Genomic DNA, 72,089 nt, shown 5'->3' with positions numbered 1-72,089 from the left:
TAGACAAAGCATGAAAACAGCCTATCAGCCTCCTTGAAGATGGTTAACTCTAAGAATAATTTTTTTCTTCAGCTCTGTTATAATGAGGTTCATTTTCAGAATTTACATATTCATAAAGTAGCCGAGCCTTCAGGATTTTGACTGCGGGCACTGGCGTCCTCTCATTTGAATGAAGGCATACACAAAATTGAAAAAAGAGTAAAGACATCATGTCAATCACCTCTAGCCAATGTCTTCCAAGTGCCATTCTCCCCATTTTTGTTTGTTTGTCTGTTTGTTGTATGTTTCAATTTAAGTATACCATGTAAAATTTCAACTACAGCACTATGCATGCCAGAGTTTAATGTTTGAAGGTGTGATTGATTTAATTCTACACAAAGCTACAGGAACCTATCTGTGATAGTTACATCCCTCAAACTTGTTCATTGTGTATATTTCAATGACAACATCAGAAAGGATCAGCAAGATGCCAAGATGCAATCAGTAGGAAATTCTGTGCATATTACATTTATTTTCTTATTTTATTTTCCTTAAATAATAAAAATCAAATACTGACAGGGTATCCAAATATATAAACTTTGTATTATTTGCCATTAACTACTGCATTGTAATCCCTACTGTGAGTGGCACTGTGCTAATCTATGGCACCAATCGTAGGAGAAAAAATGATTTATTTTGTTGTTGTTTTTTTTAGTTAATCATCTCACACTTTAACATGACATATGATGTCATTAATATAAGGGGTTTCTGCAAATAATGCATGTTGGAAGGCTCACCAAATCAAAATGGCTTTCAATATTTCCCTAGAGAAAAAAGCTGAAAGTTAATCTTCTCTCTTTCCTCTGCTTTTGGTTTTAACACAGCTCATCTTCAACACAATCATCTGTGGTTGAATAAATATACTTTAAAAAGCATAATTGGCTATTGTGGTTTATATGGTCAGTATTACTGTTTTAATGAACAATTTATAATTATGCCTATGTTCAATAGTTTCCTGAAAAGACTACTGATAACAATGTCACCATCATTCTCAATTCCCCAATGCTCCTATTCAATGTAAGTTCACAAATATAAGATTTGCAATGTTTTAGAAACTTACAATCAAATTATGATCTTTTGTGTTAGGTTTCTTTCATTGTTGCAACACATTATGATAAATGACTTGCTTAAAACAACAGATATTTATTTTCTTACAGTTGTGATGTCAGAAGTTTGTACTGAGTCTTAATGGACTAAAATTAAGGTGCTGGCAGGATGTGCTTCTTTTCTGGAGGCTCCAGAGGAGAATCCTTCTATTTCTTTGCTCTTTCCAGCTTCTAGCCTAGAGGCTGGCCATGTTCCTTGCCTTGTAAACTTTCTTCTTCAAAGTCTGAAGTAGCCAGTTCAGTCTTTTTCATGAATCCATCTTCTTCTTGTTCTCACTCTTTCCCCTCCATTTTCCCTATTTAAGGACCTCTGTGATTGCATTGTGTTTCCACATGGATAATTCTGAATAAGCCCTTTAAGTTAAAGTCAGGTTGCGGAGCTACTTTAATTCTACTTGCAACCTTAATTTCCCCTTTGCTGTGTAACATTACATATTCATAAATTTTAAAAGTTAGAACATGGATATCTTTAGTGGGTGAGATAGAGTTATTGTGCCCATTGCATCTGCAAACAGACATCATAAGCATGAGCTGTGACTTGCCTAAAAATGCAAATTATCGCACCCTACTCAAGTCCTACTTATTCAGAAACTTATAGGGTATGGTCCAGTGTTCTATTTTACTAAGATCTCCAAGTCATTTTTGTCAGAGTAACATTTGGGAAATGGTGGTTTAGGGGACATGCACCAATGAGACATGACATTCTTTGTCCCACAAGAATTAACATCCTAAATTTAAAAATATTTAAACATATTACCTTTTGTATTTTAGAGGTTTTTCAAGCTCTCCCTCCCTTGCTTTTGCATTACTAATAGAGTCTACTACCAAATATATGAAAAATTATGTTGCTACAGCCCTTTCTCTGTCCACCTTTCATTACATGGTTTGCAAATATTTCATTTCTTCCCTTGCACTCTTCTAAATCATTTCAGTTACATCTCCGGTGCTATTATTACTCTCAAACTGGGTTATACCATGTTAGTGCTTCCAGAAAATAAACAGCATCAGGAATGTCTAATCTAGAGTCTGGATATTACTATCACCTCTCTGGATATTGGTTATGTCATTTCAATTTCTACTCCCAGAGACCGGTAGTGAATTTTTATGAATTGTACCTAGGCATGTCAACTTTTTTTTCCTGACAGAAATATCCAAGAAGCCAGATGAAACCATAATTCAAATTCTGTAAACCTTTGTTTTTAAAAATCTGTTATAAACATTCAACTATTTATTATATAAACAATGAAGTATAAGCATACATCAAAGATTACAGTTTAAATAAATCTAAGAAATGAAATTGCCTTTCTTCTTTGCCATCTTATCTCACATTATTGTATATTTACTATTTAATTAATTCCATGGTAGGTAGCATTATTTTCTTTGTCATTCAAATAGGAGCATTGATTTGAAACCTTTCATAAAATAAATCATTGTGTAACATTAGGCAACAAGTTCAGGGGTCTGCAGGGATCTGGCTGGCAGGGGCCAGCCAATGTTCATATGAAGTCATGTCTGTTTTTAAATTGTTTACTAAACGTAGGACCAAGTAAGGTATCACACTGCTGTACTTGATGACTGAAAGGGAGATCCCACAGCTTCCATAAAGGCCCAGAGCATCATATGTGACTTAACATTCTGAGTGCAGGGGTGTCCTCCACAACTCCTGCTCACTGGGTCCCTGCTGACATTATGAGACAAACACATTTATCACTCAACCTACCCACTATGTTATTTCTTCAAGAACTTTGGGATCCAAATAATACGTAATAAAAACATTAATAACATTATTGATAATACTCTGTATCTCTATGTGCTTTAATGACAGTCAATCTACTGTAGTTGTGACACTAACACACGAGATTCACTCGAACAAACACCACTTGTTTATTTCCTTTTTAATATTTTATTGACTTGTTTTTAGAGAGAAGGCAAGGGAGGGAGATAGAGAAGGAGGGAACCATCAATGTGTGGTTGTCTCTCATGCACCCCAACTGGGGACCTGGGCTGCAACCCCGTCATGTGTCCTGACTGAGAATCCAACTGGTGACCCTTTGGTTCACAGGTCAGCATTCAATCCACTGAACCATACCAGCCAGGGCTAGCTGTTTATTTCTGATAATTGTGTATCTTCTCTTTTCTAATAGATTCTTTCTTTGAAGAGGAGACTTGTTGCTTAAGTTTACCCTGCTGAAATAATGTCCATCATCATCATATGTGAAAGAGCAATATATTTTCTATAGGTAAATTTTGTGATTCCATATTTTACATACCTGGAAAGCAGACCATTAAGTTAAATATATGTCCTATTTTTTCCTATGTCAGATCTACCGTAATGCTAATGGCTAGACATTTCAAGAGAAAATTCCAAGTGATACGTTTTGACACTAGATTTTGGGAAAACAGAATAATGTCTGTCAGGTTCCATGTCTTACCTCCAGAATACAGCACAGTTGCTGGCACATATTTGATCTTCCATAAACATTTGTAACTGAATGGCTTTAATTATTCTCCCATCAGCGTATCATTTGGCACGACCCCTCAGGGCACTGCCACTGTCATACAGAGGGATGAGGAGCAGCAGGATATGGCTAGGGAAAGTAGCCAAATCCAAAAATCTGTTAGGGTAAAAGCGTTCTGGCAGGTTTCATTGGTGGGCATACAAGAAATTAATTATATAGAACCAGATATGTCTAAAAGTATCAGGTGGGAAATGTTGAACCAGGAAAGCAAAAAATCAGTTTAGAAAAGTCAGGGAAGGTCAAACAACTACCAATCTATCTCTCTCCCCTCTGTTTTAGTCTCTCTATGCATTTATTTTGAGCAAAAATCACTGACAGTATTTAGACTAAGGAAAAATAATCATCAGAAAAATGCAAAGTAGGGAGATCACTTCCCAAAGTATACATTTGGATCTGTAAAGTTACACATTTGGATCTATTTTTAAGGTAGCAGAAAAGAGCCATATAAAAGACTATTTCTATCAATATCACTTTAGTTACAGAAGTGATGCCAACTGCTCAATATACTGAGATTTTTAAGTGAGATTTGTGAGTTTTTTTGTATGGGTTCTCATAACGATAAAAGTAAACAGTAGTAACAATAGCATTGACAACATTCTTTTACTGAAAAACAATTCATTTTCTAGAGTTTTCTATATTGATACAGTCAACGCCATACAAGTCAAATTCATTTCAGTAAAAAGCATTTCTATTAGGCATTAAAAAGTACAACCCGTGTTAGTAAGCTTCCTGATAGTCTAGTTAAATTCAAGAACACATAGTAGAAACATATTAAAACAACAGTTTCAAGACAATGGCAATCAGACAATGGAGGACAGGGATCTCTAAAAATTAAAATAAAATAAAACAAAAAGTCTTACAATTGACCCAGCCTATTACCTTGTGAGTACTTCCAGATCATGAAGCTGGGAGAATTCGGTTGGAGCCCCACCAATTGCCTAAGTGCCAAATGTAAAAGAGAGAACAAGGAGACAAGGGTACTTGAGTTTGCAAGTTTGCATGCCAGAGAAGAGAGAAATGCACAGAGAAATTAAAAGATCTATATCTAGTTTCTGTTTAGTATGTGTGAGTGTATAGATAAATGCACATATGCCAGGAATCAACTTTGGTCAGGGGAAAGAAATATCCGTAATAATAATTAAAGAAGATTTAGAAAACCTCATGATGACAAAGTACTCAGAATAATGAGTATTCTGACTGGTTAGACATAAATAATTAGCCATAGACAACAACATATTTTGTTCCCACCTTACAAACATTAAAATCAAGTCTCAAAAGAATCAGTTTCAAGACACTTAACTACACTGTAGAACAAAGATCAATAGAACTTAGAGAACGAAAACATTTTGCAAGTAACAAGGTGAAAAATGCCATGTAACCAAAACTTACGAGAAATAAAAAAACAGCAAGAAAATAAAACCTATATAAGAAAAAATATATAGAAAGAAAAAGATCAAGACTAAAATAGATGTTAATATGGTTATAATCTTATTCTATATGCCCAAAGGAAAACAAAAGATTGACTATGTTAAATACAGAAGTAAAAGATATAATACAAACCAACTTGCTAGAATTGAAAACAATAATTGATAGAAATAGAAAATTAGTCACTGCAGAAGACACCATGCATTGTCATGAAGACAAAGCAAGAGAAATGGATTTAAAATTAATCACAGAATACAAAATGGAAAATAATGAACAGAGAATCATTCATCAGTGGAATATTTTCAAATGACCTAATATACAAGCATAATTGAAGTCCCAAAAGGGGAATGTAGAGGGGGAAATAAAAAGAATGCTTGAAGAAATAGCGGCAAAAAGCTGTATAAATTTTATTGAATGTATAAACTCTCAGATCCAAGATTTTCAAAGATCCTCAAGCACAACAAACATAAAGGAACCAAGGAACATAGCTGAGCACCACACAAATCTCTGAACCACCAACCTCTGGATTTATTTATTTTTTTGTTAAGAAACCCAAGTAAGCTTCATTAGTCAACTATTCCCACTCACAATGTGGTTTTTTTTCAGCTCATTATTCTCTTTGACAAAATGTTTATATAGTTTATTTTTCTTAATCTAGCTTGAGAGATTTTTCAATTGTTATTGCCTACTGTTTTATATTATGCTTCAAGATCATAGCTTTATAGCCAGGAAGCTGTATCTTTCCTTTTTATTTGTAGTTGCCAGTTTCAGCTAGACTATTTGGTTGCTTTATATGTATTTGATTCATCTTATCAATCATCTTAAATTTCCTTGACCTCATTTATTCTTACTTTTTTTCCCCATTAGATACCATATTCATTTTAGGTTTACCTGCTACTTCTAAAATGTAAGGGCTGGGATTTGGCTTCTCAGTGGATGTGAAGGGAAAAATGATATGCTCTAAAATTCTAGGAGCATCAACTCCCTGGTGAATAATCATCAGCCAATGGAGACAAGAGACAGAAGGGAACTTTAAATAATGTCTTCTAAATCCTGCTTTCCAAGGGGAAAGTACAAGGCTTATTTCTTTACTCCTGTCTAAAAGTGTTCTGCTGGGACACTTGAGCTTTGCCTCAGGCCAAACAGTGTAGTTCACAGTTTATTTTACAGTTTTTATTTTGTATATGTGTTTCTCCTCCTCTGAGGGCTGGTACAATGCATTATTTTGAGCTGGGAACTTACACAGGTGTGTTGAGTTTGTAAAAAGTCATCAGCTACTCATCAGTTATATACTAATGTATACTTATGTATACTTATCTGTCAGCAAAACCTCTGGAAACATAGCCTATATGTCCATGATATGCTTATAATGAAAGTTTGTCAAAATGAACATCAAAAGGGCTACTTGATAGTATCTGAAAATGTCAATGTTTCTTTTCAAGAATCTATGCAAATCTTGCTACTCTCCATATTAGTGGCTAGGATACCACTAATAGTCTTCATTAAAAGGTTAACACATTTTCACATGTTTCTCTCTGTCAACCCAGTTAAAGGGATAGTACAGCAAAGCTTGAAACTACTGTCAATTTATCTTCATCATTGTCAGTAAGAAGGTTATTTTGAAACACAGTGCTTCAAAATGTTTGGGTAGTTATTTGTTTTTTTTTTCTATTTTGAAACAAATCATTGTGAAAAAAATCCAAATAGGTTTGTCTGTTTTTCATCTAAACCATGCTCATGGATTGGAAGAATTAACATCATCAAAATTTCCCCATACTACCCAAAGCAATTTATAGATTCAACACAATCCTTATTAAAATACCGATGACATATTTCACAGATATAGAACAAACATTTCAAAAATTTATATGGAGCCATAAAGAAACCAGAATGGCTAGAGCAATGTTGAGAAAGAACAAAGTAGTGGGGATCACAATACCTGGTATTAAACTATGTCACCAGGCCACAGTAATCAAAAGAGTCTGATACTGGCATAAGAACAGAAACATAAATCAATGGAACAGAATAGAGAGTCCAGAAATAAACCCACATTTCTATGGTCAATTAATATTAAACAAAGGGGGCAACAGTTAAAATGGAGTAAAAATAGACTCTTCAACAAATGCTGTTGGGAGATCTGGACAGCTACATGCAAAAAATGAAACTTGACCACCAACTTATGCCATACACAAAAATAAACTCAAGGTAGATAAAATATTTAAACATGCATTGCGAGACAATGAAAGTCCTAGTGGAGAACATAGGCAGGGAAATCTAAGATATTTCAAATAGTAATATTTTCACAGATATGTCTGCTAAAGCAAAGGACATAAAGAATAAATAAACAGGACTACATCAAAATGAAAAGCTTCTGCACAGCTAAAGAAAACATCAGCAAAATGAAAAGGGTACCAACCAGATGGGAAAATATATTTGCAAATGATACCTTGGACAAGGGTTTGATCTCCAAAATATATGAAGAACTCACATGACTCCACTCCAGGAAGACAATCCAATTAAGAAATGGACAAAGGACCTGAACATACACTTGTCCAAGGAGGACATTCATAGGGCCCAGAGACATATGGAAGGATGCTCAGCATCACTAGCCATCAGAAAGATGCAAATTAAAACCACAAAGAGATGCCACCTCACACCAGTGAGAATGACCATCATAAACAAATCAACAAACAAATGTTAGTGAGGTTGTAGAGAAAAGGAAACCCTAGTGCACTGTTGGTGGGAATGAAGACTAGTGCAGCCACTATGGAAAATAGTATGGAATTTCCTCAGAAAATAAAAAGTAGAACTGCCTTTTTATCTGGCAATTCCACTGCTGGGATTATACCCTAAGAATCCTGAAACACCAATTTGAAAGAACCTACACACCACAATGTTCATAGCAGCACAATTTACAACAGCCAAATGCTGGAAGCAGCCTAAGTGCCCATCAGTAAATGAGCGGATAAAAACAACAACAACAACAACAACAACAACAATGGTACATTTACACAATGGAATACTATGCAGCAGAAAGAAAGAAGGAGCTCCTACCCTTCATGACAGCATGGATGGAACTGGAGAGCATTATGCAGAGTGGAGTAAGCCAGGTGGTAAAAGGCAAATACCACATGATCTCACCTATATGTGTAATCTAATCAACAAAACAAGCAAGCAAACAAAATATAACCAGAGACATTGAAATAAAGAAAATATGTGATAGCAGCCAGAGGGGAGGGGAGAGAGGGATAATGGGAGAAAATAGGGGAAGGGTCATCAAGGATCATGTATAAAAAGATACATGGACAAAGCCAAAGGGGGTAGGATAGAGGGTGGGAATCCAGGGCGGGAATCTGGAGGAGGGATTTGTGGGGAGGAAATGGAGACAACTATACTTGAATAATAAATAAATAAATAAATAAATAAATAAATAAATAAATTTATCAATGGTCAATATTTTGTCACATGTTCTCTATCATCTGTCTATCTCTATATAGAAAAATATTACTATTATTATCATTAACATTATTATCCTACTTGTAAATATTTCCATGAATTTAGTGTAAGTTCTCTCCCAGATCCGAAACCCTTACTTACAAAAGCACAGTAAATTAAAAATAATCTAATATTACCTAGATACATTTTATTTTTAATTTGATTTTCTAATTTACAATGCTATTTTCTAATTTGCAATCCATATTTAAAATTTGTTATTTATCTTAAAATTATTCTTTAAAGAATTTTCTCCCCAAGTAGTGTACAGTCTAGCACTACACTTTGCATTTGTTTGCTAGGTTTACTTGCTTTTCTTTAAACTGGAAAAGTTCTTAAGCCTTTCTTTCTCTTTCGTGAACCAGGCATTTCTGAAGAGCACAGATCAATTTGGAGGAATGTCAACCAATTTCAGATTATCTGATTATTTTCTCATAACTGTATGTAGATTTTACATTTTTTTTGAAGAATACTGTGTTCATCCTTCTCGGCATGTATATTTATTTTTTAGTGTAAGAGTAGTAACAAAAGCTCCTTCTCTCTTTTGGTGGTTTAAGTTACTTGGACACTATTACATTCTGTATCACAAGATCACTTTGTAAAAAAAAAATCTACTTAAGAGTGTTATTTATGTATTAAAGTTAGAAAATGTTTTTTTTCTTTATTAAAGCTGTTCTGTCCCATATTCAATTATCTGTGCAGCCTACCAAAATTCCAGTCTCTATATTTGGTGTCACAATGAAAAAGAACTGACATTTTTTGGTAATCAATATTTTCATTTGAATGCAATTGTTTTTCTCAGCTCCATTGGATTTTATTAACAAAATCATCAGTTTTATGCCACCCAAACCTCCTCACTATCTGCATGCTAGTAATTTCCTTAAAGTGCTATATTTTAATTCAATTATTCTTTTGTTTCTTTCATTTTATAGTAATTACTTCTTAATTTAAAATCTTAACCAACACAAAGGTAATCGTTTGTGTTTAATCAGCCATTTAGAACTCAAAGTCACATGTATATAGTTTTTTCAGTTTCCTAATCATTTTCAGGTATATGCAACTATCTATGCATTTACCAGAATTCAGAGAATTTAAATTAATATAGTTTTTAATAAAATGTTATAGCATAGACATTGTTGCAAAAGTGGATAGCAATAAGGGAAATTACTATTTTCAATATAATTAGTTAAAAACAATAACAGTCTTTACATTGTTTACATATTTAAAAAGTATGAGGCCAATAATGGTATTGTATGACTGTATATTTTTTTAATTTTGTTTGACCCCATTATGATGATGATGATGATGATGATGATATTTAGATCTTAGAAATAATGTAACATATTTAGTAATGTTACATAATAAAGTCATTTAGAGGGTGGGCAACAGCAAGAGGGTGAGCTTAGGTTCCGCTGGCCACTGAGGAGCTGCCGCCCTCACAGGGTCCATGTGAGGGCTGCACAGAGTGCCCTCCAGCGCCAGGATCCAAAGGTGCCTCCTGGACTCCAACCAGTTTCCCTCGATCTGCAGGCACCGTTTCTGGCATGGAGAGCTGGACTGAGGATTGTGGCTTCTCCTGCCTTCCTGACAGCATGTCCTGCAACTTGCCCTTGACCCTGATACCAATAGACAATGAGGAAGCTGAGAAGTCTCCTCCATTGGCCAAGATGGCTTAGGGGGATGTTCTTACACTGAACCTGTTGAAACCTAGAAAGATTAATGGGCAGGGCTTGAGAGTGCCAAAAGCTATCAAGATAATTAGATGGGAGGTGGGAAGAAGTACTTTCTACCCTTCTTATAATTACCAGGGACTTGAGCAGGAAGGCAGGACTGGTCTTTGAGACAAGGTCCACTATTCTTTCAGGTCCTGGCACCTGAATGAACCTCTTGTCCTTGGACCAGCACCTACGTCATGAGTTTGGCTTTCATGGCAGCAGGCAGCTGAACCTGTGTTTTGGTTCCAGTAATTTTTTAAAATTTCTAATTGATATGTTTTAAATATTTTCTATACATTCATTATATTCAAAGGAATCTTATAGAAATTCACATAGCATTTTTTCCCCTGGAGGCTGGAATGTAAGACATTTTTATCTTTAGTGTGAGCAGATCTGATTACATGTTTAGCTACAAAGTCAACATGATTCATAATATCTGTTAAAGGAAAATTAAAAACATTCTTTTTTATCTAAAACAAAAAAGTAAATCACTGCAACAAATACAGTAATGTTGTTAATCCATTACATTTATAGATTCCATTATGTAAATTTATTAGAATTTTATCTAACATCATTTGTTCAAAATACAATATTACAAACCATAAATTGCAGTTTGCTAATGAATTCAAATATGTTTATTTTTTAAGTGCTGAGGAGTAAAAATACAAATGTTGTTGAACCACAATTGACTCAAACCATCCACCCATGAATGAAGACAAAACAATGCATCAAAGCAATAAAATGATGTTTATGTGTAAATAAATATCAGAACATTTTTCAGAGGAACACTACCACCTACCAGAATTTGCACTCAATGTTAATGAATGGAAAATGTTTAATAATAGTTTGCTATGTGTTGTTATTCATTCAGTCGAATAACTTCCTACCTTTCTGCATATATTCATGGTTTTGATTCAGACAAAAAGTACTCATGTTGCCTCTTGACAATTTATTTTTTCTCCCTATTTGTTTTTATTTTCAGGATTATTACTTATATTACAAAATTTGTAAAAGTGATAAAAGATCAGAGATGAAAGAAAGAATAAGCCTGTTATTTATTTTCATGCTTTAATCAGAGCTCACTAACTCAATAACTCATGTCTCCTATTATCCTTGTTATAACACTCACCCATATATTTTTCAATACTAAATATTTATTATATTCTCTAGATCTTCAAGGTCTTATTCCCGGAACTCTTTTATTTACATCAAACCAATAGTATTGATTTAACATGCCAAAAGGATAGATTAATATTCAGGATTAATGGCCATGTTATTAACTAGAAGTTATATATTTCTTTTCATTGAGTATGGCTTCTTATTTGAAATTTGTACCATCATCTAAGGCAGTATTTCCCAAGTGAATTAGATGAATACTAGCCAAAAAGAAGTGATCTATTAAAATATTTATATTATATAATAATTTTATTATAAATAATTGTAGTGTGGTGTATGATATGAGATATGATTCTAATTTTACCATAATATTTTAATGAAAACATAATAATACCTAAATGGTTCTCCTTAAGTCAATAACAAAATCATACTTGTTATGAAACTTTCAACAAATTACAGTAAGTGTAAATTCATAATAAAAGTTGCCTCTTTTATTGAAGTTGGTTATCTTAAATAAGAAAAATATGCATTATATTATAACCATGTAGAAATTTTCAGCATGCATTGGCTGAACAACAAAATGAATTCATATTCCCTTTAATTAGGCAACAAAAGAAAGCATGTCCCTTTTTTGTTTAAAAGGAAAATGTATCCATGATTGCTAGAAGATTTTAATATCATGTAAATTAGTGACAGACCACAAGCTGAATATATATGCAAATTGGTCCTTAGTTTTCTCATTTGTTAAAGATGTATTGACTAAATAATTAAGGGTAAAATTGCAAACATCGTTTAATAGAATGTTTTAATGAATAAATATCTAAAAGATACACTGAAGTTAAAAATGTAAATGAGCCCTGGCCGATGTGGCTCAGTTGGTTGGAGTGCCCTTCCACATACCAAAAGGTCACCAGTTTGATTCTTGGTCAGGGCACTTGCCTAGGTCGCAGGTTTGATCCTTTAGTTGTGGAGCATACAAAGGACAGCTGACTGATGTTTCTCTCTCACACTAATGTTTCTCTTTATCCCTCTCCCTTTCCCTTTCTCTGCAACTTAAGGAACATTTCCTCAAATGAGAATTAAAATATTTTCCTCTTATTAAAGTATATAATGTACTAAAAGTAAATGAATATATGTGCACTGTACTCAAAACATTAAAATTACAGACCCACTCTCACAAAGACAGTGTCTTATGGCCTATACGTGGTCACTGTGAGCCCTTGTTCTATTGAAAAAATGAAATAAGACAATGAAAAAATAAAAAATGATGGGAATATAAGGGTTGCTGTATTAGTTCTAAAAATTCTGGAACGTTGATATTTTACAGAACACAATACTCCTACTATGCATAATGTAAATGGACAGTATTTCAATCTGCTTAGAGATCCTAAGGTTCAACTCACAAGCATTCTTCCTTAAAAGTTACTGCTGCAATATTTGGTAATACCTATGATGGCTTCCCTTTGGGGAACATGGTATAGTTCCAGATCTGTAGTTTTTTAAACCAGTAATTTTGGATTGATTGTTTAACTTCATGTCTGCCATGGTATAGCAATTAGGTTAGTGGTATAATATACATGTGCTGATTTGAATCATCTGAGGGGCAGGTATGGAGAAAATTTAAACTCACAACAATGTTAGAAATTGGAGAGAGAGCTTCATGAGACTGGGACAGTCATCTAAACACAACTGAAGTCTGATCCACAAATAAGGAGGCAGGGAAGACAGTAGATTAGGCAGAAGATTCATAAATGACTGTGCAATGCAGGAAGTTTCTGTACAATTCTTGAGGAGTCTGCAGAGGTATTTTAAGTCTTCTGAGAATGGGTCTAAAAAGTATCCCTGCTGAGCTCAGTTACTGTCTGGGAGCAGCCCAAGAAAGTATGAGTTTGTCTCAAACACATAGATGGATTTCAGACCTTGATAGCCAGAGTCCAGTGACAACTATGCTTCCTCTAGTTGGGGCACATTAGGTGAGTGTTTGTGGCCACCACATTACCTCATAGAGTTATGAACCTTATAGAAACAATTCCAGAAAAACATTTGAAGCAGTTTTAAGATTCTGCACAATAAATGCTTGCTATTATTTGGAGAAGTAAACTACTTGCCCTTGAGTCTTGAAATAAGCTGCAATTCACTTATGGACACTTAGGCCTTTGAAGATTAACAGTATTTAGAAGTGCTAAGCCAGATTGGCCAAGTACAAAGTAAGGAAGACAAAAAACACATCGGGTAGGAGCAAGACTCCTGCTTGACCTCATGGGTCTTCTTCCTGACCTGGCAGTAGCATCAAGGAGTAAGATCAGGTTTTTAAGGGAGAAGAGAAGGAAAAATTGAATATTTAAGCCTGTTCCTGACACAACATATTCACCTACTATATAGAGAAAACTGCACTAAAGCAGTATAAACATATACAACCAATCTCCAAGTGTATGTGAGCAGAAGAGTCTTAACACTACTTTTGTGAACAAGCAAGGTATATAATTTTCAAATTTTGTCACAATTAAAATTTTAAATTAGTTCAGTCAAAACAATACATTATTGTTATGACACATAAGATTTTTAATTAGAATAAGATTCAAGTGCAAATTAACTTCCTCTGCACACATTTTTCTCAGCTTTTTTGTTTCAGTGTTTGGACATTAGGAAACACTGGGATTTGATGTTTCTAAATATGCATTTATATTCAAGGATAACATTTGATGCTTGTTTATGATACTTCAGTTACACCAAATAAACTATGTTCAAATCTATACCATGCTCAAAGAGTTACATTAACAAACTTAAATGAGTGTGAATGAAGACAGAAAGAGCATCCAGGGATGAGAACAATATGAGAACTCAAAACTGCATGACATTGTTGAAACATGTAGGACTGTTTATATCACAGAGCACAGAGATATTTTGGGAGTTGAAGAGATGAAGATATTTTCTGAATCTAGCTACATATATAGACTGATGCACGTACAATTGATAATAGTTTTTTTTTCATTTTAACCATAATGATAATTACCAAGGTGAATTTCTTGGTATGATCTTGAATATGATTTAAAGTTACCTTAATAGCCCTGGCTGGCGTAGCTCAATGGATTGAGCTTGGGCTGTGAACCAAAGCATCGCAAGTTTGATTCCCAGTCAGGGCATACGCCTGGGTTGCAGGCCACGGCCCCCAGCAACCACACATTGATGTTTCTCTCTCTCTCTCTTTCTCCCTCCCTTCCCTCTCTAAAACTAAATAAATAAAATCTTTAAAAAATACATAAATTTGGACATTATAAAAAACATAATGTTACCTGAATATATGTTTTAAAAGTCACAATGGTTTATTTATCTAAAATTATAAATATTTATGGTATAATATATCACCTCAATGTGTTCTGTAATTTTTAATTTATTTTGTGGTTTTTAATTTGATCATTTGACCAATTTCATTGCCTTTTATTTGCTGAAATAATTGAAATTATTGTCCATAAATCACTGTCTTATAGACCACAGAAACCCAGATTTATGTATATTGTAAAACAAGGATAAGAATATCATACTAAAGGTTATAGTCAATTTAACTGACAAAGACTTAAAAGTTTTTAGTAGTATAAATGGAAAAAGTGCAAAACATAGAAGTGTCAGTTTATGAAAGGTTACACTTGTTTTTGCCAAGTGTCTGAGGTTCTTATGTCTTTTGGTTTGCCTGACTGTTCAGATCCATCGTATTTTAGATGTCCTCCACTTCTAAGACCTTGTTCTGATAGAAATAGTCACTAATAAACTGGAATAAAATGCCGGTTACTGACATTTACACAGTAAATTATTTCAACTATTACTGTTTCTTTAATCGCACACTGCATGTCTATCACTTCTAATAATATTCTGGTCTCTGGCAGACATTCTGCCTTATTTCTGCATTTCACTGCTTGTGTGATCCTTTGTGAATAATAGTTTAGGTATTTTATACCCTCCTACATTAACTTTAAACCTGATTTCATTGCTTTTACATACTTCTGTTCAAAACTAGCTGGCATTGATTCTTGGTCTATTCTGATCCATGCATTCTGTTGCTTTTGCTAGATTTACATGGGCCAGGCCTCTGCTATGCTTATTTGTAGAAACTGCTTCTTGATTAAAAAAACAAGAATAAAAATATTCTGTTTTTATGCATCGGATATTATTGTGTTTCTCTTTCAGATTTACTCTACTTACTGAATTGATGGTTTCTTATTTTTTAGCCTCCTTATTGCCTTCTGTGTCTACAATAGTCTTTTTTCTCCCTAAACTCCATTTCTCTATGCTAAGTTAAATCAAGAAAAAGTGGTGAATCTTATTAATCTGTTTTCTTTTGAAAGGTGTTTCATATCCACCTTTTTAATTTAGAAGTAAATAAGAAAGAATGTTTATATTTCATTCAATAATTGCTTTAACCTTAGTGACTCTCTAAAGTTTGAAATGAAATATTCCTACTATCCTTACTTTATAAAAATTTTCCACACAAATTTTCTAATCAAATTGAATATGCTATTTTTCCCTAACACTAGTGACTGTATCCTCATGAGGAATCTCTAATATCTGAATCCATCTTATTGAATAATTTAAATATTGCATCAGGTTGATCTTTTGCAAGCATTCTGTTAGATATTCATTCTTCCTAGATAAAATCCACCTGCAAAGTTTTATATGTCAATTTATGTTCACTGTATTTCTTTCAGTCTGTTCCATATCTTAAAATTGATGCTTAAGGAATATAAAATGAGCAATAGGCCTTACTTTTTAATTATTAAAACTTAGAAGTCATAAATTCTGTGTAAAAGTTGAAGAACTTGTCAGTATTTTACTCTGTTTATTCATTTATACTCAAGTAAGTTTCTAAGTAAATGAAAGATGCTTTGTGTTTATTATGTTAATTGAATGTTTGCTGTTTTGAACTATTTATTCCAAATTAAAAATCTGATAATTATATGTCTCTGGGTCCTCTGTATGTCCTCCTTGGAGAAGTGTCTGTTAGGGTCCATTTTTTCAGTTGGGTTGTTTGTCTTCCTAAAGTGGAGTCGTGTGAGTTTTTATATGTTTTGGAGATCAACCCTTGTCCAAGGTATCATTGGTCAGCATCACTAGCCATCAGAGAGATGAGAACTAAAACCACAATGAGATACCACTTCATACCAGTGAGAATGGCCATCACAAACAAAGCAACAAATAACAAGTGTTGGAGAGGATGTAGAGAAAAAGGATTCATAGTGCACAGTTGGTGGGATTGCAGACTGGTGCAGCCACTGTGAAAAACAATATGGGATTTCTTCAGAAAACTAAAAATGGAACTGCATTTTGATCTGACAATTCCACTGCTGGGATTATACCCTACAGATCCCAAAACACTGATTCAAAAGAACCTATTCATCCCAATGTTCACAGCAGCACAATTTACAATAGCCAAGAGCTGGAAGCAAACTATGTGCCTATCAGTAAATGAATGGATCAAAAAACTATGGTACATTTATACAACGGAATACTATGCATCAGAAAGAAGGAGCTCCTACCCTTTACAACAGCATGGATGGAACTGAAGAGCATTATGCAAAGTGAAGTAAACCAGGCAGTGAGGGACAAAAACCACATGTTCTCACCTTTAACTGGAACCTAATCAACAAAATAAACAAGCAAGCAAAATATAACCAGAGACATGGAAATTAAGAACAATCTGACAGTAACCAGAAGGGAGGTGGGTGGGGATAATGGGGGAGAAGGGGTGAAGGGTTTTCAGGAACAATTATAAAGGACACATGAGCAAAAACCAAGAGGGAGTGGAAGCAGGAGAGGAAGGTGGGGATGGCTGACATGAAGGGGTGTGGTGGGAGGTAATTGCAGACAACTGTAGTTGAACAATAAAATAATTTAAAAATAAATAAAGATAATTAAGAAGAAAAAAATTCAGTATTTAACTTTTTCTGTATCACATAGTAGCTATTACAAATTGATATTTTGAATAGTTTTAATTAAAAGGTAATTTTTGAATTGATAGACATATTAATGGCCTTTAATTTCTAGCTCTGTGTATCATTTATAAACTTGAAGCCTGAGGAGAGAAAATAGTTATTGAAAATTAACTTTACCATTCCACCACTGTTTGCAAGGTAACCTGACTATTCATTCATCTGTGAGATTTTTAACTGTAAACTTGAAGAAACATCAGCTTGCCTTCTGGCATGTTCAAACTTTTCATCATAAGTAGTATAACAATATGGTATTTTTGGTCTGAAATTAATAACATGAAGTGAATTTTTTCTTTTGTAATAAATATTTTCATAGGAAGAATAATGCTTCATAATGGCAATTTGTTGAAAGAAATGAATAAACTTATGACATTCTAGCTTACTTAGATGATTTCTAGTATCCACATAAGAAAAGAAATGCCCAAACCTGCAGAGTTTATTGGAGCCCAATTGATGACAATTGCTGGGAAACAACATCTCAAGGGATTGAGAAAATGTTCTGAGGAATGTCAGTCTCAGTTTATTTTATATGTTACAATCAAAGGAGGAGTTCTGAGGAGTGCTACAAGAAATTCACTGGTGGTAGAATAGAGAAGCAGAAAAGAAAAATGTGGGGAAATCTCTGGGATTAGATAAAGAGTACAAAAAACAGGCAATTACTTCTTTTACATCAGTGATTATAAGAAAATTAACAATTAACATGCACCGAACATAGGCATGTTATTTGGGCAACAAGGTTGCCCAACATAGTGCCCAGATGTCTGTGGTCATCAGTGACTTCACCCCTTATTTTTCCCCTTCCCTTGAATTCTGTACTGTATTAAGATGATCCTTTAGATGCTAGTCAGCCATCTTCTTGGCCTGCTGGCTTTCTGAATAAAGCCACTTTTGTTGCTCTCAAACTTTGTCACTCAACCTACTGGTCATCATGATGCCAGCAGTAGGAGCTTGATCCTAGAAGCAGTAACTGTTAGCATAGGCGATCAGGAGTTAGACAAAAGGACAGAGCTAGCCTGACCGGGCCTGATTGAGTCTGGAAGTTACAACCTCAGACACCCTAGGGAATGGCGAATTCCTAGCCAAGGTGATTAACAACCCTCTATCCTCCTATGTAGAGAGAAAGAATGGCTTTCCAGTCTTCTTAGGGTATCCTGGTCCACTTGCTCAGACTGTGGGTTTGCAGGGGAAGAATATACAACAAAGGGGAAGTTCCTTTGCTAGGAACATGTGCAGTAGAAACCAAGATAGCCTTTGGGAAAGGTAAGCACAGGCACACTAGAAACCGGATGATGCAGCAGAACATCGGAACATGTGCAGTAGAAGCTGAGATGGCAACCATAAAGGAAAAGTGCCTAGCTTGGGAAAAGGAAGAGATTGGATAGAGAAGGACCCAGCAAAATCCTGTGAATGATTATGAAAGAGATTGGAAAGTCTGAAAGAATGCTAGCTCTTTCTTAAGCCTGAGGTAGTATAATCAAAGCTCAACAAAAGCCCTTCTTGGTAGCATGGGCTTGCCTGTTCATTCACACACATTCTCTCTTCTTCTTTTTTTATTAAGATTTTATTTATTTATTTTTTTATAGAGGGAAGGGAGGGAGATAGAGAGAGAGAGACAGAGAAACTTCAATGTGCGGTTGCTGGGGGTTATGGCCTGCAACCCAGGCATGTACCCTGGCTGGGAATCGAACCTGGGACACTTTGGTTCCCAGCCCGCGCTCAATCCACTGAGCTACGCCAGCCAGGGCACATTCTCTCTTCCTAGCAGTCCTACAGCTCCAAACATGTGTCCAGGCCTGGGCCTGGGTACGGCAGCACATCCAGGAACAGGCACTAATCTAGACAGATGGAAATGGAGACTGAGATCAAGTAAGCTTTGGAACAGAATGAATTGAATTACAAAAGCTTCTCATGGACAACCAATATCAGGCCAATGGGACAAGATTTCTAGACCCGGGGCCTTCTTCTGGGCTTGGTGCAGAAAAAGGTACAGTTTTCCACAGAGGAAGGGAGCTGAGCCACCTGGTTGTAGATGAGACGCCTGGCACCTGGGACAGTCTTTGGTGCTTTCTCCAGCTCCAATACATCTTACCACTGCACTGCATGCTCTCATGTGCGAGTCTCCAAAATGTTTTCATGGGACTTTGTGGAAGAGCCCTATTTCCACTGGCAACATAACTATCCTCAGGGGAGCATATGAGCTTCTTATACATCCTCTAATCCAGTCATATGTATTTCCCTACATTACTTTCTCCCATATTCATGTAATCTTTATATTCATCCTTAATTCCAAACATATTAATGGGAAAACAAAACTGTAAGTCTCCAGAGCAGTTGAGATCTTTCTTCCCTGCATGTCTTCTGTTTGGCTCAAATAAAGTCTTAAAAATCTTCTCCATTCATTTGGATATTTTTATGTAGACATAGTACACTAAACCAATGTTCTCCAGTATGCTGTCTGCTTATTGCAAACATATATCTCTATTTATATCTAGCTGTATATTGTTTTCTTCCCCAATTTGTTTGGAAATTATATTCTTTTAGTACTTAACACTTGAAGTTAAACACGGTTAATATTTTAAATGTTAGGTAATTCATGGGCATGGACAATGGGGGGTTGGCTGTCAGAGTCAAGGGGCAGGGCAGGGGAGAACAGGATGGGGAAATGGGACAACTGTAACTGAACAGTAAGTATAAATAAGTAAATAAAATGTTAGATAATTCAAAATCACTACTGTCATTCCTCCAAATTAAAGGTCCTAAAAATTCTTCATTCTAATCATCTTCAACCAGTTTGCATGTTTTTCTTATACATTTCAGTTATGTTTATTCTTCTTTTAAACTTTATTATTATGTTAATATCATTGTCCTTCTTCTCTTTCCCCTTTGCATTCTCCTCCTCATCATTACCATTATTTACATAATTCTTATACTATTCAGTAAAATGTTTTATATCTTATGAGCACAGAACAAGAAGACAACTGTCTATATGCCAGGAACCAACCAGGATGGCAACCTGATCTTGGACTTCTAGCATCCAGAACTGTGAGAAAATTTATTTCTCTTATTTAAGTCACCAGATATGGTAGCTGAAGCACTAATACAATGGTATATTACTATAAAGTGTATAGGAAAGTACATAAATAAATAAATACATTTGTATCTTTATAATTTCCCAGATTTACCTCTTAAAATACCTTGATTTTTCTGGAAGTACATTTTTCAGGAACTCTTATTCTGATGTTTATATTGATTTTAAAATTGTTTGGTTATTTACAATGTAGTTTAATAATACTTATAATGTACTTTATATTCACAATGTATATTGATAATATTAAAAATAATTTTATTAGTAGAGCAGTCTAGTTTACCAATATTGTCTCCCAATTCTTTAAAGTCATTATTTCAATTTTTAAGTCTCACATTAATTATTTTTTAAAACCCCCTGTCAGTCATATATTTTTTCTTGTAGCTATTTTTCCCTGGATTTTTTTAATATAATCTTTTTGGTTTTGTTTTGGAGGATTTGTGTATAAAATACATGATTTTTGTTTATTTTTACATCATTCTTTTAGCTGTGGTTTCATATCTTTTATCACTATGAGGTATTCTCAGAATATTCCACTAACTCTCTTCTCTTTTCAGTTCTTTTAATCCATAGTTTTTCTCATTTCACTCTTATATTTCAAATCTTCTGGATTTTTGAATTGTATTTTGAGTAATGTTTTAATATATTGTCAATTTACAAAATTTATATTCCTCTCTGATTACTAATCTGCGTTTCTACTCATCAATTGATCTTTTATTTATGAGTTGACTTTTATATAGTTCATTTTATTTATTTTTTCTCATCACTGTATTTGGATCTTTATGCTTATTTTGTCAATAAAGTTTATTTACAGTTTCATACATGTTTATTTACATTCTGTTTTTGAAGATGATGGTCTCTGAGAGCGTTAGACTCCAACAAACTCCTGTTTGTTGGTCATGTTGATTCCCATACGTAGTAGCTTTCATTTTTTCTTTTGTGTTTGGTGAACTTGTATTATTAGGCCGTATTTGACTAAAGTTAATATGTGGACTTCAAAAGTATCCATATTGAATTAAGGGTTTCCTTCTTAACCCTTACATTCACTTCTCAAAATCACCAGATATACTAAACAAGCAAGAAGAATTTAATTTCTCAGCTTGGGAATGTTTAAGTCAGTGAATAATGTGCAGTCATAAATGGACTAGCCAGTTCTATCATGGATAAGGGTCTATAGGAAAATTTTGGTGTGACAGACACGGGTGTCATTATTGCATTAGAAGTTTAACCTGAATTAGTATGCTTAAGCATTCCTGCATAGTTCTGGCCTGCTGCTTCTCCCGCTACTACTGGGAAATTCAACGTGGGTAACTAATCTTGTAATTTCATACAGATATTGTGTTGCCTTATTTGTATATCAGCATTACACTCTGGAATCAAACAAGAGTAGAAAATACAGCAAATTAAAACTTCTCGTGTCCTATGTTGGTAGATCTCGGGTGTGTGCACTTTATGCATTCTGCTTCTTGTATTATTATCCCTACTTATGCAAATGTCCTAGAGGGTGGAGCCTGACCAGAGACAAGTAGAATCTGGGATTGACATTTGGAAGAGAGAGAATTAAATATGTGAAATGTGTTCCTGGTCTGTTTGGAAACATACTAGATCTCTACAGACCCTTGGTGAAGGACAGGTAGCTTTATCAAGAGCAGACACTAAATACTGGGATTCGTCAACAAAGATGAAGCTTTCGTGAGTAGATAATAAGCTGAGGTCAATATATATTTAATTTATAAACTGGTTAGTTTCCAGAAAGGCTTTCAATTTACTTGAGAAAGCCTAGGAAGAGCTGTTGAGGTTCTCCAATAAAGAATAATTTTGTTTTTTCAGGAGAAAATAAAAGAATTGGGGGACAAATATAGGAGGTAAGGGAAAATGGCACTCTAGAGAATTTGCAAATGACTTCAGCCAAATGTATCAAGGCTAAGGAGTCAGGACTAAGGATATAATGCTCTCTCTCTCTCTCTCTGTAAAATAATTGTGGAGATGACTTGACTAGATGTGGTATTGAATCCCTACATTTAATACAAAATGTAAATCCCTACATTTAAAACGGATTTGCATTGTGAGCTCTCTCCAGGCAATTTCAGCAGAGATAGAGGAAAACAAAACAAAACAGCCCCTAACAACAAAAACAATAATAAAAAACCAAGCAGCTCTCTTGGTTTACCCTGTACAAAGAGACAGTTGCTAGTTTCATAATGCCCTTACAGGTCTTAGAGAATTTCTAGACATTTTTATAGCTCATCTATTCAGAGTGTGCAAAGCAGACTTGGAAACTGACTGAGGGCTTCTGAGTATGCTTTCATAATTTTTAGCATATCCCAGAAAAACTTGCTGACATGACCTAAGTTGTAGAGTCAATGTGATAAAAGTAAATATCCCACAAGTTACTAATTAATGAAAACCTACCTTGGGGTGAGTAATAACGTTAGTTTTAAAAACGCTAAAACCCATCCTCTTATTTTTCTATTGAAAATACTATTTTAGGTATCAATTTATCAAATATAAATAATAATACTCAGAGTGATTAGGTTTCTCGGATTTTGGAATACCTTTTACCACAGCAAAGCAAAATTTTGAAAGGAAAAACTTTTATGAATGCTATTCATTATTTTTCCCCTTTGGGAGGTCTGCTATCTGGATTGACAACTAAAGGGCATGGTGGTTTTCCTCATCAGGTGAGCGTAATAAGCATAATAGTGTAGGAAAGTCCATCAAGAACGTCCATCAATCAGACATGAGAGCTAAATGTGCTATGCTAGTGTATACATTTCCTTCAGTCTTCAAGATTGGCATTTTGGTATACTCAAAAGGGTTACATTCATAGCCAGAGACAGAAAGCAACCATGCAAAACTATGGTTTTCAAATTTTGTTGTGCATTTCTAACTAAGCAGTGTTATGATTGCTGAAGAAAAATAAATCTGCTCACAGGCTGATACCGAATTGCAGGGCTGATATGAACATTGCCTAACATTCATAAATATGTATGATGCTTTCTCTAAATTCTCATTTGGAGCACAACTGAATTGTACCCCAATAAATTATCCTTGTTTTATAGTACTGCTCTGTGCCATCTCTCCCATTTTCATGAAAATTCCTGAGGCATGTATAATTATTATCCCCATTTCAGAGATGAAACGCTTGAGGCTTAGTGAGTGACAACTTTTAGAGAGCCGTCTATTTGTAACACAAAAGGGCTAAGATCTAAACACCATTTCCTCTTCTCCCAACTTTATTAAAAACCCCTCCATAGAAATAATGTTTTAATAGGAGCAATAAATTAAATATTTCTAAATTTTAAAGCATTATAGGAAAATTATATTTTATGATTGTCAAAATAAGTACCCTTATGTGATACATAAAAGTAACTAAATGTGAACATTACTCACATCCTCTGTTTGATTTTATTCTTTAATTTTGAGGAAAAACAGAAAAAAAATTAAATAAAGGATGACTTAAGGAGAGTTTATTCAGTCTATGCCAAGAGTTGTGAACTATCTCCTCTTGAAAAGATATTACATCAGAAGTCTTGGTTGGTTCAGAGTAACAAGATAAAACTTGGTGGCTTACAAATAACAGAAATTTGTATCTCATAGTTCTGATTGCCTGCAAGTCCAAAGCCAGGGCATCAGCAGGACCTGGATTCTGGTGAGAGCCCTCTTCCAGGGTGCAAACTGCAGATGACTCATCGTGGCCTGGTATGGCAGAGAGCACAATTTCTCTCTGGTGGCTCTTCTTACTGCACTAAGTCCATTAGTGAGGGCTTCATCTTTATGACTTCATCTAATTCTAATTACTTCTGAAAGTTTCTCCTCCTAATATGATCTTGTAGAGGGTAAAATTTCAGCATAGGAATTTGGGAGAGGTCACAAACATTCAGAGCATTTATTGTCCTAAAAAAATTAAAATATTAAATATTCCAATTAAAAAAGTACGGTCCAACTAATCTTAGAAGCATATCTAACCTAAATATTTTATGTAGATAAGAAACATGGTATCCATTTGTACCATTTAAAAGAATTAACATTTGTACCATTTAAAAGAATTAACGTTTATAAGCAAATGAGAAAATTCAGCTATTGCATATAATAGTGCAGGGATATTTTATCTTGTTCACAGAATGTACTTGGCTTTTTTGAAGGCCTGGAAAATTTTAGTAACACTAAAAAATACAGAGTTGATAATTGATGAGACAATTGTTGAATGTTACTGATTTCTTTAAGATCTGATTTTTGTACAGGGGCATACTGGAGGAATTTGGCAATGTGAGGGGTAACTCTCAGCTCCATGCTGACTCAATTCTTAAATGCACCATACTCACTTACTACCAATGGACAGTTTGATCAAAATATGTACAAACCTAGTGTGGATCAAAATTTGTGGCACTTAGTAGGTTCATTGCTTTGCGTTAGTGGGACCATTTTTTAAAAAGTTGATTGTTGATATTGATCTTATACACATTTGTATAAACATTATTGTTATGTACAATCATTTAATGAATATCTTAGGCAGGAAGCAAATCTACCCTGAAATTGGCATTTTACCAATAAATCCCAAGAATTTTATTTTAATATAGTTATGTTCTGTCTTTTTTCTTATATTTATAGTCTTATATAATATCAATGATTATTGCTTAATGGAAGTGACATAAAGATTAATGTTCATCTTTGGATTACACTTTTGCAGAAGAGCTTAATGGTGCCATAATCATAAACACAGAAACTCTGCTGAGTTTCATTCTTAAGAATTCTTAATAGGAAAATTAATATGTGTTACAAACAAGGTAAGTGGCTATCAATTTATTCATCTCTAAGGATGAGAATGGTCTCCAATTTGTTGACATTTCAATATCTCTTATTCCTAGGGATTCTGGAAGCTCAAAATCAAAGCAGTACATTATTTACATTCTTAATTCACCTGCTTTTGGGGAGAATGACATTTGTGTATTTTTTTTCTTCCAGAGCATATTAATTGCTATGTAGACTGAATTTAGAGCTGCAAGAGCTAATGCAAAATATCACTCTTATTCTGTCACATATAAAGTAACTACATTACAAAATATACATCAATTGCTAGTAGACCTACTCTTTACAAATAAGCATAAATCGTGTCAATTTCACAATCAGATTTTTTAAAATTAAATTTAAAACTATAATTTCTTTTTTGTTGGAGAGGGTGGTATCCAGTTATTTAAGTTTTACCACATGTAGAGATTCATGTGTCCATCATCACACAGGGAAGTCCATCACCCGAGACCTTCCCTCATGCTGCCCTGTTGTAGTCAAAGCACCAATGCATCCCTAATCCCTGGCAGAACTGATCTTTTCTCCCTCTTAATGGAATAGCCCTTTCCAGAAATTTGTGAAACTGAAATCATACTGTATTTAACCTTCTGTGATTGGCTTCTTTAACTTAGCCTAATGAAATTTAGTTTTTCCATATCATTGGCTGTGCCAGTACCTATTTGGTTCCTTTTTGTGACTGAATTGTATTCCAACAAATGGATGTATGGTGGATGTATGGTGTGTTTATTCATTCACCCCTTAAAGGACATTTAGCTTATCTCCAGTTTTTGGTGATTAAAGAATCGTTCCATAAACATTTATGTATAGGTTTTTGCATGATATAATTTTTCTTTAAGCAGGATTTCTGAATCATATTTGTTTTATTTTATAAGAAACTGCCAAACTGACTATACCATTTTCCATACTGACCAAAAATATACAAGATAATGTTGAGTTCTTCTACATCCCTGCCAACATTGGTTAATATTTTATACGCCATACTTTTTTTTGTTGTTGTGTTATTTTAGCCACTTTGATAGGTAAAGAGTAGCATCCCATTGCAGTTTGAAGTTGTATTTCCCAAATCACTAATGATTTTATGTAGGTCTTCATGTACTTACTTCTCGTCAATTTAGTTTAATTGATGGAGTGACTTTTCAATCTTTTTGTTCTAGTTTTTATTGTTTTATGTGGCTGCAGTTTTTAATTCCAAGAGTTTTTGTATGTTCTGAACACAAAACTTCTGCTGGGTAAGAAATATGCAAATATCTCTCCCAACCTATCAACTTGTTTTTTTATTTAGCTTTTTCATCATATATTGCATGCATATTAAGATAGATTAAAACATTTAGAGTTTATGAAGCAATAATCTTTTTTGCTCTATATGTTGTTTTATTCACATAAATCCACATGGCTATACATTCTATTCATGGAGAATTAATGTGTAGGTTTGAAATTTGCATTATTTTAGAAGTTGTATAATGAAAGGTTAATTGTTTTAATATCATTGGACTTTAATTAACTTATAAACAAAATAAAATGGCAATTGCTGTAAAGTATAGTATAGGTCTTTTGAACTAAGTATGCAAAGGCACGTAGCACACAATGTGTAGCTTATGCAGGGAAGCAGACTTTGCCCCCTCAAGCAGAGGAAAGATTTTTCTTGAAACTGTACTAAGACAATTGGGCATGCACATGCAAAATAATTAATCACTTTACACTATGCATAAAAATAACTAAAAAATTCATATACCTAATACAAAAGCTAAAAATATAAAATGTTTAAAAAGAACACATAGCACAAAATAATCATGGGTTAAGTAAAGAATTCTCAGAGAAACCACTGGAAACATAATCCTTAAAAACAATAATGATAATTGGAACCTTATCAAAATTTAAACTTTTTGCCCTTCAAAAGACACCAATATGAGAATGAAATAATAAGCCACAGATAGGGGAACAACTATTACAATATGGACATCTGATAAAGGATATATATTCATAATGTATGAATAACTGTTCCAATGCAATAAATAAATGACAAACAAGCCAATTAAAATGGGAAAAGATTGAATAGACATTTCACATGAGGATAGTTTTTAGCTAAACATAATTTTATACATAATGAATTTAATTGATTTTACTTCTTTTAACATCTACTATATTTTAAGACCTAGATGCATTCTGTTGAGACCTAATAAAGCATGTTTCTTGAGATTTTCTTTTTATTTTAAAGAAAGAGCACATTATTCTATTTTGTATATTGAGTTCTGGCTATAGTATGTGGCTAGCTGGCTTTCCTAGGCAGATCTAGTGACTCCAAAATGCTAGTTTTGCAATGTCTGAATTTCATTGAGTCGGGAATACAGAAAATGTGCTTCTTCCTTCATTGATTCCCCTTTCATGAAAAAGCTACAAAGGAAAACTTGGTAATTAATGGTTTCTGACATTAGATAAGATTGTCAAAGATTTATTGGGAAGGAGTGGGCAGTGTGGATAAGAGACCCTTCCATGACATGACTTCTGTGTGGTCTGGGAACTGGCCAGAACAGATTGCTTACTGGTTTACTGCACCCCGCCAGCCCCCCACCCCGTTACAGACTCTGATCGTAATTGATGTTCATCATTATGTAAATCCACACTTCTACCATGGCTCCTCTACATGCTGGTTCTTAGAATAGGCCGTTGTCCTGACTTAGTCAAGCATGTGATTTCCCATACCTGATTCTTGTACTCGTACCGATGATTGTTCCCACTACCCTTTTTACTCTGTGTAATTTGTTGTTGCCCGCATCTGCCAAGCAACACAGAAATATTCACTTTGCCTTGCAGGTACCCAAGATGTGCCACTTATATAAATTTCCCTTAACAAACTCTGTTAGCAGGTAGATTAGAGTGACCTTACTTTTTATACAGTCTTTTTCTGCCCTTTGATTGTGGAGGTAGCATTTTAGGCTCAGGTGTTTCCCTGGGTTTGCCTGCACTAACAAACAGTTGTAGTAAACTATCTAGTGCTATCGTCTAGCAAATGGGTGACCATTTTTCAGCTCTGCCAGAGTTGCAGAATCAAAAATGTGTAATCTTGTCACTTTTCTGAAAAGAGTGTATATCTGAAATATCTTGATATTTGAGCACAGATTCAATTAAACACACATAAACACACACAGATACACTGCTTTTATTTTGACCTATCCTCCAAGACTCACAAAACTGCAATTTATTTATTAGCCACAGTAAAAAAATAAGATTTTGGTAGATACTTACTTAAAATACAGATTTTTACTACTTTGAAATTTCAGAAGAGTCTGAATTTTGTTGTCTCTTGAGAAAGAATACCCGGAGCAATAACTAAATGAAAATATCACTCAGAGCAATATTTTGCAGCCAATAATGCAAATTATGAACGAATATGACCAAACTGTTTTTGCAACTCAGAAGAGAAAATTCTTGGCTGGGAGCAATGCAACAAAAAGTATAATCAAAAAGCAAATTAATCAATTGCTTGAAGCTTCCTTCTAGAAAAGTTTGAAAATTGCCTTGATAAGTAAATTTCACAAACTAGATGAAAACTTGGCAAAACCCTGCAAGTAAATATCTGCCATGTGTCAAAGAGGGTAGTTGGGCTCCAAAAACCTCAACTTAGGACATGACTATCAAGGGTACAAATGCATTTAAAAGTTCTTCAAACAAGCTTAAAACAGATAAGAAAATTAAGATCAGACTAATCTTTACAATGAGATAAAACAGTGATTACATCCAGTATGATCACTTGTCCATTTTTATTTATTATATTCATATTGACAACTTATAAAGTTGATAATCAACAAAATGCTTGATTAGTAAAAACAATTATGTGAAGAAAAGAAAAAAAAGTCATCTTTTTGGAGAACATTAATTTACTGGGAAAAAATGAATGTCTATATAGAAACTTGTTAAATCAATGATGTGCAGAAAAGTATTAATAATATCCCAACCCTCATTTATTTGCTTTGTTATCATTTTAAGGGTGGAAATTTAAAAGACATGCCTAGCATATTTGATTTTTCAGTATTTAAAAATATGCAAAATGCTTCTATGATGCTTTAGATAAATTCAAATTCCTTAAATATTTAAGATAAAGGAGTAATATTTAACTCTTGAAAGAGTGGTAACATATGGCATATACTGAGTATGGAATGATCAGTTCCAATTTTAGAAGCAGTAGATGTTAGTCATTGAGAAGATAAGTTAACTTGGCCATCCCCTAGTATTATCAAGATTTAATCTCCTCTGCCTGGCAACAAAATGGATCTTTTCTCTATCATGTCCACTGACTTTTCTGGTGTGGTGGATTTTACAATTCTATGTTCACTGAGAATTTTGTTTTGTTTTGTTTTTGTGATTGATTTTTTTTATTGTTTGGTACAGAGTTGTGATGGTTCTAAATTTTGCAGGAGAGGTTTCCATGAGTTTACTAGATGCAGATAGCACTAGAAAAATGTGAAATGTCCTTAATTAACAAATTTAGGGTAGCATGAGGATAGCATAACCAGAGATATTTGTGTTATCTATTTATAGAGAGAAAATGTCTCCCATTCATTGTACATGTTATTCCTGAGTGACTTCAATTACTTTGTAGTAACTATTTTAGCAACTATTTTACTTGAGGCTCTCTGCTAGGAAATTAAGTTAGAAAGGTCCACCTGACGGTCGATGTAATTAAAATTGTACTACCTGCCTCTGCACAGAGAGAGACAGCATCATGTGACTCTTATTTTAAAAGTGATAAAAAGACCTACTTTATTGAATGTTTGAGTATTTCTAAACCAACTTCTCAACTGATACACCATAATATCAAAAATTTGAATTTGCATATTTAGTATGTGTTGATGTGATTATATATACAGGGACTGGCACAAGTAGGTTTACAGTTGTTGGCATGGGAAAAGACATGCAAGTTATGATGATTATAATAGCTTTATTAATTCAAAAGAATATTCCTCACAACTGTAAACCTACTTTTGCCCTCCCCATATGCTTATATAGTGTGTGTGATATATGGGTGAAATATATATGTGTGTGTACATGTACAAGATATTTGACATATATATGACCGAGTGTAGTCATTCTCTAATCTAGAATGCAAGCAGCAAAAGCCTTTGTCAAGTGGGTATCAAGCAATAGGACTGAATCAAGGTTTGGGAGGCAGGGAACGAACGAACATATTCTACAGGTATTAAGACAACTTTAATTCCTCTTAACAGCCTGCCTTTGCAAAGCAATTGGTAAGAAATGTATAGTGCCAAATTTAATCACCTGGTTTCTTCAATGGTAAGCTCATGACAATGACATGGACAACCTTGTGGTGATTGCAGGGGCGAGGCAGGTATAAGGGCACTAAATGCTAATTGAAAAAATAAAATTAAAAAAGACTTCCAGTAAAGGCTATATAAATAGAAAATGGTTATAATTTTCAAAGATGTAAATATCTAGTGGGGGTTAAATTAAGCTGTGTAAACCAGAAACAATATTTTGTGGTAATTTTTCCGTATCATGCATCTGGACTTAGATTTAAATTGCTAGAATATTATTTTTAAGTGATCATATTGAAAAATAAATTCTAATTTCCCACAGGTTTCTATTGATTGATCTCCTAGAAAGAATATTTACTCCTTGATTTTTAAATATATGTTCAGGCAGCACTTGAATGATGGAAAGTCACAAGTATTCCTATTGCCTGTAATGGAAATATGCATGCAGATTCTGTCATTCAAATGTTCCTTTTACTTTATCATATTTCACAGAACTTTATATCCAAAGGGGAAAAGAGAAATGTGCAAATATTTCTCATTCGATGAATAAACATAAGGACAATCCTCACAGCACTTTGCAGATTGTGCTCAGGCATCAGACAGGCAGGAACGTAAAGGCTCCAAATGCTCTTCCTGGTCTATTTGTTTTGCATCTGACAGTCTGTGTGTGCTCACGTTTGTTGACACCTGCTTCTCCACCTCATTTTGAAAAAAAAAATTCTGTCTAATTTTTAAATGAGAAAAAGGCAAGCTTCAATATTTGAAGTAAAAATAGTACATGGGGGAAACCCTTTGGCCTTGTGTGAAATCCAAAACTTTTCATTCAAGAGAATCATATAGAAATCCATATTAAGGGATGATTTCTGCCTATGTAAAAACAGAATGTATATTATATGAATTGTTAAGAATTCCATCTGCTACCTAGTTAACTGACCAGAAATATATAATTTATTTTAAGATAACAAAGTATTTGGTGGAGGGTGGGGATATATTTTTTATGGCTAAGGAGAGATTGTCAGCTATTTGTCCTTGAACAAATATTTGTTTTGTTATTGTAACCACCTGAATTGAATCAGTAAACAAAGATCTGTTTTTAATGAACCTTGTATTACTGAAAAGGAATACAAAAAACAAAAGCCATAGGGTGCATGATCATTTGGCATGTGCTTGTGATAATTCCCATTTATGCATGTTATCATGACATGCTATTAATAACAACCCCTTCCATTCTTCAAATCATATCATTCTGATAATACATTAAATGATAACCTTATCAAAACACTTAATAGGTAGGTGCATTATTTAAAATGTTAGGTAATAAGTGCTTTATTAAAATAAATAGCAAAATGGAGTGGAAGCTTTAAAATGTGGAGGTGGTGGAGTGGAATAGCATATTGCTAGGGCTGTCAGAGTAGGTCCCATTGCAGATTGAAATTGAGCAAATATTGGAATATGTGTAAAGGGCTACATGGAAGAATTACATACAAAGAAATGCCACTGCAAATACCTTCAAGTGTGTATGTGCCTCATGTTTTAAGGCCAGTGTAGGTGGAACAGGGAGTGAGGATGTTTGAGAGGAAAGGAGAACCTACTTACAGGCCATTGTAAAAAATGTGGGCCTTACTATAGAAAGTGTCTTTAGGAGGAAAGAAAAGAAAAGAGACACCTGTTTTGGGAATCTTGTACTTCTGGTACATTTTTCAATTTAACTTTAGTTTAGTATTTAAATGCTTGAACAATTACATGTTTATTCACCCTCTCATTTTATTTTGGTATTCTCTTTAATTAATGGTTTTCTCTTCTTCAACATTTCTTTAGTAAATTTTAATTTAGTTCATAAATGTTTCTTGATTTAGCATTTGTAAAATTTTATAAAATAATAATGTCATTATCATTTACTTTTAAATACATTTCAGCTCTTGTTATGACTTTTTCTTTGATTAGAAATATCTAGAAATGGTCTTAAAATTACTGGAGTTGTATAATATTTTTCATTAAATATCATATTAATTTTGAACGTAAATATAATAGTATCTGCTAATGAGTCCTGATAACAAAAATTGGCATACAATGCTCTACAGAACAAATCCAGTGACGATCTTGTTTTGGTAAATAAAGTTATTGAAATTTAATCAAGTTCATTTATTTACTTATTGACTATGGCTACTTTTAGATTATCACCAAGTTCCAGAGAACAGTTGCATTTTAGACTACATATGAGGCAAAGATGAAAATATTTACTCTCAGGTGCTTTAAAGAAAAAAATTATTGATTTTTGTCATCCATGTTTTTAAATTTGATAAGATTTACTTTGTAGAATAATATATAGAATATATAGTGGAGTTTATAATTGCAAGAATGCTTGAACATAAGCATTGTGTAGTCATTAAATACTGTTTTATAGATTTGTCCACTTAATAAAATTTGTTATGATTTATTTAAATCTACATTTTGCTGATTATTTTTGTGTTCTCAGTTAATTCTTGAGGAAATTATGTTAAATTAAACACATTGATGATACATGTACATTTTTACCTCTCTCTCATTTTACTCATACTTTTAAAATATGTTAGGAGTATTTGAGTTTGATATTAAAATTTTAATAATACTTTCAACACTGCCTAACTTAAAAAATTCAATAGACTATGTCAACTTTTTTAATTAAATTTCATTTTTAAATGTATACATTTTCCTCAATATATGTTTTTACACACTTTAACCATCAATTTTTGTAAGTGGCACATAGTTACATTTATAATTTAAACTGTCTAAAAATATTTATTTTTTAAATGAAGGATTTATTTCAATCGTAGATAATTTGATCACTGATTCATTTATTACTTTTGGATGTCTAAAAAACTATAGGTTTAACTGTGCTTTTTTTTTTTTTTTTTACCTATTCAGAGATTATGTTTAAACTTGATGGATTTCTGCCAAACAATTTATTAATAATGCTTTAAACTTTCAAAATAAATTTTGACATTTTTGTTTTGAAAAATCAGAAAAATAAAAAACAGAAATGTGGGTGGTAATGTCCGAACAAACCATTCTAAGACCTTTATAGTTTTTACTAAGAACCCAGGTGAAGCTACTTTTTCAACATTTCTACAAGTATGTCATTATTTGCTAGTATGCAATTTTTATACTATGCCTATACTTTTATCTTTATTATTTTGTGTATGAATGAATACCACTTGGTGAGGTGTAAGTTGACTGTAACAGTTCATTGAAACTGAACAGCTTTTTCCTCAGTCTTGGGAAAGTTCAAAAACAGATGTAGGAGAAGGGCCTGTTATCACCCAGGCCCAATGAGCTGTTGCTCATGTTTGGAAATATTATAATCTCATTTCAGTAATGGTATCTTCCCTCACATCTTCGGCTTTCTGTTTATAAGCTGCTTCTGCATGCATTATCATACTTGATCTTCAAAACAGCCTTGAAATTCTTATCCTCAGTTTGCAAAAGAGGATACTGAGACTCAGAGTTTATATACTTTGGCTACAGATATTAAATTAGTGATAGAGGTGAAACTGGGTTGCACATCATCTGACTAGACTTCTCACTGCTCTGTATCACCACTACGCATTTTCTAGAAACTCTACTGTCCTTCCAAAGAGAATGGAGTTTTTGAGCTATGTAGGTACAGTCTGGTTCTGGGTGGTGAAGATTTATTTGTTCAATTTTTATGTAGAGCAGCACCCCCTTTTCAAGGCTTTTACTTTCTTGGGGGTCTATAATTTGGCATTTTGTTATGTGTAGATTCTAGGGTTTATTTTGTATCTGCTATATACACAGATAATTAAAACCCAAGACATAGCATCCAGTGACTCTCAAATGGCCTAAGGCAGCTACCAACTTCAAAGCTTTCTTTCTTCTTTGATTTAATGCTTTATCATCGTTTTAGGCTCACACATTTCCCTCACTTTCTTGTCTGCTATTGAAGTGTGTTGGCAAGGAAGTTTTTATGTGACTTCTTCTAGAATTTTTGATTTTCTGTACTGTGAGGTTTTTTACATTGCTCAATTGCCAAATTGCCATAAATATAAGTACTCCATGTTCTATACATTTTCTGCAAAGGAAACTTGCTAAGACAAGTCCCATCTTATCCCATTTGTTTTTCTTTTTCAATTTTTTTCTGCTTTTTATTCTTCTTTTTGACTTTAGTTTAGGAAATTGGCATTTTTGGCAATCCCAATAAGTGATTATGGAAATAATTACTTGTCTATTGGATTTATCTGATATAAATCTACATTTTCCACAACCAAACAAAAACCCCATAGTTTCACACACTTTTTCACAAACTTCTTAGAGAATTTCAGGCCTGATGTATAATGCAATCAGTTTTTAACTCTGAGTAAGAGCATTAGATTACACAAAACCATTAGAAAAGAATTTGTATAATTCTGAGCTCAGGAGCTATTAGCCCGATTAATATTTTAGTAGATTTGATAATACAGTAAATAATTATAGAACTACTCAGACCAAAGGGAATTAGCTGAGAAATCTAGGATATTTTGAGATTTTATGGAAGAAGATTAATCTACTAAAAATATTTCCTTTGACTAACATACATGGTTTCAAAACAGTCTTTAAAATAAAGATGGTATTATTTCTTTCAATCACCACAGAAATCATAAATTGCTATATGTACTGTGTTCTAACTTTCTTGAATGATCTTTTAACTCATTTTTAACAAATATGAACACCTTATTTTTTATTGTTACTCTGTCACAGTTATCCCGATTTCCCCCACTTTGCCCCCTCTGCCCAGCCCAGCCCCAGTCCCACTCATTTTAAGTTCATATATTTGTGCAGCTGTAATTCAGGTAGTGGAAGTATTTAAACATGCAGTATTATCTAAATAAAAAGAATGATTTAACTAAATAAATTTTTGTTAATTTAATTATTGATTCTTTGAAGTTACATGGAATCATAGAATTGTGATTTTTTATAGTTAAATAATTTTTAATAGCATGCCTTCATTGTCCTGTGTTAGTTTGTGTTCATCATCATTCACTGTAATTGACCCCAAAATGTATTAATCGACTGAACAGTTTTTTTGGAATTATTTTATTATAGCAGAAAAATCGGATCAATACTTTCAATGATTCCAATTTGTCCTGACTTGGGTGGTGGCAGAATTAGGGAAGAGAAAAGACAGTTCGTCATCTCTCTTACACTTATATAAGCTATGAGCTAGCCTTTCCCCCTAACTTTTATTTTAAATGCATATATAGGACATTTGGAAAAATTTAAACTGGCAAGCAAGTCAGAAATCCCAAGAAATGTTTGAGATCCATGCAGACAACCTTTTTTTTTCTTTTTAATTTTGTAGACACTAGGATCAACAGGTAGACAGGATGGTATCTCTCCTGCCATTAAATTAAGGTAAGTGTATCATGTAACTGAAAATTAAAAGCTACAATTTAGTAAAGCCTTTTCTACATAAATCCTGAAGTTCAATCACTATAAAACATACTGACAATTTAACAGCACACAGTTTTGTTTTGTTTTTTTTCTCATTGTATTGTTTCTTTTATAAATGCCTAAATTCCATAATTCCAATAACACCTACATGTAGATAATTCATAAAAATACATTGAAATATGACATATTTATTCCATATATTTGACTATCAGTAGTCACTGTAGACAGTAACTATTTTAAACTGGACATGCATTTAAAAGTTTGAATGATTACCCTTTCCTACACCGACATTAAAATATGTTGCCCACTCTCCCTAATCCTCTTTTTATTAGGCAGAAAATAAAAAAAAATTACAATGAAAAGAATAATTGTTAATCTGGCAGTACCAAATATCAAATAAAGCATCAAAATAGCTAAGGTGTACAAATGTCATCAAAGCAGTTTTGGTGATACGTACATGGATACCTGGGTCAGCAGAATTATTTGGTCATAACTTCCCAGCGCACCTTTTGAATTGTTAACTTTTCAGAAAAATTAGAACATATTATAATGGTTTTTGTTTATAGAATTTGCCTGATTGTTCAATTCTTATTTTAAATGTCATTAATAATCAGGATCTAAGCCTATTTAGAATATTTTATAGTTATATTGCACACTGCCAATAAATACTTATCAAAATACAAATATTAAATCATATCTATCATCTATCTATATTTTCATTTCTAAAGCAGTATCCTTGGGAAGTTAATAAAAAATTATGAGTTTCATTTGGGAATGTTGAAAATGAAGAAATGGGTGTAATGGCTTCTTCAAGAAACTGTACATGTAAGGACTGCTGATCTAAAGTCAGGAATCACTTTGAGGACTGTATCCATTCTGATGTACTAATGCCCATCCTTATACAAAACTAATTTACTTCAGGACTATAATGCAAATTCTGCCAAAAGCCTTGTAAGCCTAACATTGCATGCTCCCAAATGCACTGCTCTTCTTAAACACCATCTGCACCTGTGTCTACGGTGAATTACACTAGGAAAATGTAAGCATAGTAGGTAAAAGATAGTCTACAAAGACAGGATAAAGCTCGGCTTAGAGCAATTTGGCATATCTGCGTGCAGCTGGAAAGTGAAAGCAGCAGATGGGTTATGTTGACTTCCTGAAATCAGAAATGAGATGGGTTATAGCTAACAAAAATTTGCATAGCTTCTAAGGCAAAGGCATTGCAGACTTTGTAAATGATAACCAGAAAATATTAAGGTGATGTTCTTGAAACTGCATGTGGACAATGGTATGGTTAGCAATAAATTCATAGATACAATTTCAGACACACATTCATTATTTTTATAAAAAGGAGAAAACACCATAAATAGGAATATGAGATATTTTATGTCACCGAGCTTATGTTACAAATGAGTTTTTATCCATTGTTAGAATATATAGACTACTGCAACTATCACTCTACAATGAAATATTCAATCAAATAACTAATAAAATTTCAAGTGCAGAATACATCCAATTAATTTGGTGTTCAGTGTTTTTTTCTCCTTTTTTGTTTTGAACTAGTCTTCCTGGAGTATAAGAATAGATAATAAAAAAATATTGATACTTGGCCGACTGAATTTATAAGCAACATTAATATTGGCCTGCTGAAGACCCTGATAAGGACTGGATCAGTGCTGGAAAATCTAAGTTAGGGCACACGATTAACTTCTTCCTGCAATGAAATATTCAGCTATTATACAGTGAAAAGAAATATAATCTCTTCTCAGACTGCTTTGTCACATTACATTAAATATTTAATTTTATTAATGTAAAAATACATGCATTACTTTCTTTCCACGATACATGTTCAGGAGCTTCAATCAGCCAAAATGCCGTACATGAAAATCTACACAGCTAAACAAGCACATCTTTTATTTATTACGAGCACAAATTGTACATAGTTATTTTAAATACCTTCAAGAGAAAACTCTAGGAACTAAGATACTACTAGGCAATGGCTTGGTTTCAGGCCCAGTGTAGGGTTTTCAAGCATTTTCTCATTCTTCCCTGCTTCTTGTGTTTCCTCGGAGCTGTGTGGAGCCCTGGTGTCTCTGAGAGAATCAGAGCAAGAAGGGTCAAGTGCTGAGTGGTTTTCTGCAGTTTTCATTTCCTCACTTATATTTTGGGGGCATTGTTGGTTTTTATCTTAGTCACTTGAAAAAAATCTATATAAATGAGCTTCTCTCTTTAACTGTCCTTTCAGTTCTATAGCAAGAATAACTTTTCCCCGTATCTAGAAGGAAATGTGAGAGTTTATACGACTGCTTGTGTAATAAAAAGTGTCAAAATACACATTTCTCAAATTAGTTTCATGTTCTGCAACCGCCCATCTCAGTTTTAATGGTCATTTGGCTGTCTGGAGTCAGTATCTCAGCCCATTTGAAAGTGTTTAGTCCTTGGCCAAATGGCTCTGCTGTTCTTGCTCAAATGCTTCAAATGGAGCAATCATTGTCAAGGTGATTTTGAGTTTTTGAAAAAGAAAAAAATAGGCAAAAGTTATACTTTCTGAAGAGCTATGAAAAGTAAAATACACATTCAAGGAATACCAAACATGACTTCTCTATGACAGATGCATAAACTTCTCCTAAGACCCTTACATAGACTTCTCATTTTAATATCAATAAGAATCAGAACATTAATTTTCTATTTTAAAATCATATTTGTCTTTAAATTATAATAAGCAGAAATGGTGTTAAGCATAAGTAGATTTAGTTCCTTTAAGACTGCAGTTACCTCTGTATATTTTGTTTTAGGTGAAGGTATCTTATCTGTGGTCTTAGCTGATTGACACCAATACCTTTTCTTTTTTCTTTTTTTAATTTTATTTATTTTTATTTTTATAGAGAGGGGAAGGGAAGGAGAGAGGAAGAGAAACATTAACGTGTGGTCGTGTCTCACACATCCCCCTACTGGAGACCTGGCCCACAACCCAGGCATGTGCCCTGATTGGGAATCGAATCAGCAACCCTTTGGTTTGCAGGCCTGTGTTCAGTCCACTGAGCTACACCAGCCAGGGCTTTTTTTCTTTTTTAATTGAATGTATTGAAGTGATATTGGTTAATAAAATGTTATGGGTGTACATACATTAGCTATATATCCCGTGTGTGTTTGTAACTGAGCAAACCAGATCTCTGCCACCTGGCACCTTGACATATGACCCAACAGTGTTGTAGGAAACAGGTTTTTATCAGCAGGGTTTTAACCTTGGGGGGGCAGGCAAGAGTAGTCCTGCTCAGAACACTCCTTTCCCCAAGACCCAGAGCTCCCCTTACTTCCCAAAAGGCAGCAAAGCCAAAACCGTGCCCAGAAGTTCCCCATATCCTTATTTGTACTTAAGCCAGTCCTGCAAACAGACCTCCGTCCCCTCTGGAATCTGCACTTTCGGGTTTCAGAGTCATCACCTTCTCTTAGAAGCTCTTTCTTCGATCTTGGGTACTTGCCTTCAGCCTCCATGTAATAGTTCAAGAAACATATGCCACATTACAATGGATCGTGGTGGAGTCCAGGGAGGCACACGTCCCAAGGGAGTGGCTTCTCGGAACTGAGAAGTCCTTCAGAGAAGCGGAAGTACCTCCTTTCTCACTACAGACCACCTGGCATCTTCCCTCTTCTCCTTAAGCCCACCTTTGTTTAAATGTTTTGCCCAGAACTTCCTGTGTGACATCATATCCAGCCATTCCTGTGATGTGTTAGTGTCTGCTCTTTTGCCAGTTTTCCAGTATTTTTTACTTTGTTTTCACTGTTGTCTTTAGTCAGGGCAAAAGTTCCCAGTGACATGCAGATATCCGGGGTGGGCATCCACCCTCTGCCTCTCCTGCAGGCACTGTATAAGCTCCCCCAGGTATGTCATGAGTTCCTGAATGTTCTCAGAGTCACATATGTAATTTGCACTGGATGGCAGCCCTGTCCTCTTCAGGAAGGCACAACTATTAACTCACCATTATTATGCAATGTATCTTAAATGCTGTATCATCTGCTCCTCCTTCTCCCATTCTATAACAGGGTGCAGCCAAGAGGGGGACCCCAAATAGGGATCTGGAATGGGGTCCAGAACTCAAGGTGTTCAGGAAATATTAGGATGTCCTCACCGGCCCCCACAGGTGTGGGTTGGGGGAAGGGACAAATGCACCATTGAGAGCTGTTTGCATAGCAACAGCTTTGCAGCTAACCTTTGGTGTGGTCGTTTAACATATCTGTAACCTTTAACTGGTTCCATAGATATGTTAAATAGCTGTGGCCATGCACTGAGCCAGGGAAATGGAAGTAAATTCCCTACCAAGAGGTAACTGGGAGGCAGGTCCCCTGAGTTACAGCACCTGCGTGGGAGCTTGGAGAAGATTGGCTCCATGACATGGGGCCACACCTGCCCAGACTCATGATGGCAGCCCAGTAAAGCTGGAAGGCTTCGAAAGTACTGGCAGGTGTAACTGATTGTCGGAGGAGTCGGAAATGGGGCTGCAGAGGAAGATTGGCATGGGGATTTAAACCCAGACTCGGCAGCCATTGAGGAGGGAGAGCCACACGGCTTCGGCAGAGTGGGGACCCCCTCAGCTTTAAGAAGGGGGAACCACCACCCGGCTTTAGCAGAGATCCCAGTGACACAGCTGATGGTTCTGGGAACCAAGGAAGGTCTACCAGCTGAGACGGATTACTGGGAAGACCTAGGGGCTGCCTGGGCCTTGGACTTCTATTTCTTTTCCTGAGATACGGTACCCCAGACTGGGCAAAGGGGAAAGGAAGGACTGTGTGTGTTTGTGGGTGTTTTAAGGGACTTTGGGATTTTGATGAAGACATTAGGTCACTACTTTGTTTGTATAGCATTAAATAAACATTCCCTTTCCTTTTCATGAATCTCTGACATTGAGAGACGTCTTTCCTCTGGCGGCGGACATAAAGAACCTGGGGGGTTCCTTTCGGTAATAGTATATCGCCTCAGGCCCCCACCCTTGTTGCTCTGTAACAATTCAAGGGTTGAGGCAGATACACCTTCCTATTTTCAGGGAATCTTCTCCCTGTCACACGTTCACTTCCCCAAGTCCAGTTTCCTTCCATCACCATTTACATCCCCCACACACTCTTCTACCTGCCCCACCCCCATTCCCCTCTGGTAATAACCATACTGTTGTCTGTTTTTATGGGTTTCTTTTTTCTTAATCCTTTCACTAACATCTCAAAGAAAAATCCCAAATCTTACAAATCCTGTATCAGTGCTTTGCTTCATCTAATTATGCACTGCTGACTCCTCTATGGTGCACAGTTAACTTTCAGCTTTCTCTCCAAGAGTTTCTTATTCATATAAGCCATTGATTTTGGCTAGAATAAGCTTTCTTGAGTAACAGATGTACAAGCAAACATGATACTTTTTATTCTGATATTGAACTTATTTTTTTGGTGTGTGAGTCTTGGAGACTCAAAATAAGTAAAAATAAAAGCAGTAAATTACATTTTAATTTTGAAGATCATTATGGTAATAGATATGTTTCATGTGATGTCTCCTCCTTAAGTGAGGAGATTATTTTGGGAGATTTATAGAGTTAAGTATATATGTAGGCTGAAATGCCATTGATATTTCTTAATAAACCTTATTAATCACTTGACAGCATTTATAACATCAAGTTTTGGCTAACTTAAGACAGTATTTTCTCTGATGATGATATAAAGGCAGCTTATATTTAACCACTGAACAGTCACTAATCTATTTGTTGCATTTCAAAACAATCAAGCAAAAAAGTAGTCTGTCTGAGTTATGGTGATGTTTCCATTGGTCCATGACTGTTTGAAACACCAGCTACTTAAAATGGCAAGGCTAATCAGTGTGTGGGAATAAAATCAAGGTGCATGTTTTAGATCCTATGTTTATATTCCAAATAGAAGATACCTGATGGAAGAGGGGATTAACTATAAAAAGATTCAAGATAGAGGGGGAAGCACTAACATATGCAGTGTAGAGCTGGAAAATGGTTTTGTACATAGTAATGAGGTAGTAGGCATCTAATCTAAACAGCCCCCCCATCTCTCTCTCTCTCTCTCTCTCTCTCTCTCTCTCTCTCTCTCTCTATATATATATATATATATATATATATATATATATATATATATATATAAAGATAATTTTTGGTAGGTCCAGTCAATGATGTATAGTTTGTGCACCAAGGCACTGGTAGTTTTTAAAAATAGACATCTCTTAATTTGACTCTGTGTTGTTTGTTTGTTTGTTTGTTTGTTTTAACAAAGATGACTTTTTTTTTTTCATGAGGAAGCTAATTATGTCAATATAGTTGTAAGAACATTGGCCTGGAATTCGAAGTGCACTCATGGGAAAATGACCTTCAGGCTCTAAATACATGAGTCACCTATGTGCATAATGGTACACCCCAGGAAGAGGAGAGTCACTTACATGTTTTTATTGTTATAAAAGAACTGTACAATAGAAATAATGCATGCAAAATCACAGGGGGTTTTTTCTTTGTTTTTTTGTTTTTTTTGTGTGTGTTTTTTTTTGACCCCCAGAACCTCTATAGGACTGTTAGGAAATACTTTACAAGAGAAATGTGGTTGTGCTGAGACTTCCTGAGTAAGTCTGATGTGGGTGTATAAGACAAGAAAGCCACATGTAAAATGATAGAGAAGCTTGAAAACCAAAGAAAGCCCCAAGGTTTGGGAATAAATGGAGTACAGAGAGAAACTTAAACCTAATATGTGATATTACTGACTTGGTATATACTATGAAGGGGTTTGATGTAATATTGATATTTTTATGGTTAAAGTGATACATTTCAGTATTATGAACAACGAAATGGCATAGTCACCTATATGTTAAGAAAAATGTATTTCCATGAAAGTGTAAAATGGATTGTGAGGGAGCAAAGCAAGCTAAGAGACCAGGAAAAAAACAACTTGCCCCTATAGTGTGGTACAGACATGGGCCTAAATGGTGATAGGCAGGTATAATAGCTGTTTAAGACATAGAATGCTCAACTTAAAGGAAGGAATGTAGGATGCCTGCTTGTATTCTGACTTGTCGAACAGGGTGACTCTAAAGAGTCCTCCACCCAGACATAAAAAATGAAGGAGAGGGGGGTTTGAAGTGGGGAGATATAAAACTTAAGGTGTTCCAGGTCATCCAAATGAAATGTCCAATACATCGAAGCGTGAAGCTCTGGAGGTTAGGGAACCTTGATGGCTGGGGATGGAAATTTCGGATTCATCATTGTGTTGACAGAAGTTGAAGAAAAACAATTTCTAGAGAAATGACAGTGCTGAATTGTTTTCTATTCTTAATCCAAGCTGCATTAGAGTTCATTAAGTTTGTGTATAATAATGTTTGCTAAAAAAAACCCTGGAAATCTGGTGTCAGTTAAAATTCATGTTGTATTGCAGATTCAAACATATCTGTGCAAATGCACTTTAAAGTTAAGATTAAAATTAAGAGAACAGCTACAACATAATAAAATATCTTTTTAGTAAATTTTAATCACAATATGTATTATTATACAATATATGTATATGTATATCTATTTTTATTTGTATGTATAATATTTTCATTTGTTTAAATTCAAACTGTTTTTCCAAACTCATTTACTTTACCATGAATAGTTGACAGGAGCTGCTTCCCTGAGTATAATGGTCTTGTTTTTGTTATTGGAATTAGTGATATCAATCTTTAAAATACAATTAATTACCTGCACATAAAATTATATCTTTGCATTTCAGCTTACTTCATGGTCATGATTATTGCAATGACTCTAGTCCTAGGCTTTTAAAAAGATTTCAGATTTATTACAGCATATTCAAATTCCTAAAGATCTAATTGGGCTTGATAGTAGGAGACACTTGTATTTTAAAAACATTAGTGAATATTGACACTTTTAATAAGAATAGAAAATCATGTGTCTAGTATTTCCATTTTTAAAAGTAAGAACTGAACTTATGAGCAATTTTTATTTATTTAAATTTTCCTAATGGACACTGAATACACTAGGGTATTATAAATACTGTGCTTTATATAAAACACATGACAGATGAGAAATATTTCATGATAAAAACATAGCAATAATATGGAGATCTTTCCCCTGGAGTTATATTAGAACTGCACTTTAGGCATACTATGAGCAAAAGTGGGTGCACATAATTTATTTGATGTTTATTGAATCCTAGTTGCTTGGGCCATGAACTATACTAATAAGAAAATTTTCTGAGTGACTAAAGTTCCATTTTCCAGGCACCAGAACTTTGTTTTCCCCAAATGCTTAATATTATAAACATGAGTTACTATCAAAATTTGATTTGATCTATACTACCATGGGTGGTGATTGGTCAAATATTCCAGTGTGTTTAAGAATATCAAAGTACTTTTTAAATGTTTCAGTACTTTGAGACAATGTCAAGCAAGGTATATAATGGAGAAAAAAATTAATTTTGACACTTTCTCAGCATGTATAATAATAATTAAACTTGAAGTTTTCATGAGCAATATTTTCTCCAAAATGTAACTGTTTTGGTTTGTTTTTATTGAATGCATTAGGTCAACGTTGGTTAATAAAATTATATACATTACAGGGAAATTTTAATTCAAATTCTCTTAGAGAAACAGTTCCATAATGAGTCCTTAGATGATGTATGATTTTCTTGATATCTTATCATCTCACAATCAATCAAATTCAGTTAAATTATTAAAGACATTCCAGAAAAAAATGGTTGTTCTGTGCCGTAATCACTACCTTTAAAATTCCAGGTGAATTAGAGTAAGCAAACATATGACACATTATCAGTTCACCATGGATACTGGCAAATGTGTCAGGTATTTTCAATATTACAAAATAAATATTATGTATTATTATAACTGGGAAGAGTCATAACCAGCCTCAGGCAAGTTCTACACAATCTTGAATACAGTGAATGCATCATTTTCATCACCATTGTACCTGGTGTACAAGCCCCAGCTTTACTGGTGTGATAGGGACAGCATTCTCCCCATTTTTTCTTAAATCAAAATGATATTAACACTCTGTTTCTGTGCTATAATTTATTGGGAAGGAATCCAAACTGGGTCATTTATTAAAATACCACTAGTTTCCAGCCTGGTGTATTAAATCAATGATGTATTATTAATCAGGATAACTGGAGATATTGAAATGAATACTCTAGATTTCTTTTTTCTGTGTATGTTGGAGCAGGTGTTAATTATAAACACAAATAAATCCAAAGCATACAACCAGTAACAAGACAAACTCCTTAGGATCCAATGTAGGGGAACTATGTTAAAAGATCTGGCATTCACATAGCCCCAACGTGTCTGTTTGGAAATGGGAGACAGATCACTAACCCTATTTATATGATTATGTTGGTCCATAAGCAATGCCAGTTAATACATTAAAACACAGAAGAAGAATTTCAGAATAAGTGTAATTTAAAATTGGGTACTTATTCTCACTGTTCATAGTAAATGGGTATGCTAACAGCTGAAGGCTTGATAAAACCATAAGGGAGTTAAAAATGACATTACTGATATTTGTCAAATGTGGAGATGAAAAGAATACTCACATTCATTAACATGCATCAGTAATAGACACATAAAGATACACATAAAAGTTCACGAACTTTCAGTGAGGCTGGCCTATCCTTGCATACAATGTTAAAACAGGAAATGAATGGTGCAGTTTTTGTTGATGTCCTTTGTCAGTGGGTGGAATACAATAAGAAGGGGGTCTAGCCTGGTCTCTTCTAGCACTTTCTGAAGGGATACTGCAAGGACTGTTAAAGTTTTGGTGTGACTAAACCTTTGTGGAAAAAGCGGGTATTATTCTTTGCTGTTGTCAGATATTTTCTAAAATTGAAAAAAATTAAAGTAACTTCACTCCATGATGGATATTATTATCCTCAGTACAAGGAGAGACCAGTGGGTTTATGTTAACACAAACCGCTGTTATGTTATCTGTATAATTAATTATGACCTAAATTAGAAGATTAAAGTCATTTTTTGAATTTTGTGCCCACACTCCTTGAGTCAATTTTCAATCAACCCTCTTTAGTATTCTTCATCATACATCATTCTGCTTTTAATAAAATACTATTATGAAACAATATAATAATTCTCAGTGAAGGGTGAAACCCTTAGTAAAATGCATCCCAATCTGCTGGAGATAAATACGTTAATATGCCTCCCTTGCCTGCTTTTGCCTGTGCTCAAGATGACTGACCTTTATGACACTTGGGGATTTTTCAATGTGTTACTGTTATTCAAAATATGACAAAGAAAATCCATTCAGTGAGAGTTGTACATGCAAACTAACGATTAGCAAGCAGTAGTGAAGCGCGGCCTTTTTAAGATGACTTACGTGTTTGCTTAGCCAGGTATTTGTCTTTATGAAAGGAGAGGCAGTTAAGACTGTTAAAATTACTCTAGCATTCGCCATCAGATCAGGGTTTGGAATTGATGTCATCACCACAGGACATGAGAAGCAGAAAAACCTGAGATTGTAAAACAAGTATGAAATAGAATAAAATTTGACAGATACTTGAATTTATTCTGATCTCTCAACTACATTAGTCAATTGGCTTTGTAAACAAGTGAATACATGAGCTAATCCTCTAAAGGAGGGTTAAATACTCACAGGTCTGATTTTGTTTCATATTATGTCTGCCAAGAAGCAAACTAGGTTGATGAGAGAGCAGAATAACAGTAGTTTGGAGGTGGCAACAAAGTAGAAAAAAGACACCAAATTGTTCTCCCAGCTCTTGAGCCCATGGTCCATATGGTTAGCATAAAGGAACAATCAGCAGCTGATGGGAGAAGCACAGGGAAGCATTGTTCTCAAAGGAAACCCACCATTAATGGACAGAGATAAAGAAATAAGACAAGGCTTTAAGCAGCAGCAAATAGAAACAAATTTGGCGTAGAGGAGTAATACACTCTTTTAGTGAGGGCTTGAGCGTGGGAAGGGCACTTGGGTTAGAAATTAAATACTAGGGTGACGTGTTATTTTGAGATAAGTTATTCTCAAACTTTAAGCCACATATCAATTACCTGGGAAGCTGGAAATCTGAAGCAGACCCAAGTTTCTGTTTTTCTTATAAACCCCCCACATGATGCCAATGCTGCTGGTCTGTGGATGGTGATGTTGACAGAAAGGTTCCTGGCAACGTGACTTACAGGCTTAATGTAGACAAAAAGCGGAGACAATGAGGATAGTTTCATCTTAAAAAAAATAAATAGTTTTATTGTTGACAGTTACACATGTCTCCCATTTCTTCCCCTTTTCTCCCCTTATGCAAAGCCCCCCAGCACCCCCCACCTTCACCACTCTATTGCCTGTGTCCATAAGCTGTGTATGTATGCATATATGTTATTTTTCTTTGAGGCAGGTGAACTCTAAACTTGGTGATCAGAAAGCTGATATTAAACTGGCAGGATGGATGCTTGAAAGCATGTTACATTCATCCAAATGATTTGTAAACAGCTTAAGGGGAGAGTTCATGTAGAAGCTAAAACTTTTTCTTTGTTAATTTTCAATAACATCTACTTGATTCAATAAAGGTTCCAAGAAATACTCTGTGAGTAATTTATTAGTGTGTGTCTTTATCTAAAAGGAAAAATGTATTTGTTCATGGCTAGATTCTATTAAATAATAAACAAAATAATACAACAGTCACTGCATTTTTAAATTGTATCAATTTGTTACTTTGAATTAATATTATGCCACTTTAGGTTTTATTTTTATATTTGTTATAGTCACTTAGCACAATTTTAATTATATTCAATTTAATTTAATGACAATTTTAAAATATACTTTACTATTATGTAAGACAGGAATAGCCCACAAAATAAATTATACATGAAAGTGGTATAATGAATAATCTCACATTTCACATATCTGTACATGTGCCATATCATCATAAAACTCAATCAGTATATAGCAGTTGTTTCCCTTATTTAAACATATATATCAATATTTCTACATAACATTTCTAGAAAATATAGTTACTAACAATATCGAATGATGTGCACTTCTAAGTCAAATAAAATAGGCACTAAATTATCCACAAGGGCTAAATTAGGATATAGCGGGACCCAATTTCTTTTCTTTTGTCCTGTTTATTTGATGGAATTATATTCAAATCCATTGAACTGAGCGAATACATACTGCAGAACTTTTACCACCAACGCATTGCGTACTCTGCTCTGGGAATATGATGGTAAGTAAGGTGCATGGTGTCACTCACCTTAGAATCATCCTGAGACACAACTCAGGAAACTATGTTCCTTCCAAATCACTTTTCTATATGACTCTGGGTTAGAATTTGCCATAACACAGATTAGAAGCGTGGAAGCAAAGAAGAGGGCGCTATTTTCTGGAAGACATTGTGTTCGGAGGCAATGACATCAGGCCCATAATTTTCAGTTTTCCACATTTCAGCCACTTTTCACTCGGGGAAGACTTTGCAGGTTCCTATCTAAACATATTAGGAATAGTCTTTGTATGGTCTTGCCAAGATCCATTTCCTCCTCCTGTTCCAGTGCCCAGGGCTCTGACCCACTCACTGCAGAGTTCCAGTCTTTGTTCTCCTGCTCCTCCAGGTCCATGGACACCCTCACCCCTAACCTGTGCCCCCTGTTCCCCTCATTCTTGCAGTGGATTTATTGCTGTGGCTGAACCAGAATGACTACATGCTTATAGTGCCTCAGGTTGGGAGTGGACTTCAATCCTCTTAATTCAAACCATTCTGATTTTTTGTCAAAGTCTGGCTTTCTGTTGGTAAATTATCAACAGAAGTTTATGTGTTTTATCTACTCAAAGACCTTGATACCTAATTAAAAACAACTGAAGTCAAAGAAAAACTTGCAATAAACAAGTGCTATAGTGCTGAATTTTAAAATACATTCTGTCATACATTACCACCCAATTGGATAGGGATGTAATAAACAGGTCTTAATAAAAAACAATGCTTCCTTCTTAAATTATGAACTGTGAATAACTTTCAAATATCAAAGTTTGGAGATTTTAACTAGGACAAATTTTGATTATTCTCTGAATTGGGAACTTTTATTTAGCAGATATTTATTGGTTTTTTTAATGGGTTAGTATTACAGCAAAATACTCTAAATACAAATATATATTTTTAATTTTGATTCTATGTTTTAGGATAACTCCTCTATTTAATGATATAACATCAAAAATAATTATAACTTTAAAATACCATTATTATGAGGGCATATATTTTATTTTCATTTATTTCCAATGTGCACATGTGTGTGCACATGTGTGGGCCCTTTAGGAAACATACAAGGAGTCCAGCTGACTGTAATGGGCCACTCCGTCATCCAACCGCGCCAGGCCTTCCTGGTGTGTTGTTCCACACTCTGGGTCTGTATTGATCCAAAGAATAGTGTGGATGACATATAATTTTTCAACCTTTTATAGTAGCAATATGAAAATGATCCTATAACTTTATATATAAACACTAAAAATAAAGAGTTGTTAAAATAGTTAATAATTAAACGAAATAAAAATAAGTTTTGTGTAGACATAATTGAATTGTTTAGTATAACTGTTCTATTTTGTGTCAGGAGCAATTAAAGAACAGAATAAAATATAATCTTTCACATTTACTCCTCTGGTAGAAGCAATCAACCAGTAAATTTAACTACTACTTTTTTGGACTTTTGGTTGAACTTTATTGCTCTTTTGATAAAATTTGGTTTGGAAGGGAAAAAAGTAACAGTAATAACCTTAATTGAATAATTACTGGTTATTGTGAAAAATGAAATCTAAATTGTCTTCCCTTAACTTTGGAAGATTGGTGATCCTGAATTATACCAAAGATCATATCAAATGTGAGATTTCTAAAAAATGCACTTTTCTAAGTGCTCTTTTTTCCTGATTTTTTTTGTGTTAATTACCTAATTAACAGAGATAGTCCAATTATAATTCCAAAGTTCACCATGGAAGTATAATTATTTTTTTGTGATCATTAACTTGGCTTAATCACCTTTAACCCCTAGTTTTGTAGGCCTTTAACTAATTAGTTTTACTACATAATTACTGAATATTGAGAAATTTGATTTTTACAAAGATCTGATAATGTCTACTGTCATCTGAGCGAGAATGTGAGGACACTGTTTATATCACACTAGATAAAGTTCATGTAAAAGTTCAGATTAAAGTTCAATAGAGTTCAATTGTTTTGAACTCAGAAATTCTGTAATATAATTGATTTATAGGGACACATATAAATGCACACCATTAACTTCTAATAGAATCTTTGATTTTTGTCTATATATAAACTGTCCTTTCATATAAATTAATTAATGTTAAAAGAGTCTATTTCAGCTGCAGCTTTAACTAAAATGATCTTCTAAGTGAAACTCTTAAGGAAAAAAACATGATAAGAAAATAATTAATACCTTATTTAGAAGTCAGCATGACTTTTCTAATTCTATGTTTGTTTGTTTTGATTTTTTATGTTTTTTTTTTGTTTGGATTTGTTTTTTTAATTTCAGTCTCTAAACTTTTTTCCCTGAATTTGTTATTCTCTATGTCTTTCCACTTTAAAGCCAATATGCAATATCTTTGACTTTAACACCAGTGATAACTGTTTCCCTTTTCAGGATGATATTCACTTTGAAATGTCAGTTCATGAAAGTCATTTATGTTGGCAAATTATATTCATTATAAATTCTGGAACCAAGTTCAATAGATATTTGTTCCCTTTAGATTATTATTTGGATGTAATACACTGATTTTGTCCCCAAAGATGAAACAAAATATTTACATATTTATGAAAATAAGTAAAATATATCTGAAATTATGCATATGAATACCCAGTGGCACATACACTATAATTTAAATTTATAACTTAGAAATGTTGCCATCTGTCTTACAAACAGCAAGAAAACAGCCTTAAATATTTTAAATGTGGCTCACTTTTATTGAATTTTATTATTTGTATATTAAAATATAAAATGATTAATTTAAGTTGATAAAACCATTACAAAGTAAAAAATGTATTGTCTATCCCTTTATCTTTTTTTTTTTGTTTTAAGCAGAAAAAAATTTGCCATGCTTATGAAGGAGAGTATAAGGCATACTGTATTCACTAATGTGAAGTGTTAAAAAGTCAGAATAATTCATCATAAAAACTTGCAGGGTATAATAAAAATTGTACCAGAAATATATAAACTATCACTGCCTGTAGACATGCTTCCTCCCATTTATTTTTTTTTTCCCAAGGAATGGAGATTGACACTGAGGAAAAATAATAAATAAATATACAGTTTGCTCATGGTCGAATAGTGCTAAGCAATTTGTGACAGTTCTCCAGTTCTCTCCAAATCTCACCGCGCTTCCACTATGTTCTATTTCTTCTGACTCCCCAGAGCAATAGAGGGGACAGAAGAGAAAACGCTGTCTCTTCCTGTAAGGAAAGTGTCATATTTTTAGCAAAAACTAAATGTAGAAAAAAATTACCTAAATAAATAATAAAGAAGGTCCACAGCTGTATTTATTAACTCAAATACTGGGCAAAAAGAAATGTTGGCAATTCATATAGATTTTATGAAATGTATATATTTTGAGTAATCCATCTCTTCTACATAGTGCAGTTTATTTTAATTCAGACTATATTACAGGTGATTTGTTTTGGAAAGCATATTAGAAATATCTTCCTCTTTGGAAGTATTCTATAGTTGCCTTCTGTATAATCAGTATGGTATGTAAAATAATATTCACAAGTTATGCGAAAAAAATTGGTAATAAATGAAATAGGTAATGAATGTCTATGGTACAGAATTCCAAAAAGGTTGAAAGACACATTGTACATGGTAAGATTATATGAACATTCCTATTGCTCAGTCCTCTTGTCCCCCTATGCAATGGCAACCAATCACTTTTAGCACATTTACTATTCCTGCAGAGAAATTTAAGCATACTTGATATATTAAAAATCATAGTGCATGAAGTATCCTATTTTGTGTACTGATTTTTCACTTCTTGTCATATAATTTTAGTAGTTACAGAATAGTCCTTTGTAATTTTTTAACTTCTCCCTTATTGATAAATGCTTGATATGTTTCATGCTAGTCATATTTTAGTTTATAGCTTTAAAGAATATTTTACTAAATATTATTATGCTTAGATCATGCCACACATGTCCAAGTATATATATGTAGAAAAATTCCTATAAATGAATGAGTGCATCAAGGGATGGTAGATCGATTACATTAATATCTCTAAGAGTTCACTCTCTCCTGTACCAATGCCCTGTGATATGTGACTTTCAAATTAATCTTAATAAAGAGATGGAGTTTATTTTCCTACTCCCTGATTCTGAGTTCAGCCATGTAACTGGTTTGTGGGCTAGTGCAATGTTGGAGAGCAGGATGCAAATAAAGGCTTGCCTTACCTTTCATGATACTGTGGGTGGACCTGGAAAATATTATGCTAAGTGAAATAAGATATTAAGTGAAAGACAAATATCACACATGATCTCATTTATACGTAGAATCTAATGAACATAATAAAATAACAAACAAAATAGAAACAGAAGTGTAGATACATGGAAGACACTGACAGTTGCCAGAGGTGTAGGGAGACTAGATGGAAGATGGTGAAGAAATTAACTAAACAACATTTATGCATGAATCATGGACATGGACAATGATATGGGAATTGACTGAGGGAGGGGTGGGAATGGGACTGTATGTGGAGGGGGCAGGGGGGAAAAGAGAAGACAACTGTAATAGCACAAATGATTTTTAAAAAAGGAATGATGTGAAAGGCACAAGAGAAAGAGCTAAGTAGTACCAGTTAACAGCCCATCAACAGTATCTCATTCCAGAAATGCAATGGAGGCCAGATGGGACTAGAAAAACCAATCTGCATCACTGATTAATAGTTTCATGAGAGTTCAAAACTATTCTAGGGGCATCCAACGTTTTGGTGTCTCTATGCCACACTGGAAGAAGAAGACATGTCTTGGACTACACATTAAATACTTTGCAAAACATGATCACAAAAAATGTCACAATGTTTTCAGTAAATTTACAGTTTTGTGTTTGGCCGCATTCATAGCCATCCTGGGCTGCATGCGGCTCATAGGCCGTAAGTCAGACACTCCTGGAACCCATTGAATTTGGAATAGTTTGTTACAAAGCATTATTATTGCAATCGATAACTAAGATAAATGTGTGTATATTAAATTTAATAGAGATTGCTTAATAGAGTGATAAGAGATTTTATACTAACCTGTAATGCAATCGAAAACAAAGCAGTATGCCATTAATTTGTTGTTCTCTTCCAAAAGTATAAATGAAAAATAATATTCTAAAGTTGTATTTCTCATAGGTAAGATATTTATGTCAAATTAGAAATTAAAATATAGGCCCAAAAGCAATAAAAACCTCTCCTTGGGGAAAAACAAAGAAGTGAATCCCCTAAATTCAGTTTTTCACCTATCATAGTGTAACCACTGCTTATGCAGAAGTCCATTAAGGGCTCTTTGAATCACCCTTGTGGGTACTGAGGGACATGGGAGATGGATGTAAATGAACATGAACTTGTGCTTACCACTTTGCTATGAGTAATAAAGTTCTTTGTCTCTGAAAAAAAGTGTGTTTTTATAACATATTTTAAATTTTCCATTCAATCTATGTCTACTTTAGGTGATAATTTTGTGCCCATAATCAGTATTTTGAATACATATACATCTTAATGTATTTCAGCATCATTGGTGTACTCTCTACTTATCTTTGTCTACTTTTTGATTTTTGTCATTTTTATTTACTAAACTTTCTTGGGTTACTCCTCTTATATTATTTTGAAATAAACTTTTATTCTAGTGTTCACATTAAGCATTATAAAGAAATTTAAATGAAATGAATCAGTTATACTGAAGAAAAATCAGAACATTCTTTAACTTTGATCAGTGCACTTCTGTCTTTCTTTTTAAGATTTTATTTATTTATTTTTTAGAGGGAGAGGAAAGGAGAGAGAAAGGGAGGGATAGAAACATCAATGTGTGATTGCCTCTCCTGTGCCCCCTACTGGGGTCTTGGCCTGCAAACCAGACATGTGCCCTGATTGGGAATTGAACCAGCAACCCTTTGGTTCATAGTGAGGCACTCAGTTCACTGAGCTACACCATCCAGGGCTACTTCTGTCTTTTTAATGTATACAGAATTTTAGTTGTATGATTCTTTTACTAATTCTCTAAATTAAATCTATTATCATTATCTTTATGTCTTCAAAATTTGTTCTGAGTTATATACATATTTATTAATATTTTAATCAATTTGTATATCTAAAATTATTTTAATGGCATAATATTTCTTCTTTCCCAAATACTGTTTTAAATATTTTCCTTAGCAAAGCCTGTTTTGATAAAATGTCTCTATTTTTTTTTCCTGCAAATGACTTAACTTTAAGTTCAAAAAAATATGGACACAGTTCTAGGTTGACAGTTGCTTTTCAGTTACTGACATTCCTTTTATATAACATAAATATTGTTATAAAGCATTTTTGTTGCTAGAAAGAAAAATTGGTAAAATGCATTGGGAGATAAAAATTACATCTATCTATGAAATAACATACATAAATAAAATATCTAACAAATGCATTGTTTAAATATCACTAATAATCAGGCTACCAACATGAAACAGTGAATAAAGAGAATTTTATTTTGCGTTGCTTCCCTGCAGTGATTTGTAGCATGGGAGAACCAGGACAAGCAGAACCTTTGGAGGATGAAAGACAAGTGAGTCCACCATCTTTTCTTCTAACCTCTCTTAGATGATTCATTTTTATGAGGTAAGCATTAGCATTAGATGGATTATAGAATAAAAAATCTAAAATAATACTTATCATATCATTGGTTGTCTTTCCATTTCTTTCTTTTTTCTTTTTAATTCCATATGTAATAAACACAAAAATGTTTAAGTGCCAATGCTGTTGTCTTCTTTTATTTCCTCCTTTGACCTCTGACACAATTTAGAATAGGTAGGCAACTGACTTTAATGACACTAAAATATGTTATTTTGTAAGTTATATGTGTACATGAATTATATATTGTATTCATATGTATATATATAAAAATAACATATATCACTCATGAATTTCATCTATGTTGTATCCATGAGTAAAATTTGCATGCATTCTTGCCTCTAAGCCAAGTGGAAATCTAATTCAGTATGGTGACTCTGTGTTTTTAATATCTTAGTTTGCCTAGCAAATGATAAACTCCCCTATTTGAAGCCAGTGATGGCCATCATTCTGAGAGAAGTGACCCAATAAATGTATCTAAGAAAGCACCTGATACAGCCTGGCAAGAGAATGTTAGCAGTTGATGGTACTTGAATAAGACACCCAGTACAGCTCTATTCTGCACTAGCAGCTTTGCCTTGGGCAAAATACAAGGTCTGTCTAGAAAATATCCACCCATGTGATAAGAAAAATAGAGACATTTATGGAAGAAGGTACAAGATACAAGAAACATTGTACGTAGGATGAAGATGTCTCAGTCCCCTTCAAAGTAGGCACCTTGGGGTCTCACACAGTTCTCCAGTCTCCATCAGCTGTCATATTTTCCTGAATCTCACTGATGGTCTGAAATCTCTTCCCTTTCAATGGTGTTCTTAGTTTTGGGAAAAGCCAGAAGTCACAAGGCATCAAATCTGGACTGTAGCGGGGCTGAGTCACTTGGGTGATTTGATGTTTTGCCAAAAATATTTGTACAAGACAATGTATGAATGGGTACAGTGTCCTGATGGAGGTACCATTCACCAGCTACCCATAGCTGTGGCCTTCTGAATCACACGGATAGTTTATTCAGAGAAATGTTCAAGCTTAACTCAAAATTGATGCATATTTGTTGCTATACTCGCTCAGTTATTTTGAATGCTAAGGCCACACAACTACACATGCTCACTCAACAGCATCTACCACCCCCACTGACTAGTACAGTAGAGTCATCATTGTTCACACATGTACATTCCAGTCCACTCTCCTTGGCTGCCAGGTGACATCAATGTTGAGTAAACCATTCTTGTTATAGTAACAATGACTAGACTTTTTCCAGAAAGTGTGCATATGTAACATTTCTAAACTGTAGTGTCCACCTCTTTGAACTTCATTCATAATTTTCTTGAAATAATACACAGAAGTCTTCAAATTATAACAGCTGTCATTTTAGAATATTAAGTTATAGATGATACATAGACTTTAAAGTCAAATATACCTAGCTATTTATGGTAAAACTTTATGCTAAAACTTATCTGTGTGAACTTTGGAGCTGTTACTTGATATCTCATCTGAGCTTTTGAACTTGATTTTGTATCTTAATGGGAGTAGGTGTTGGATGATGAAGGGTGCTGAAGATACCTGTGTATAAATGCAATTAATTTAAATTACTTTTTGTAGACAATGGTTATATAAACTAAAAAAAAAATGTGTTTTGAAAAGCCAAGAGTATCACGATCACTGGATCACTGCAGAGGTGATGTTTTCCTAATAATATTTTTAACATGCCTCTGATTTTAAATAAAAATTTTGTGTATATAGAAGATTGTATTGTAAATTAAGATTAATAAAGAATGAAGTAGTCTGAAGCATCTTTAATAAAAGTAAGTGAAAATCAATGCAGGTCCACTAATGCGTAATAAGCCCAGTTCAAATTAAGTAGTTTCTAAGTAGTTTCAATCATGTCATAGCTTTTCTCCACATCCTTTCTCTGTATTTGCAAATTTTGACATTACACTAAATTAAAACATTCATCTAAACTTTTATTTCTTTTTAGTGTTAATTAACATTGCTTTGTGCTCTCTGGACTATTTTCTGGCTCAAAAGATTCTCATAAGCTTTTATTGATTCTGTGTACTCTATAGCCTTTCCAAATAAGTTTTCTACTTTATAAAGAGCAAAAATGGGTTTATAGCATGTTCTATGATTCATATATGCATAAAAATGTCAGGAAATCTTTGGAAATAATATGTTTGTGCATGGTAAAGCAGTAGAAGTGATATACCACTAAAAGTGGTCATTACATGTTTAGTTTTAATTTGCCTCAAAATATATTTCCTAGCTACTTCAGATTCCCCCAGAAAAACTGCAAAATATCCAAATATTAGGCATGCACTCAGTATATTGAATCATAATTGCTAATGATTAAACTACAGAATTTCAATTATTAAAAATCTTGCTGTCTGATTATTCAATATATTAACACATTAGAAGTATTATAGGAATAAGAAACCCACATAGTAATAAAGAATCAATAAGATATGAACAAAGTCAATTTTGAAAATATGTATGTTATAATTTTTATCTCAATATAAGAAATATGAAAATTTATTAACATACACTCTGTATTAATTTTAATGTATTTTAGTGTATTAATAATGACAAAATGCAATTTATATATATTGAGCCAAGCATAGCACTAAGATAGCTGTGATTGTTCTCAGTTTTTAATAAGAGTGAGACTGATTAAATAACTAGACATTTGGTGATAAAACTGGTCACTGATTAAGATAGAATTAAGGAAGAGACATGGTGGAAATCCCAATAAGAATTTGTATATATTTGTTTTTTAAATACAACACTATATATCCCTGGTTTCCGGGAGTGGCTGGACCAGTCTTCTGTATTATACTGCATCAAGAAAGGTTTATGTTATGAAGCAAGAGATTTTGCTTATGTAGATATTAGAATAGTAAATAGTATCATATAGATAATAAAAAAATGTAGAATCAACAAGATATCAAAAAAAAACATATCAAGAAAGAAACTGGGCAAGGGATAGTTAAATTGGAAAGGGAGAGAGACCCCACAGAGGAAGACTACAAATTGTGGAAATCCTTATGGCCAGTTCCCATATATATCCACCTTTCCTCCTTGATAAATGGCAGAAATGCACTTCACTGTCTCCTTTGGAGTTGAATGCTTCTGTCAGACTTATTTGCACTCTCATATGGAACTGGAAGGCATATGTGATTGCTGGTGGGAAACTTTCAGAGCCAGTGAGCAATTGATATTACTTCTCTCATTTTTCTGTTGATATGGGAGCATATATTAAGATTAATAACTGTGATGAGAGACCCCTTAAAGGCACCCAAAACAAACTGATTACATGAAAACTTTGAACATATGGAAATCAAGGGAGTAAGTTAAACTTATTTATTAAATTTCAAAAGATAAGAGAAATATAATGGTGGTGGTAAAAGTAGAAAACATATGGTCTTGGGAAAATAGAAATTTTCATAGATGACTTAATTAACATATTTAATTTTGATATTCAGAAAGTAATAAAATACTATTAAACTACTTTAAAGTAAATTTTATATTTTTATTTACAAATGTATAAATTTACATTATTTTTTATTTAAATCTTGTCTATGAAAACACATTTGTATATATTAGTACTATACAATTAGTTTTTACTTATGTAAATGTATCACTATTTTTGAGTTACTTAAAGTATTTGAATGCCCATTTTGATGATAAAAAGCATATGTTGATTAATTCATAGCAAAGATTGACATATAGTAGTAATATTAAAAATGTAATTTTTTTTTATGTTCTGGTCACAAGTGAAGAGGAAATGAAGTGGCAGTTAAAAGTATATAGTTATGTAGTACATATAATAGTGGATGCAATTAACTTATTATTTTTAATATTTATTGAATGACTTTCACTATAGTAAATAATAAACAATACAAATTGTCAAAGGAATGTAATTTATTCTACCTCCTAGATAGTGTATCTGTAAATATGGGAGTATAGATTTTAAAAATCACAAAGAGACCACTATGTCCATTATTTTACTGGTAATAAATTATGTTTTACCCACAAAAATTTGTTTCCATACATAATTCCATGAAGCAGCAAGTGTCAAATAAAACTAGATGATCTATGATTCACATAATAGCAATTTCAAAAAAAGATAATTAGAAACAAATATGGAAGACACAAGGTTAAAAAAAACAATAGACTAACTACTCTTGGTTTGAAGCAATAGTTGAGTCTAAAAATTATAAACCTTCCTCACTGGTGTGGCTCAGTGTATTGAGCACTCAACTGCAAACCAAATGGTCGCCGGTTCAGTTCCCAGTCAGGACACATGTCAGGGTTATGAGCCAGGTCCCTAACAGGGGATGTTCTATAGAGAACCACACATTGATGTTTCTTTCCCTCTCTTTCACCTTCCCTTACCCTTTCTAAAAATAAATAAATCTTTAAAAAATAAAAATTATAAACCTTTATGAGATATAGGCAAGCTTAAGGAAAAATAAAGAGAGATATTCACCCATGTTATCTTAGAAGATTCCTGAATTCTAAATATTAAATGGAAAGGAAAGAAAATATTTTAAGCATCCTTATAAACAAATCATTTAGTAAAATAATCCAATGTATTAAATTTCTCATCTCTAACACCAAAAGGTAGATTTTTAATATATGAAAAGACTTCTCTATTCAAAAATCATACATCAAATTAAGATAGTATTATATTTTTATAGATCACTTTCTCAGGTTGTCAAATTTTTTAAAATATATAAGTATTCAAAGTCTATGTTGAGATGCAATGCACTTGCAGAACATACTTTACAAAAAAACTCTCACAGAAAATAAAATTAATGAAGAAAAAATACATCAATATAAAAGACAATGAGGAGTAAATTAAGAGTGCTAAGTAAACCAGGTGATGAAAGACAAATACCATATGGTCTCACCAATAAGTGGAACCTAATAAACAAATAAGTAAGCAAAATGGTACCAGAGACATGGAAATAAAGAACAAACTGACAGTGACCAGAGGAAATGGGAGAGCAGGATAAAGGGGGAAAGCAGGAAAAGCGTCAAGTCAAGGAACATGTTTAAAGGACCCATGGACAAAGACAGTGAGGTGGGGGGAGAGACTGAATGTGGTAGATTGTGGGTAGTTAAGGCAGGGGAGAGTAATGGGGGAAAAAGGGGGACAACTGTAATTAACAACAATAAAAAAAGAAAAAAAAACAAGAATGCTTACCCGTAACAATGGCTTAAAAGTTTTATATTGGTAACATACACTTTTGAATCAAAAAAAAAAATAAATAAACCCTGTTTTGGGCTAGAAAGATCTGTATTATTTTAATAGACATAAAATATTTAAAATATTAAACTACTACTTACAAAAAATATAGGAATGTTTCTTCACAAAATAAGGAATCTGTGTGTCAGAATTCTTTATATTACTTTGATTAAGGTTTCAAATTTATGCCATGCATTTGAATTTAATTTTCCTTTCTTTCAGTCATGGGGATTAGGTACTGAATGAGGATATGCTAATCTGAAAGAATAGCAACTAGTCATCCTGGAGAGGTGTCTAAACATGTAGTTTTTTTTTTAGGTTTTTTTTTAAGAAGAAATCCTGTTTTTAAAATAGATTTTTCAGTAAAAGAAAACGTTTTGAAAAAAATTATAATACAAGTAAAGGTCAAACCTACCCTCATTACCTAAACTAAGCCCCCTTGATTTTCTACTCTGATTGCTTTTTGAAATCATACCTATCTAGTGGCCTGTCACAAAGCCTTTTTTGCTTGTCCTCTTCTTATTTTTCACCATGGTGTTTTATTAAAAAATAATTCTTGTATAAGTATATCTTTCTTCGTTCTTCTTCAGCATCGGTTATGCTGGCTCTTAGGTCTGGTTTATACTCTCTTTCTGGTGCTCTGAACCATAAACACCTTGTTTTCTACTTATGTAAAAGGATGTGTTAAAACTGTTTACTTTTTTTCCCACAGCTTCCAGTTTTCTCTTCCTTTAAACTTTCTTTTTTAAACATTTGCTCTCCTTTTCTGCAGAGTTAGAAAAACAAAAAGCTGGAAAAAAGAAAGGCAAGTAGGTAGAAAAGAAGAGAGGAAGGAAGGGAGTGAGGGAAGGAAGGAAGGAAGGAAAGAAGGAAGGAAGGAAGGAAGGAAGGAAGGAAGGAAGGAAGGAAGGAAAGAAGGAAGGAAGGAAGGAAGGAAGGAAAAAACTAAACAGAATATTAGAACCTAAACATTTTTGACTTCCAATTTTAGCTCTTAACTTTAGTACATTTTTCTGTCACAGAAGTACAAAACCCAGTGCAAAAGTAGCTACTCAAAGATTAAACATTGAATTAGGGTATGTTCTATGCATTTTTGTTTCATGTTCCTTCTTTATTTCCCACATACGATCAGTCATCAAAACCTCTGACTATCAGCCCATAACTACTTCTTTAAAAATAAAGCATAATCTGACAACATGATTAGCTTGTTCATTTTATCTCCAGGTTATATCTAAAGAAAACTCTCCATATTCTATAATCACTCATCTATCTTAAACATACATAAGCCTTTCTAAATTTGTTTCCATTTAAAATCTTCCATAAGTTTTGATGATTTATTCAATAGTTTATAAACTCCTTAAATCCTTTAATCTATGACTTTCATTGAATAGTTTGATTTTTTGTGAGGACAGTGACTATGTCTTATCTTTTATATCTATAGCACTTCTTTAAATAATTGAAATAATATATATTCTCACAAGCTTTTGTAACTTGATTTAATTTGCTAAAAACTTAAATTAGATTAAATTTCATGTAGCTTGATATATTCTAACAATTATTGAAATTTCCTTCTGTATTATTTGCTTCTACCTGCAAAATCATGGATATTATGTTTTTATTTTAGTTGATCAAATGTGAAAAAATATGTTGCATATTGATGCAGTCCCCAACTCTTGGAGTCCACATCATTATGGATGAAATATGAGACAAATTCGCACGAACTACAGAGTCCTGTGGCGGAAAAGGGATGGCATGGCTTTTTTCTCAAGGGGAGCAAAAGCCTTGGCCCTAGCTCCACTGAGCTTTTATTGTCTTACTGGACACATTAGGAGAAGGTCCTCATTAACTATGCACAGGCTCACTTTAGGTAGTTACTTTATACAGTAAACAAAGGAGAGGATGCTGGTAATCACATCACAGTAGAGGGATATTTGCAAGTGAAAAGGCAAAAGTAGTTGGACCTCATCCTTGGAAGGTTTAGCATGATTTTTAGGAAGTGCTTTGCATTAAATGTCCTCAATTCAGGGTGAGGGAGCTTTAGCAAAAAGCAAGACTCATAGCATCCTAGGTACATTGCAGGCCTGATTCCCTACAGAAAAACCTATCCGTGGGCGTGGGTCCTGTACATCTCCCAGTGGGAGCTGGGCCCACTCCACGCAGAGCGGCCTCCCACAGCATATAAGAACAATTTTATGTTTTCTGTTGTATTTTGAGGTTTAATATGATTGACTAACTAAATAGTTGATGAGATTGGCTATACTTTGTAAAGAATATAATATAAAAAGTTTACATATCCTTTTTAATTTTATCAAGCTATTTATACATATAGGTATCCATTGTTGGTTCATTTTTGGCCTTTTAGAAAGATATGTTAAAGTCCCAACCCCCCCAAAATGTGATTTTTTAAAGTGAGGTTCATACAAAGGTAATAAATTAAAATAAAGACATTAGGGTTAGTGCTAATCCAACTTGACTGGTATTCTCATTAAAAGTGGAGAGATGTGGTCACAGAGAAAGACATGCACAGAGACAAGACTATGTAAAGAGACACAGACACACCACCATATAAAGGTGGAAGATTAAAGTGATATATCTACAATCCATGGAACATGAAAGATTGCTGACAAATCACCAGAAGAAGTTAGAAGAATGGCATGGCACAAATGCTCCCACACAGCCCTCAGAAGAACCAACTTCAGCAAACTTTTGATTTTGGAATTCTGCCCTCAAGAATTGTAAAACAATAACATTCTGTTAGTTTCAGCCACCTAGTAGTCTGTGGTACTTCATTATATTATCTCTAGGTTTTCTATCTATTATCAATCATCTATGTATCTATCATCTATCTATGTATCTATCATCTATCATTTCAGTTGCATTCCTTCCTTATAATTATGTCAACCCTTATTTGATCAAAGTTGGTTGTTGCTAAACCTCTTGTAACTGCTACGTGTACATTATCTAATGGATGTATTTTATTTTGGGGAAAGATTTCCCATAATCAGGTTGCTGAGCAGCTTGCAAAGTTAACAAGATATTTGATGTCACGAGTATGTTTTGCAATATAGTCTTTTTATAAGCCAGCCCTTGGTCTCAACTTGGATCACCTGACCCAGGCCTCAGGAATGGAAAGTGATAGGCCACCTACATGAGCACCAGCCCTACAGGTGACAGCAGCACTGAGGGATAAGAGGGAGTCAACACAGGGGACTATGCTCTTCACTCAGCTTTTATTAATGCAGATTGAATCCAAATCCATATAAGCTAGTAACAATAATAATCAGTGATAATATCACACATGAGAATTGCAGGATAATGACCCCAAGTTCCAAGAGTTCAGGTCAGGTCCAGGTCCTGGAGGGCAGTTGATGTCTTTCAAGCAAGTCAGAGGGACAGAAGTACAGTGGGGCTCTTTATTTCCAGAGGTTGGAGATAAGAGACATGCTATCCGGGTGCATTATCTATGGTCTGAAGTACTGCTTTTATGTTTCTTTTGGTTGCAAAATCATGTTAACTTTTACACAATTTTATAGACTTTTTTTCTTAACTTAAATATGCACATGTTGTTTTCTTCAGCCCCAGTTGGCACATGTATATCGATACATCAGCTGTGACAGGCACATGTTGACATCAGCTCTGATTGACGTATGTCATTTTATACAACCTCAATAAGCACGTTGTTTATGTTGCCCTGCTACACATGCTCCGTGAGGGTGGTGTTACCCTTCAGATACACATACCGTTTACCACACTCCACTGCAGGTGTTGAGAGGCCGCATTATCCTCCTGAGTCATTGCTCTACTGCGCATGCTCTAAACATGGCTTCAGGTCCTAATCTCTGCATTCGAATTTTTAATTGCATGGCTCTTCTTTAACTTGTTGTTACTTAAAATGATAACCTCTTGGGTTGTGTGGGTACAGATGGGTTTTCAACCTCAAGCTGTTTCAGGACTAGACTTTCTCATTTGTTCTTGTGGGAGGCCTGAGATATCAGAAAATACTATCCCTTAACAAGAGATAATTTTATTTTGGGAACTTACAGATTTTTTTCTTGCCCCTGTACCTTCTTCATCAGAGCAATCTTGCTTTGTAATAACACCCCTGAGTTAATATTTGAGGCTCAAAGATTGGAGATCTTAATTCCTGTTCTCATGAATTTAATGTGTAAATTTTCCCATCTATACCCTAGTGATTTCCTCTGTACATAGTGACAATTGGTATATCACACACAAAAATTGTCACCATCACATTCCAGGATGAATGCCTATTCATAAGTCATTTATATGATTAAAGTCCCTCTATGGATGCATACACATATACAAAGACATGCACACTTACACACATGTGTACATAAATGAGCCTGGATATATCGGATTTTGAAAAGAGGATAGTATGGCATTTATTGAAAAAAATATGATGTATGGTAATTGAATTATATTTGATGAAGCAATCATCTTGAAATCAAGTATTTCAAAAAATGTCAGTTTGTGTAAATGGCATGCTCTCAAGTCAAGTCATTCACTCTCCAGTAAACTTAAAGGCAAATTTTATTTTGCCCAGTTTGACAACTCTGGAAAAATATTATAAGTTAATGCTGACAGTACCAATTGAACAGAGCAATGTAGCTGTTGAAATATAAAAATAGGTAACATGAATCTACCTTACTGAATACATTTGTGATCGCTCACCCAGACTGTTTCACCTCTGTCACTGGTAGGTTAGAAGAATGGCAATGGGGTAAATATCCACATATCTTCCAGGTCAGAGACCAGAAAGCCACGTCTAGATTAAGAATGTCAATACTGTTAGGAAAACTAGTGCAATGTAACAAATGATCAAAAACTGGTCAAAGTAGAAATGCTGAAATATTATCTCACTTCTCTCATCTAGAATAAAGTACATATTTCTCTCACCTCTAACTTCAAATGTCCAATTACAAAAATATACTAGATTGTTGGACAAAAGTGGAATATTATGGCATTCTTTGTTTAAATGATCAGAATTCAATTTTTTCTAAAAGTTCACATTTATTTTTTCAATCTATTTCTTATTACTTATGGCATGACCTGAAATATGATTTTTTCTTTCCACAAAATAGAAAATGTAAATATCTTAATTAACAAATATTAATGGATGAATCTTAGTGGGTGAATGTCACAATAAAATCTGACAAAGAAATTTGATGCACATGATATGATCTTTTGTGATTCTAATACTAATAATATTCCTCTACTTTTAAGCTCTCCATTAATGATATGCCACATTCCTAATATTGTTACAAGTAAATAAATTAAAATTAAAATAAAATTAGTTCTATAAATCAAAGATATTCCAATGCTTATGTGTATGTGTTTAATACTTAGATGATATCTAAATTAGCATGAAACATGATTTTTAGTTTTTTTTTTAATTTGGTAAATTATGTACTGACTTGTTCATTTCTACTTGCTTTGCTACGTACATTTCACTAGGATGCCTCATATTTATTTTCTATGAGTGTGTGGCTAAGTGAGCATGAATAAACAATAAAGAAGGTCAATTGTTTTGGAAAATTAAATACATCATTTTGATAATTTTTACTTGTACTTTTTGTTTTTATTTTTGTCCGTTTGGAGAGATGATGAAAGAGTATGCAGCCAGAAAGTGTAGGAGAAGAAAGAATTATGGAAATTTGTCAGAGAGTGAAATAATAGGTTTAAATGTTACTTTAAAAAATTTTTGTGCCTTGCTGGCATAGCTCAGTGGATTGAGCGTGGGCTGCGAACCAAAGTGTCGCAGGTTTGATTCCCAGTCAGGGCACATGCCTAGGTTGCAGGCCACAGCCCCCAGCAACCACACATTGATGTTTCTCTCTCTCTCTCCTTCTCCCTCCCTTCCCTCTCTAAAAAATAATAAATAAAATCTTAAAAAAAATTTGTGTGTTATTTGCCAACTTTGAAAATCTCATAATTAGAATTCTCATAGAATTGCTTATTACCTAAACTATTACTTTTCCCTTCAAATGTTGTCTCTAATTTTACTTACTATTCCTTCATCAGAGTTTCTTTACAATTAATCCTTCTGTGGGGAAGTTCTCTCAGATGAGGATGCTTAGAAGCCAATGTGCTCTTTTATATATGACTGAATTTTTGATCTATGTTCAAAGCATATGCTTGTGGCAAGTAGTTTGTTCTTCATCAGTTTCTAAATACATTAAAAAAAACATAACTGCAGGGCTGTACAGATTCCTTGTTCTCTCAAGACAGTTAACATTTTATTTAAGAACATATAATATCAGGGCATATCTTCTTATATTAAACTATTAAACTCTTACAATGTTTCTATTCAATCATTTCAAACCTCAATAATAATTCTATGCTTAAGGAGGTCTGAACAATGACAACGTTAAATTGTGTGTGATTTCATATTTTTCAGAGAAGAAATTTAATGAAGATGGCATTTTAAAGGCTTTAAATATATTTTGTTGGCACTTTGCCTATGGGAATAAATTCTGCAACCTTTAAAACTAACATTTCTTCTTTTCCTAGGTAGCAACCTGATATACTATCATTATTTGATATCATATAAGCTCCTGGTTTTAATAGATTTAGTCACTTCCATTGCAACTATTATAAATGTGTATTTCACCACTCTGAATTGAAATTATTGGGCTATCTCCCCTCTGAAAAAAAGTTTAAATTGTGTCAACAAGGTATAAATCCATTCAGAATTGGTATCCATTGATAAAAGAAATGCATCCCTGAATAAAGCTGTGCAGGTCCTCAGCTGGGCGATGGGGTTTCCTTGCAGATTGACCCACATTTTGAAAACATTTGTTTTTACTATAATAACTTTTCTCTTCAAATACTCTACAATTTAAGTTAAAAACTCCCATGGAAGCAGAAATGTGTTGCCCACAAGTCTATATTTCAAAGTGTGAAGTCACTATGTCAAGTACCCTAACGTGGGACATCTGTAAACACAGAATTTGGAACAGAGAAAGTACGTCACCATTGAAAGTATTCTACATTTACAGTTTTATTGTTCACTTTTCATGCAAAAATACTGTGTGAAACTTCGATTCTCAAATCCAGATTCACACATGTTTGCACACTGGGTTTGACTTCATCCCAATCTGCTGAGCAGTGGAATCTGGCACTTGTATTAAACACACACACACACACACACACACACACACACACACACACACACACACAAAAAAACTTAACCACAACACTGTTTACAAGATCTCCTGAAACATCTGATGAAGGGCTGAGTTGGTGATACAGGAAATGACGCAGATTGCCCAAAAAGCAACTCTGGACAAATGTCTTTTCGCTCACCAGTCACAAAATCCCTAAATCATTGAATAAGTACTACAGGACTTGTCTTAAGCCATTACAAAGAAAATGTATTATCTTATGCTGGCTAGCTTAAGTCAAAATGAAAAGACAACTTCCCACAGTCCTAGGAACTCCCCAGGTACTGGTGGATATAAGAAATCAACATGAAAAAAAATTATCATATCCACCAATGCTGCTTAATTCTGCACCCCATATTTGTGCTTTATATGTCTTACACTATGGTTGAACTATACAAAGCAGAAAAAAAATATCAATCAAAGTCCTCCAAGTTCTCTTTATTGGCCTGCAAATCACCTTTTCCAGGGCAATGGCAAATAAGCATAGCAGAAGGGTACTGATGGCTTATATCAGATAACTGTTACCTTAGAGTTTGAATAATAAACATTTTAGAACCCTTTCATGACTACCATCCCATTCCCACAATTGAAAATTGACTCATTCTCTGTACTTCCTGCCACAACTAATGCTTCCCTCAATCAGCCAGTTTGTTTAAGTTTATGCTCCTCAGTAGTAATATTAGATCAATTTCTATTGGGCAAAAAAATGGTAAATTTTAATCTTTAGCACTGGTTTTATGATATGAATTTGTGGTTTTAGACTCTATCTATCATCTATCTATCTAATATCTATCATCCATCATCGATCTACCATTATGTACCTGCATCAAAATCTGAGAACAGGACTATGAATGTTAACTTTTCAATTGTCATAGACATAATATTTGACATTGTGGGGCCTTATGGAAATAAACAATTAAGCAAATAAATATAATTATTATAATTATGTTTATTGCAACATTTATGAAAACAAATTTTATAGGAATTAGCCAAGTACTCAAAGAAAGAAAGGATGGAGTATCATTTAACATAATTTGTCAAGAAGGACCTTTTTGAAGAGCTGACTAAACACCTGCTCCAGTAGTCAAATGAAAAGTGTGTTTTTCTAGTTTATATTTCATTTCTATTTTGTGGTATCACCCATGGAAGCAAAACTGTATATGTGTTTATGTGAATTAAATGCTATTTTAAAATTTATATTTCTGAAACCTATTCAAGTTTTATATTCAATGCTATACTTTCCAAGTTAACAGACTTTCATGTGATTAAAATTCAAAAGAACTATTTCCAAAATGTGAGTGATTTCTTTCTATTTAAAATGTTTTGACAGAGACAATTATTTGAGCAGAAGAAACTTGATTCAGAAATAATTATTATTTCACATAAGCTGAAAAATCCCATTACTTTTGTCATAGTCTCTAAGGGAGAAGTTGATCAACATACATAAACACTTCATACAAGAACACCCTAAAATACTTTATTTGACAAATATACCTGTTCAATTACATTTTCTAAGGTTTGTTTTTTTTTCTATGACAAAGTAGGTGTTTCTTTTCTCAATAAATATAGTATGAGTACCTATTTCACAGTCTAATGATACTCATTTTCACTATATAAACTCAATTTGCATGGAAATAGAAACGACAAGCTCTTGGATGAGCTGAAGAATAGAACTTAGCCCTAGGATCTTTTAGGTATTGTGGCTAAACCACAATTATGCAACTAAATCAGTGGAAAGAAACAGAAATGGTAGCTTTTATATTATCAAATGCCTTATTCATTTGGCAGTATTCATTATGTATGATTTCAAACTTTCCAGTTTTTATCATTCTCATTTGTCTTTATGTTCTAATTAAAGACATTCTAGAGTGTTGGAAATGAGATGCTGAGTATGAGCAAAATAGTTCCATTTCTGATGAACAGATTCTGGAGACAGATAGCTGTTGATAGTTGCACAACAATGTGAATGTACTTAACACGACTGAATTTACACTTGGAATAGTTACAACAGCAAATTTTGTTGTGAATATTTGAGCACAATAAAAATGGCTACATCCTACTCACCATGAGAATGCCACAAGTACTCAAGTAGTTAAAATGTGAGCTCTCACATCAGATTAGGCGGGCTCAATTTCTAACGCCACACTTTTTAAATTTAGTAATTTTAGCCAAGTTACTTATCTGACTCTGATTTTCTTCAACTCTGAAGTAAGCTTCATATTAGTATCTAATTCAAAGGATAGTTGTGAGAATGAGGTGCCACATAAAATTTCTAACTTCCATAGTAAGGACCTTATATAAAACAATACAATATTCTAAACTTCCAACTCTAATGTCTATAATCAAGGATTTGTTAAAACACTGCATTTTATGATATGCTCCATAATTTATATTTCCATTTTCCAATGATTAAACAATTATTTTGGTGAAATTCAGGGACCACTATAACATTTCATTGATGTTCTAAGGATCTACTCCTCACAGAGACCAATTACACGTTGATAGAGTTTGAGGTGGCCCAGGATTACAGAAAGTCCCTGGGTAAATGCCATCTAGTGTCAAAATCCTACAGTAATATGCTGATATGAAACACTCTGTACACCATGGCCATAGGTATTATTAACCAAAAAGACACATATCCATAGCCACAATTTGATTTCCACAATTATGTTTAAACATATCCATGTATACTTTTGTTTTATGATCTGCTTATAAACATGTATAAGACCATCATGTTTCATTTATTTCTAATGATGAACTACTTTAGAATCTCACAAAAACTGTGTCATCAAAATTTTATGCTCTGCAATATCATTCTAACAATTTCAACATCTGTCTTCTTTAAAATGGCTTGAAAGAAAAGTGAACACTCAAAAAACTTTTGCTCACTATTGTGTTTTGTTTATGGTCTTTATTTTGCTGATGTAAGGAGCATATCAATTAGTTTTTACTTAAGAATTAAAAAAGTAAAATATTTGTAAATGAAACAATTGTGAAATAATACAAAAATAATACTATTACCATATTTTTCAGACTATAAGATGCACATTTTCCCCCAAATTTGGGAGGAATAATGGTTGTTAATGTTGCTGTTGAGTTCTGTTTACATTTACATTGGTGAAATAATATGTTTTTATGTTATTAAATATTTTACCACGTTTTTTTGTTTCAAAAATTTTTCCTTGTTTTCCTTTTCTAAAACCTAGATGCACGTTATGGTATGAAAAATACAGTAATGCATAACATATAAAGCATGTAAAGCATGTAAAGCATTAAAAAATATGTAACTTTTCCTATATTTGGTAGATTAAAAAGAAAAAAATAATTGTTTAAATAATGATTGCCCCATTGATTTAAATTTTAACTAAATATGTAAATATCTTGGACTCTTCTGCAAATGAAATTTCAATATTAATGATGTATCATTTCTGTGTAAAATTTAATTTGGATTTGATCTAGTTTTGGTAGAGTTTCCTCATTTTAAAAGAATAATCTTTAAAAAATCTATACTAACTAAAATAAACTTAAATAATAAAAACATAATTACGTATGTATACATTTGTATATGTGCATTGTATATACATACATATGCATACATAGGTGACCTTTGAACAATGTGAGGGTTAGGGGCCTGGAACCAGCATATGTTGGGGTCTGCCCTGCCTGGTTTCAGGAAGCTGTAACCCCCCATGGCTAAGGCTGAGTGGAAGATCTCCAGATCAGGATCCACTAAGGAGACAAGCTTATCTCCCTGGCTTAGGAACACTGCCTGCTCCTTGCCTGGCCCCCATTGCTTGGTCAGTTAATTAAAGACAGATAACATTTCTTAGAGGAGAATGGATCTAAGACAGGCACGATCATATAGGAAGAGGCCCTCAGGGAAGAGACTCAGGGAGCTGAGGAAATGAGGGGGTGGTTGACCCTGCCCCTTCAGCTTTGACAAAGCCTGAGTCCTTGTTCTGGCTGTGAGAAATTCAAATCTCCTGGCTGCCTTTGTCTCCTCTGCCTAATTCAGGCCTGTGGATATAAGAAGGGGAGGTACAATCCAGACCAGAGTCTGTGGACCCCCGGAGTAATTAGACCTGGGGCATAGAATATACAAGATCCTGTGAAACCTGCTTGCTGAGGATGCTCTTGAATTAGAATATGAAGGCACGGGCAGGAAATGAAACTAGCTTTTAGGTCCTGTAGCTTTTAGATGATAAAACCCCAAACTCAGTGTGAGACTTTTCAGCTCTTTGAGAGTTACCTACTCATTTGATGTTCCCTGCCAGACTGTAATCAACAAACTGTATCTGTATTCTTCATAAAAACCTGTTGGGGTGGAAAGGTGCAGCGTTCCCCCCTTGCAGGAGTGGCCATTCTGTCTTTATTCCTCCACAGGACTCGGTAGTCCATGAGTTTGTTTCTCGTGTCTCAAGCATCTGCAGCACTCGAAGTCACCGCAGGCTGGTGACTGCCTCAAGTGTAATAAAACATTTACATATAACTTATATTAGTCCTTCACATATTAGGATTTCCAACTGCAGATTGAAAATATCACATAGTTTATTCACACTAGTTGAAGTAGACATGTTCTATAACATGACCACCTACACCAATTTAGCAGACACTGAACCATTGCTCCTAGGGAACATACACACTTGGAACCTCTGATGACATTATTCTCAACTGACCAATATATAACCTTATTTTAAATTTTTCTGCTTGAAGACACCTTATTTAATATATAGGGTGAGGCAAAGTAAGTTTACAGTGGTCCTCATCAAAATAATACAATAATTAATGAGTAACAATGCCATAATAAACACAGTGCTTTGCATAC

This window comes from Phyllostomus hastatus, unplaced genomic scaffold (genome assembly GCF_019186645.2).
Source record: "Phyllostomus hastatus isolate PE091 unplaced genomic scaffold, TTU_PhHast_1.1 phas_contig_58, whole genome shotgun sequence".
Taxonomy (NCBI): domain Eukaryota; kingdom Metazoa; phylum Chordata; class Mammalia; order Chiroptera; family Phyllostomidae; genus Phyllostomus; species Phyllostomus hastatus.
This window is presented reverse-complemented; position numbering follows the sequence as displayed.